General features: G+C 43.2%; 1 protein-coding gene across 1 annotated transcript; it reads right to left on the bottom strand.

Annotated features, from left to right (window-relative positions):
• Window positions 1–15,574: 15,574 nt before the first annotated feature.
• LOC126260246 (trypsin beta-like) lies at window positions 15,575–50,758 on the bottom strand. The gene is made up of 7 exons (XM_049957563.1): window positions 50,699–50,758; window positions 38,291–38,364; window positions 36,415–36,503; window positions 30,185–30,323; window positions 18,238–18,354; window positions 17,928–18,071; window positions 15,575–15,790 (listed from the first exon to the last, which is right to left on the bottom strand). The coding sequence occupies exons 1-7, from the start codon at window positions 50,748–50,750 to the stop codon at window positions 15,644–15,646; spliced, it is 762 nt and encodes a 253-aa protein (XP_049813520.1). The 5' UTR covers window positions 50,751–50,758; the 3' UTR covers window positions 15,575–15,643.
• Between the last annotated feature and the right edge of the window lie 21,331 nt (window positions 50,759–72,089).

Raw genomic sequence — 72,089 nt, 5'->3', positions numbered from 1 at the left:
AATAATAATAATACAGATTGTGCCCTAGGGCGATGTAGTAACAATTACATAGTTACTGTTGAGTTGCGGTGTCTATTAGTTCGTCTACTGTAACCAAGTAAATAGTGAAGAAATATCTAGTCTATTTCGAGAAATACCTACAAGTAAAAGAAGGGATTTACAAAAGTGATCTATATGTAACAATTTTATGATCAAAGATGTATGCTACAAAGTAGAAATTGTGTGTTTAGAGGCTACACTAAAAATTTGGCTCACGGTGATTGGGAAGCCAGGAAATGCCCAATAAGTCTGTGTTATTATGACACCCTGATCATTTTGCCAGCCAAATCACTTCCTTCGCTACACATTGCACGGCAAGGCAAATACAAACTCGATTCGGTCGCAGGGAAAGTCTTTCAGCAAGAATAGAAGAGCAGACGTCAAGTTCCCACCCCGGTGACATTTAAGTCTTTCATAAATGCGTCTGACGAAGCGTCTTCTACAAGCATACCAAAGAGAACTGCTCTCAGAGCTCCTGCTCCTCCCCGCCATGTTCTCCTATTCTATGGGGCTTTAGACAACAGCGCAGACGGAAAATTATGTAAAATATAAACTATTCGACACCATAGTCAAGCGATTCTTGAAACAATGCATAAGTTTCGCACCTGTGTAGCTACACTCCTCACTTTTGTTTCAGTGAAGTCAATGGGTGGTTGATATATCAGGTAAAATAGCAGTGGGGAACGAAGACCCTCTAGCGCACATTGGTAGAACGTATGTTTGTGATTGGTTGTTCCATAAGGCATTTATTGTGCACTTATTCGGGAAGAACAGGGATCAAAACCATTTTCGGTCATTCGTATTAAGAATAATTGTGGGTTTCTTCAGCCTATTATGGCTAATGTTGAGTTTTTTTTTCTCGTAAGGGGAAGTGTTGTGACTATGCAAGACAGCCAAGTCACAATGAGAGGAAGCCGAAAGGCACGCGCTTAAACTCACGCAGGCTGGCGTGAGGTCTGAAACAGGATACGTAATGTGATTTGAGACTTTCTCGGCGTATTCCATTCGTGAAATCTTCTCGGGTGATCAGCCGAGTAAAGGCGTCGTCTTCTCGCAACGTTTCGAAGGGTTTCGTACCCATCATCTTCAAGCCAACAGCCAAGACTGCCCGCATTCTGGAGAAGCACAACATCAAGACAATTTTTCATGCCCCAAGTAAAATTAAGGACATACTTGGCTCAGTCAAAGACCACCTAGGACTGCAGACTCCGGGCGTATACAGTATTGAATGTGAATGTGGTACGAAATACATCGGACAAACGCAGCGCTGCATCACGCAGAGGCGCTCGGAACACATTGGAAATGTACGCCTTGGTCAGACAGAAAAATCGGCGGTAGCGGAACATAGCCTTAACGAAGGACACACCTTCCTCTTTGAGGGTACGAAGAAGCTGTGTGACGCTAAAGGATTTTGGGATTCAGTTTTCAAAGAGGCTGTAGAAATTCGGTTGAACAGCAACCTGATCAATCGAGACACTGGTTTCCAACTTAGTACAGCCTGGAATCCCGCAATAACTAAAATTAGAAGAGAACGCTCCGGCACGAAGACGGCAGCGGCCACAGACGTATTAGGAACCGGCAGGGACTCGACGCCCGGTCCGCGCCGCGAACCCCCCACCACTGGCGCGGCGGCCGATTCCGCAGGTACCTGATTGGTCGGCGCCCGGAATCAGTCACTGGTCCAGGAGCCTTTATAGAACCGCGCAACACAGCATCTCGACAAGCAGAACACACAGATCCTCGTCGCCCTTCAGGCAACAGTCCAGCAGTCGCTCCCCTCTGCGACTTCCTCAGTAGTATCAAAACCCCATCATGAATAGACGACCGAATATTCAAGGCCTGACAATGTGCGTCTTTAACGCAGACGGCATTGTTAATCAAGAGGTCGAATTCCGAGAACTCATGAAGGAGTTCTCCATCGACATATGCATGATGGGGGAAACCCACCTAAAACCGGGAATAAAAGCGACAGTTCCCAACTACGTTACCTACCGTAAAGACAGGCCAACCCAAGGCGGAGGAGTGGCCATATATGTAAAAAGAGGGATCCCCCACCACCAGGTTTTCTTACCAGCTACCAACAAAATCGAAGCAGTGGCGGTGGAAGTAACCACTGCCACTGGACCCCTAACAATTGTTGCAGTCTACCGACCCCCACATGACCAGATAGATGAGGGAGACATAGCTGCTCTAGGGCAAATTGAAGGCAAACTCATAATAGGGGGAGACTTCAATGCCAAACATCCTGATTGGAATTCTAGAGTAACCTCCAGAGCAGGCGCCAAACTGCAACAACTAGCGCGCACCCACCACTTCGAAACATGGGGTCCAGTCGAGCCCACACATTTTCCAAAAAATGGAGGCAGGCCCGACGTGTTAGACATAGCTCTCACTAGGAGGATCGCAGGGTTTGTGGCCGCAAGGACAATCAACAGAATGTCCTCCGACCACAACCCAGTGATTCTGGAGGTCGATGTGGGAGAATGGGTAGCACTCCCACGGTACCAGACGTCGTACAAACGTACAGACTGGGAGCGATACCAAGAAACTGTCGCCTCTGATATCGCTCGCGCTCCGCCACCTACTGCGGAAACAGTAGAACAAGCGCTACAAGACCTAACAGGCACCATCTTGCAGGCAGCGGAAGAAGCCACCCCTCCACAAAGGGATGGCCCTCCGCCGCAAATACAGCTCCCGGAACACTTGCTAGCTCAAATTCGACATAAGAACAGAGTGGCAAAAGAGTGGAAGATCACCAGAAATCAGGCCACCAGGAGGCTGCTCAATCGTCTACAGAGAGAACTAAAGGTAGCGCTCAATGAGCACAGAAACCAGCAATGGCAAAACCGCCTCACAGCTCTCAAAGTAGACGATCATACACTATGGCAAGCGACCAAACAGTTTACAAAACGACGCGCTAGGATGCCGCCACTGCATGGCGAGCGTGGACTGGTCTACAGCCATGCTGGAAAGGCCAACGCCCTCGCCGACTCCTTCGAGAAGCAGTTTCAAACGGCAGAACCCCAGGATGAAGAGCATGAAGAGGTAGTCAGTCGTCAACTGGCCGTCTTCCTCAATGCTGAGGAGGACCCAGAGGACGAACCCATACTTTTTGCCCCCGAGGACGTGGCAAGAGTAATCAGGTCCCTTCCTACAAAAAAGGCGCCAGGGCACGATAGTGTCACAAACCAGTTAGTCAAAAAACTCCCACCCACAGCGATCACACACCTCGCGAACGTCCTCAACGAGATTACTCGTTCCCGTATTTTCCCAGCTTGCTGGAAACATGCGGAAGTGGTCGCGATACACAAACCAGGGAAAGACCCTCTATTCCCGCAGCACTACAGGCCGATTAGCCTCTTGCCAACTCTCAGCAAGATCTATGAGCGCCTCCTGCTAAGACCCATACAAGAACATATTACCAGAGAGCAAATTCTGCCGGATTTCCAATTCGGATTCCGGCAGAACCACTCTGCCCCACAACAGGTCATGAGAGTGGTTGAAGCAGCCACGGAGGGCTTCAACCACAGAGGCTACTGCGGGATAGTGCTACTAGACGTAGCCAAAGCCTTTGATTCAGTATGGCATAGAGGGCTACTCTACAAGTTGTACACACAAGGGTTTCCTGGGAGTATAGTTCAGCTGATCAAGAGCTATCTCACCAATAGGACTTTCTCCGTCAAAGTAGAAACTGCCACCTCCACCAGAAGGCGTATTCGTGCTGGGGTGCCGCAGGGATCGGTCCTGGGGCCCGTATTGTACAGTTTGTACACTGCGGACACTCCAACGGCCCCCCTGGTGCATACTGCGCAGTACGCTGACGATACAGCCTTCTACACGAGAAACGCGAACAAGGACCTGGTCATTCGTAGGCTACAAAGGGTCTTAGATGACACAGAAACCTGGGCCCGTCGCTGGCGCATCACCATCAACTCGGAGAAGACACAGGCAATGCTGATTACCCGCAGGCTCGGAAGGCGCGAACCTCCTCAACGTCCCCCCCCTCCACCTTCACCTAAATGGAACCCAACTCCCCTGGCGCAGAACCGCCAAGTACCTTGGTGTAACCCTGGACTCTCGTCTTACGTGGAAAACCCACATAGACGAGGTCCACAGGAAGGTCTGCGCCAGAATGTCCATCCTATACCCTATCCTGAACACAACCAGCTCCCTTCCTTGCCCAGTAGCAGTAAATGTATACCAGGCCCTGATCCGGCCGGTAATGGAGTATGCGTGCCCTGTCTGGGGATACGCGGCAAAGCAGCACCTGGACAAACTCCAGAGGCTGCAGAACCGCGCCCTCAGAAGGGCACTGCACCTACCTCTCGGATTCCCTACGGACGACTTGCACGCTGCAGCCGAAATCCCACTCCTGAGAGAGCGTTTCCAGGATCTGGCAAGGGCCTTCTATGAGGGTTCTTCCAGATCCGGAAATGCACTCATGCACTCCCTAGGTCGGTATGACATGTCCCGCGATAAGCATAAGCGCCCTATGACGATCTTCGACGACTAAGTCGAAGAGAAAAATCCCAATATCCATTCCCAAATCCTGCTCCTACCCAAACCACTACAATTATCTGGCCAAACCTCAGGCAAGTACCAGACTCACACAGAACAAACATCACATTTCATAGACACAAAAAAATACAGAAATAATCATACACACAAGTACACAGGGGAGCAAAAGCCGAAAGGCTACAAACTCCCCCTCACACTTCTCCAAAGAGGAGAAAGTATTAGATGTAAGCAGCAGCATCTCGACACTTCGCTTGAAGATGATGGGTACGAAACCCTTCGAAACGTTGCGAGAAGACGACGCCTTTACTCGGCTGATCACCCGAGAAGATTTCACGAAAGGATACGTAATGAATGCTATAAAGAAAAGTACGTAGCTGCTGGAATACTTAACTTTAATCCACAATTGGTGAACATTGGTCTTGTTGATACAGTATTATCATCTCAATATAACTTGGTGATGGCGCCTTGCTAGGTCGTAGCAATTGACTTAGCTGAAGGCTATGCTAACTATTTTCTCGGCAAATGAGAGAGTCTTCGTCAGTGTAGCATCGCTAGCAAAGTCGGCTGTACAACTGGGGCGAGTGCTAGTACGTCTCTCTAGACCTGCCGTGTGGTGGCGCTCGGTCTGCTATCACTGACAGTGGTGACACGCGGGTCCGACATATACTAGCGGTCCGCGGCCGATTTAAAAGCTACCACCTAGCAAGTGTGGTGTCTGGCGGTGACACCACAGAAAGACCTATTTCTGTTTCAGCCTTTCCCCCCTCTGACCTCTGTCTTCCTATGGAATGACTTCACACTGGACTTGAACTTGAGTGAGAGACAAAGGCATAAGAATAGTCTCATGAGGATGAAACTCGTATGCCTGCCACAAACTGTATTTCTAGTCTCAAACACAGTGAAACGCTGTTTAGCTCGCTTTAGAGCACTGTTCAAATGGTTCAAATGGCTCTGAGCACTATGGGACTTAACTTCTAAGGTCATCAGTCCCCTAGAACTTAGAACTACTTAAACCTAACCAACCTAAGGACATCACACACACCCATGGCCGAGGCAGGATTCGAACCTGCGACCGTAGCGGTCACGCGGTTCCAGACTGTAGCGCCTTTAACCGCTTGGCCACATCGGCCGGCTAGAGCACTGTGGAACGAAAGACCCTGAGCAGTGAAAGTGCTGTTCTTAAGACTATTTCACGTCGTGTGACTTTAATCTTATCGGAGAAGTTATTTCTTATATATAATTGAGAAATCGGTGCTTTTCGAGATGATTATTATCCACAGTTCAACTACATCCTGAGTGAGATTTGAAAAATTCACTGTCACACGTTGATAAATCGTTCGTGTTCATTATCAGTACCCAGTAGAATTATCTAGACTGAGGGCCATGGAGATAAGATATAAAACCTGTCCCCATTATACGATTGTCAGGCGTCATCCGGTAAACGGTAAACACTTGATGTTAATAAACGGTATCTTACAGTGTTATCTTAATCATCAGAAAGTGAGAGAGTTAAGTGTAAGATTTTTTACGTGATGAATGGTTTTGCTGACAGAGGGTACGACGAATTTGAACTGGAGGTTATCAGTGAGGTAGCCAATTTCAAATCGTTTTCTGATAAAGGCCGTGGACTAGGAGCATTTACCAGTTCTGAAACAACGTACAGAAATGGCCATACGAAAGTTGCTGTACGTCAGTTAGTTCTTATGATGCTGCTGTTACTTTCCTCAAATTCACATGTCTACAAGTAGTAGCGAATTGTTAGTATCTCATTGCTCCTGGTATAACACTACCGTCTGCTACTGCTATACCATAACCTTAAAGTTGAAGGCAGGTAGTGACTGAAAACTATCTTGTTAAAGTAATTATGGTATAAAGCAACAGAGCAGTGTTACCCTCTGAGAGGAACTTCGTTACGTTGACCGTGTTGTACCTAACGGAGGTGGCATATCGGAAATGAAAGTCAGAATTACGCAAATATTTTAACAGTAACAAACACTATTTTTGCCTAGCTATACTGTTTAAAGAATAAGGAAAACGATCGCCAGCCTAATTAGGCAAGAGAAAGATTAACGTTCTCGTTTAAGAAAGTAGGTATGAGTAACTTTAACGGACAAACACGACCTAGACTTGGCCACACGCGAGTGCAAAGAACTCTGACACATACATACGTTTACGGTAAGATTGAAGCTAACAGCTAGAGCAGCACAAACTATTTACATAAAAATTACAAATAACGAAACACACTATTACTTTCAATGCTTATTCAAACTGAATGGTCTTTATAACGTTATTATTACTATTCACTGCAGAATCATTAATTGGACATAGGTTCAGTATTATTGTTCAGATATTTTCCTAGCTGGCATGAAATTATAAATGTAGTTCACTGCAAAATTATGAACTGGTCACAGGTTAAGTATCTCTCAACTAAATACTATTGGTTCAAATGGCTCTGAGCACTATGGGGCTCAACTGCTGAGGTCATTAGTCCCCTAGAACTTAGCACTACTTAAACCTAACTAACCTAAGGACATCACACAGATCCATCCATGCCCGAGGCAGGATTCGAACCTGCGACCGTAGCGGTCTCGCGGTTCCAGACTCCACTTCGGCCGGCTAACTAAATACTATTCTGTTTAGAATGAAAGTTAAATGGAATTCTCTAACAGATTACTTCTCACTGTCTTTTGAATAAAGAAATTATTGTTTTCATAAATAGTGGTAAAGGATAACCTGTGGATTTTATTACACTATTAACATGCACTTTCAATACCCAAAAGAAACAAGTGCTTAGCAAGCATGAATATATAACTTTCCATAAATGCAGTTCACAACTTTTACTACAGCAAGACACAATGTTGACAAATTTACAAGACACTGACTCACCTTTTAAAATTTACTACAGGCAGCAGTATGATCATTTACTAAGCAAAACTTTATAAGCCTCAGTTTTAAGAGCTTTTAATCTTTAAAAGAAACTGCAAATTGTCTTTATTACAACAGTCTTCTACTTGCAAGTAAATGATTAAATAGGAGACTTAGATACTTTACAAAACTACATTTACTGCTTCCCACAATCTCACTAAATCCACGGTAAATCTGAATACTCCCTTCTTACCAAAGATCAAACAGCATTATTTAATGTTCTGAGGCTTTCATTTTTTCCACGAACTAGGACACTCGGTAATCATAGTTTAAATGGAGAGGAACCTGAAAGGTGTTGTGATAGGGAAAAAATCAAGGTAGGTACGTAAATTCAGTTACAAGTTACCTTATATTTGTGCACACTAACACATCCAATAAGCTGATCCTTCACTGTACATCATTATAGTATCCCGTTACAGTGATTGCGCAATGTGGTGGCAACTCTATATTGGTAGATGGATTTGCAGGCAGAATTGCTGGACTCTGTCCCTTCTTGGTGGCGACGATGGATACCAGTTCCAGAATCGTTCCAGCTGTTTATCCATCCATCCGAGGCATTGGAAACTGGCAGAAAAAGTCTCTCTCGGAACCAGCACAATATGCAACTTTTAAACGGCAGTTCACAGTTTGGTAGCTCGTCCCTGACTGACTCTCAATTCCAACTTTTCTACCTAGCCAACCACAATTTGCGCGCGCTACACAGTTCCGATCCCGAGGGGAACCACTACACCTTTTATATACTAAAGAACTAAGAACCCTAAGTGAGGATCAGCAGTTTACATAATAGTAACCAAACACATTAAATAAAACAGTAGATTTGCACATATTAACATTTCTACAAAAAATTATTCACACAGAAATTACAATTATATATAGTAGGTTTTGTTCCTTCCAAATGGGACAAAGAATTTAAATGACAGATATACTACATTGCATAGAATCAAACCACGACATCACAGTTTCAACAAAGAAAGGAGTATACAATTTTATGTTATCGATTCAAACACATTTACAGATACTCAATGTCATAACATTAAAACAAAGCAAAAAAGCAAAATAAATCTGTACAGCATTAGAGCTATGCTGCTACACTGGTTGTTTCTGAATGTAGCCTACCCGGCGTTTCCGAGCAAGACTTTCGCCATTACCATCGCTCCTGTCTTAGTGTAGGCCAGGATCGTACATATGCACTGTCCAAGCGAGAACACAATCTCTAGAACAAATCTCTCCCTAACTTCACACGACTGTTCACAAAATATACTGGCGGGGAAAAAAATAGTACGCCCTCTTAGAGGTTTCCAATTCACTGAAGATTTATTGTTGCAACATCTCTTATGGACTACATGAAGTGATAACATTTACAGGTCAATACCACAAGCGGTTCTGTAGTACCAGGTCCGAATCATGTTGGAACACCCATATCAGTAATTGGTTTTCTCTCGCCGGCGGCAACGTAGTCGCAGACTCTGGCATCCGATCGACTGTACAGGTAGCGAACACTTTACTATTATACGTTTTGCCACACCTGCACGACCTATCCACGTAGTTCTGTAACTGTTGTTGTTTGACGATCACTGCGAGTCACTTCTCATCCCATCATATCTAACATGGGACATGTGCTCGATTGGAGATGAGTCTGGAGATCGTGCTGACTAGAGAAGTTGCTGCCCGTCCTGCGAAAGAACGGCGAAAGAACAGGTCGAACAAAATTCTGCACGTATCGAGTGCTTTTTGGCATCTCCTCCAGATGCACAAAAGATGAACGAAAGTTGTAGCTTATCGCACCCCACACCATAAGCTTCTGGTGGGACCAGAGTGTCTTGGTCGAAGGCTCTCTACGAGACAGCAGTCACCAGGTCTATGTCGTAAGCACAAAAGAACCATCACTTGCGTGCAAGCAGAATCTGCTTTGTGACTCCTCGAGCTTTCCCGGCGGATATGTTGTAAATAGAGTCTGCCTTAATTGCTTAAGACCATGGTGCTCCATTCCATTTACCAAGTGATCGTCTTACGGCACCAGTCGCGCCGTGCACGTCGATGCCGTGGCGTGGGTGGAGGATGGGCTAGAGGCGAGAATGCCTATAGTACCACTGATAATAACCGGTACGCAGTTCATGTTGACACGTCTGGGCTCAAAAGCCCTTTTATCTGTGTTGTGCTAGCTGTACGATCTGCCACTGATGCCCTTACAATACGACAATTCTGACGGGCGTCTGTGCTGCGTGTACGTCTACTGGTGTGAGAGTGTTGACGTCACCACTGACACCATCGTCGATGCACAATTGACGCAACATGTCCAACTTGTGCGGCAGTTCTCTGAAAGGAACATCCCGCCATTTGGAATTTCAGAATTTACCCCTTTCAGACTCGCTCAGTTGGCTGTAGGAAACACATGTGCGGTTCAGTGGCATGGTTGTCTGCTTGCTTCACAATTTTGCAACACACTGAGCCTTCTTGTTGTGAGCATTCCCTATTAAAGGTAGCTGTGCCACTATGGTATATGTTCGTGGACGACGTTGAAACTACTATCAGTACTTCTCCCATCCCCTAGGTGGCACTGGTGCCATCGGATCAAAATACACATCGCCTGTTCATGTGTATGAATCTCTTTTCCGGCAGTGTTTAATGGTTTTGCAAGGAAATTCCGATTTTCAAAAATCAGTTTCACAGTCGAATACTTCCACCTGTTTTTTTGTTTTTTTTGGTCATTAGTCTTCTGACTGGTTTGATGCGGCCCGCCATAAATTCCTCCCCTGTGCCAAACTCTTCATCTCAGAGTAACACTTGCAACCTACGTCCTCAATTATTTGCCGGTTGTACTCCATTCTCTGTCTTCCCGTACAGTTTTTGCGCTCTACAGGTCCCTCCAGTACGATGAAAGTAATTCCCTCATGTCCCTTCTCCTTATCAGTGTTTTCCAAGTACTCTTTTCCTCTCCGATTCTGCGCAGAACCCCCTCAGTTTAAGGCCTATGATTGATACTAGTAGACTTCTCTTCGCAAGGAATTCCCATTTTGCCAATGCTAGACTGCTTTTGACGTCCTCCTTACTCTCTTCTTCATTATTATTTTACTGCCTATGTAGTAGAATTCCTTAACTTCAACTACTTTGTGACCATCAATCCCGATGTTAAGTTTCTCGTTGTTCTCATTTCTGATACTTCTCATTACTTTCGTCTTTCCTCGGTTTACCCTCAAAACATATTCTGTACTCATTAGATTGTTCATTCCATTCAACAGATCATGTAATACTTCTTCACTTTCACTCAGATAGTAATGTCATCAGAGAATTGTATCATTGATATCCTTTCACCTTAAATTTTAATTCCAGTCCTAAACTTTGCTTTTATTTCCATCATTTCTTTTCCGATGTACAGACTGAACAGTAAGGGGCGAAAGGTTCAAAAGGCTCTGAGCACTATGGGACTTAACATCTGAAGTCATCAGTCCCCTAGAACTTAGAACTACTTAAACAGGATTCGAGCCTGCGACCGTAGCGGTCTCGCGGTTCCAGACTGAAGCGCCTAGAACCGCTCGGCCACACCGGCAGGCAGGGGGGGAAAGACTACATCCCTGTCTTACACCTTTTTTAATCCGAGAGTTTCGTTCTTGGTCGTCCACTCTTATTAAAATGGTTCAAATGGCTCTGAGCACTATGGGACTTAACATCTGAGGTCATCAGTCCCCTAGAACTGAGAACTACTTAAACCTAACTAACCTAAGGACATCACACACATCCATGCCCGAGGCAGGATTCGAACCTGCGACCGTAGCGGTCGCGCGGTTCCAGACTAAAGCGCCAAGAACCGCTCGGCCACACCGGCCGGCCACTCTTATTATTCCCTCTTGGTTCAAAAATGGTTCAAATGGCTCTGAGCAATACGGGACTCAACTTCTGACGTCAGTAGTCCCCTAGAACTTAGAACTAGTTAAACCTAACTAACCTAAGGACATCACACACATCCATGCCCGAGGCAGGATTCAAACCTGCGACCGTAGCGGTCCCGTGGTTCCAGACTGCAGCCTAGAACCGCACGGCCACTTCGGCCGGCATTCCCTCTTGGTTCTTGTACATATTGTATATTACCCGCCTCTCCCTATAGCTTACCTCTATTTTTCTCAGAACTTATAATATCTGGCACCATTTTTACATTGTCGAACGCTTTTTCCAGGTCGACAAATCCTATCAGCGTGTCTTGATTATTCTTTAGTCTTGCTTCCATTATCAGCAGCAATTATCCTGCTTCATCCTCCAAAGGTTCTATGAAATTTCGACAGGTTGCAGCGCTATTGGTAGCCTTTAAATGGCGTCTGTAACGGTGTTACATTCCAAGCAGAGCGGTCGTTGAGTTTCTTTCGGAGGAAAAAAAGAGCATTACAGACATTCATAGGCGCTTCCAGTATGTCTGCCGGCCGTGGTGGCCGAGCGGTTCTAGGGGCTTCAGTCTGGAACCGCACGACCGCTACGGTCGCAGGTTCGAATCCTGCCTCGGGCATGGATGCGTGTGATGTCCTTAGCGTTAGTTAGGTTTTAGTAGTTCTTAGTTCTATCGGACTGATGACCTCAGATGTCAAGTCGCAGAGTGCTGAGAGCCATTTGAATCATTTGAACCAGTATGTCTACGGAGACGTGGTTGTGAATAAAAGCAAGGTGAGTCGTTGGGCGAGGTGTCAGCCATCATCACAACAAGGTCGTGGGAACGTGTCCTATCTCCCGAGTGCCAGCGCTCTGCACACTTCTGTGACTCCTGAAATGTTCGAACGTGCGGACACTCTCCTTTTCAGTCAAACACCTCACTGCACAACTGTGAATATCTGTTGGTGGTGCTGATACACTCGTCCACCAGTTGGGGTATTCAAAGCTGTATGCTCTCTGGCCTCCTCATTGCCTAACACAAGACCATAAAGAGCAACAAAGGATCATCTGTGCTGAATTGCTGGGACGTTACGGGGCTGTTCATGGCAAGTTTTTGTCGGACTTCGTCACAGGCGATGAAACATGGATTCACTGCAAACACCTGTCTACTGAATGATAAGGAGTATGTACTCTATGGTATTCTATGTAGTTTTCCGATACTTTAAGATGAGCTACTACAAAATGTTGCTCGGCAGGTCTGTATCGAATGGAAACTAGCAGATTGTGTAGTAGGTCCGCTGTTGTTTTCTATCTACATAAATGATCTTTTGGACAGGGTGGATAGCAATGCGCGGCTGTTTGCTGATGATGCTGTGGTGTACGGGAAGATGTCGTCGTTGAGTGACTGTAGGAGGATACAAGATGACTTGGACAGGGTTTGTGATTGGTGTAAAGAATGGCAGCTAACTCTAAATAAAGATAAATGTAAATTAATGCAGATGAATAAGAAAAAGCATCCTATAACGTTTGAATACTCCATTAGTAGTGTAGCACTTGACACAGTCACGTAGATTAAATATTTGGGCGTAACATTGCAGAGCGATGTGAAGTGGGACAAGCATGTAATGGCAGTTGTGGGGAAGGCGGATAGTCGTCTTCGGTTCATTGGTAGAATTTTGGGAAGATGTGGTTCATCTGTAAAGGAGACCGCTTATAAAACACTAATACGACCTATTCTTGAGTACTGCTCGAACGTTTGGGATCCCTATCAGGTCGGATTGAGGGAGTACATAGAAGCAATTCAGAGGCGGGCAGCTAGATTTGTTACTGGTAGGTTTGATCATCACGCGAGTGTTACGGAAATGCTTCAGGAACTCGGGTGGGAGTCTATTGAGGAAAGGGGGCTTTCTTTTCGTGAATCGCTACTGAGGAAATTTAGAGAACCAGCATTTGAGGCTGACAGCAGTACAATTTTACTGCCGCCAACTTATATTTTGCGTAAAGACCATAAAGATAAGATAAGAGAGATTTAGGGTCGTACAGAGGCATATAGGCAGTCATTTTTCCCTTATTCTGTTTGGGAGTGGAACAGGGAGAGAAGATACTAGTTGTGATCCGAGGTACCCTCAGCCACGCACCGTATGGTGGATTGCGGAGTATGTATGTAGATGTAGGTGTAGATGTATATTACACTGACTCAATAATTTCTTTCTCTCCAAGGCGTGTAATAGGGTAATGGCAGGAATCGGTTTTTTTCATCGAATGAAAACTGTCGTCAAAATTTATACCAAAAGTATATCAATGGTTCTTACTTGTTCAACTGCTCTTTTTGTATTAATTTTGTAAGTAGTGTTCTTAAATAGAGTAGCCTTCCCTATACTTGTTTTACGCATGTGGATGAATACTTTGATCTGTATCTGAGATATTAGGTCCCTCTACAATATTTGCATTTTGAGATACTGTTTTATTTTGACGTAATAGCCACTCCATCTTTTTGTCTACTTTTAATCTATATTCTCAATATTATTCTTTGATTACGTATTTATTTCTTATATATGTCCGTCACTTTTCTCTTTTCTACGCATACATTTCACAAATTCCTTGACATCAACTCTATATATTACCATCTTCGGACGTCGTAGGTCATACTCTCTATATGTGTACACCATTGCCGCATTTGTGATCCAGTTACCAAGCCGACTACACACAATTTAAATTTCAGCGTTTACATAATTCTTTCACGAGCTCTATATGGTATACGGAACAACTGTTATATTTACAACACGTCATCCAAAGCTGTTACACAGCATTGCACCATTTTGTATTATTGAGAGGGTTACAACATCCCACGTAAGTAACTTTAAAATTTTCACTTTCAGAGTTTTTCAAATTCATAATTACGTTTATTATATTTGACTTCCGCCTGTTTTCAGAATGCTTGGAAATGACAACATGTCGAAATTGCAGTCGAATGAATAATGTTGTAACAGCCAAAAGCGGAAATGATCTCATTAAAAAAAAGTAACCTTGCTTTTATCGAAAAGGGAGGTACCATAAGAAAAAATCACGGAAACAGTTATGAAACAGTTATTCTACATTATTATTTGCAGTTGCTTCCAGTGACTCCTAGTCTTCAACTCTACTAGTCAGTGCAGAAGCCTCTGATTTTTATATGCATACAGGATAGAAACAAATACTCCTTCGGTTTCTGGGCCTTTCGCCTACAAATTTGTATTCAGTTTAATTACTGTTACGACATTCTACTAACAGTTTCCTCTAGTGGGCATCTGCTTATATGTAACACAAAGGCACTGTAACAGGGTAAGCGATCTTCACGATGTGTGAACGAACAGAATGGTGATGCAGAGACTTGCATAACTAAAACATCTGAATTCTCGCTAGACCGCCAACGAGAGAGCGGAAAGCTTAGTCAGAAGTTCACACACTAGTTGAAAATCCTAATAGCATGTCAAGAAATTTATGTTCAGAAATAAAGGACTATATCCATAATAACTGCTATAAATACAGAATACTATGTCATTGTAAATGTTACCGAAGATAGTTTTATCGATATTCCATATCTTCTTGTATCGCACGTTCTCGCTTCTGTGCTAGAGGAATGGAAAACTTCTAGCCACCAACAGCTTCAAGAAAAAGCGTATCTCAAGCTGTTCCACCTAATTGTTATTTATAAAAACTGACATCTCATGCAGCCATGTTAATAATAATATTTAGTGACTGCAGTTCAGGGCCGGCCGGAGTGGCCGAGCGCTTCTAGGTGCTACAGTCTGGAACCGCGCGACCGCTAATGTCACAGGTTCGAATCCTGCCTCGGACATGGATGTGTGTGATGTCCGTAGGTTAGTTAGGTTGAAGTAGTTCTGAGTTCTAGGGGCTGATGACCTCAGAAGTTAAGTGCCAAGTTCCATAGTGCTCGGAGCCTTCTTCTTTTTTTTTTTTTTTTTTTTTTTTTTTTTTTTTTTTTTTTTTTTTTTTTTGCAGTTCTGGAAAACGAAGAATACCGAATTTTCCGTTCTTCTAGAGTATATGAAAAGTGTGTTCTCAACGTTCGTTTGTAATTAAGTTCCGAAGATTCTCTTTTCCCATAAGCAAATGCAGTTATTCATTTGGAGGTTATGTCACCGTCCAATCGGTTAGTGATTAAGAACAAATTGAACCTAAATTCTTAAGGCTTTTTTCAGACATTTATTAAAGTAAACACTGAGAGAAAGGAGTATTTATTTTTTGTACATTTAGTATTTTAAGGTAATATTTCACAGCAAGCTAAAATTCGCATCTGCCGACATCATCGTGTATTCTGATTGATCCAGTCGACGTAGTAGGAAACTTCAACAAAGACACCTGGATACTGTGAAGTGGCACAATCGTACCCATTCCACGAGGAGATTCCCACCTGTTGGCCGTTCACCAGTAGGGGGCCACCGTCGTCACCCTGAAAAAGAAGGAAGAAATTGTTAAGGTTCAGATATCATGTAACTCGCGAATGCTCTTAGAACGCTATCAACGAATCTAACGCTGTCCTTTGAAGTCTCCGAGCCAAAAGTTGATCCAAGGAAACCATTTAATCAGGCGTGGTCAGATAAGCATCGAAAACCACTAGCTGCATCTGGTTTACCAAATGGCTCTGAGCACTAAGGGACTTAAATTCTGAGGTCATCAGTCCCCTAGAACTTAGAACTACTTAAACCTAACTAACCTAACGACATCACACACATCCATGCCCGAGTAGGATTCGAACCTGCGACCGTAGCGGTTGCGCGGTTCCAGACTGAAGCGCCTAGAACCGCTCGGACACTCCGGCCGGCCTGGTTTACCAGCTTATCAACTTACACGTACCTCGTTGTTTCGTTTCACACCCCAGATTCTTATTATTTCGTATCAGCCTAACACAACCACAATATTCCTCTACCCCTGCGAAAAATAAAAAGACTCTAACGTCTTCAGCGTCGTTAATATATGTAAGTTTTGGGAATGGAGAGGTCCACGTGGTAGACTGAATTTCCGGCAGCACTTTAGAAAAATCTGAAGCGTGTTTGCCTCAATAATTCTAAATAGGCCAGTTCTGCTCAAAAGAAACTTTCCTCGAGCGAGGTTGCGCGGTGGCTGACATCCTGATTCCTCCCAAAAGGACTATGCTGTTGATCAGAATATTGAAGTGTACAAATGTTTTTCGTTGTTGGGTAAGGGATCATGTAAAATCAATACTTGTTCACGGTGTGTTCACTGTGTGTGGACGTGGTGGTGGAATTTGATTATAATAAATGCACATTTTTATCAACATGAACTTCAGTCAGTCTAATTCCCTCTCATATTCCGCTTTCCTTTGCATTTGATTTGTGATCAGTGGTTCTTGGAGCATTCTGCCGAGAAACCTTTCCATTATGAGAATGTCTAAGGAATGTTGTGTTAATTTAGGAAGTACAAGTGCATAAAGAAATGATCGCAGTCGTACATAGATAAGTGCATTTATCCGCAAAAATACAAATATTATTTCACCAGGGTTTAGTCCGTAATTTTATCATGGTTTGGTTCGACAAAGAACAGACAGTGAGCAACAATTTAGTTGAAAGCTCTGAATGATTAGGCAAAGAAAACATCGATTTCATATAACGAAAGAAGTGTTGCAACGAAGCTAGGTAACATACGTTACGCAATTATAGAAGCACCGCGTCAGTCGGACCCTTTTTATATGTAATCTTGTGGAAGAATTTCGAATTGTCTTTAGTTGATGAGTCGAGCTTCATAGAACGACATATCTCTTTAAAGTCGAATCTACACGCGCTAGTTTTTCGTATCCGAGCACGTACGTGTGGTGAACAACAGAATATGTCCTACGGGATTGTCCCTATATGTGTGTGTGTGTGTGTGTCTGTGTGTGTGTGTGTAAAAATGTTTGGACTTATTTATTGACCGTCTCTCACAATTCCCAAATGCTGGTGTCTCAATTCAGTGGTTTGACGTTGTACTGCTACCCATATATCCACTTACAAAATGCATAAGTTATCTCCATAGTCGTGTCATCAACGTAGGTTATTACTATTACTGCGTCACCAATGCAGGAGCTTAGGGGTGGTATGTGGCACTGTGGGCCAGCATCACTTTTCTCCGGTCGTCCTGGACTGGCACGCTCTTATTTATAAAATTCTAATCACTCTCCGGTGCATGGTGTGTGCGTATCCTCGTAGAGCGCGTAAAATGCTATTAAGCAGTTGTTTACTGACAGAAGAAATGGAATTGTGTGTGTCTAAAACTAGTATAAAAATACGAGTCAAGTTTATCACAATGATTCTGTTGATAATTAATTGACTAGTTCTCATAATTCAAGTGACAGATGTTAGAAATCACCTTGGTGGTGCACCCTCTGATCGTTGGTCTACGTATGGGACGTTACACATATTTCTAGTGAAATATGTTCTGTAAGTTACTACTTAGAGAACGACTATAGCTGAGTGGTAAAATGGGAACAGTAATATCGTCGTGAACGGGTAAAAAGTTTCGTACAGCCAGGCAGCTGGAAGGCACGAGCCGGGGGAGTGCAATATTGTAGGTAAGAAAAGATCGCAACTCACATCGCATGACCCTTTGCCTGAGTCTCCAGCGCAGATGTTCATGGCCGGCATAAAGAGGTAGATGTAGTCCGAGTACGTCGCCTGGCAGTCCGAGTCCGACCACACGGCGACGTTGACCTTGCGCAGGCTGCTGACAGCGGATGACTGAAACAAAGAGTATGTGTCACCGTTGTATGTCTGCACCAGATTTCATTGTCTCGCTTCAATCATCGTCATCATCAGCAACATCAACATCATCATCACCCAGTCGACACGGCTGGGTGTTCTGACCCCCATTCCTACTTTAAACTGGTGACATCAGTGGTCTCACCTTTGAGGTGGATCCCCAGCCAACCACAGTGCCAGTGGCGCCGGCGGATGTCTGCTGACCGGATGACGGAAGGGAGACGGCCGCTATGGTCGACGAGAACGACAGCGACTGCGACAGCTGCAAGAAATTAGACAACACTGTAAGCTGACAGTGGACTCTCCCGTACATTAGTAACTGCCACTAGTCTTGTAGGTCTACTCCAACTAATTTGTGTGACGCAGCAATCGCTTTACATCATGCAGTAGTTATCCAGTATCGAAGACTTGTGTTTTACTGTGCTGCCACTATGTTAATCCTGATATTCTGGCTGCCTCCTAATGTCCTTGGGCTAGCCAAAAACTAAGCAACCAATACCAAACTAATGTGATGGAAAAAAAGCAGCATAAAAAATAATTAATGCAGAGTAATGAAATTTCGGGAATACATTTGTCAAGGCAACGTATTTAAGAGATTTACATTACAAGACCACAGATTAATGTAAGCGCGAGATATGCCACTGCAAATGCAAGGTTCTGATACGTTAATAAACGCTGTAATCGCCAGATCGTTGAATGCAGGCGTGTAAACATGCATGCACTGTGCTGTACACTTCGTGAAAGTCAATTTATGGGATAGAGTTCCATGTCTGTTGCACTTCATCGGTCAATATAGTGACGGGTAATCGTGATTGTGGACGATGCTGGCCAAGTTGTGGAAGGCCGGAGTGGCCGAGCGGTTCTAGGCGCTACAGTCTGGAACCGCGCGACCGCTACGGTAGCAGGTTCGAATCCTGCCTTGGGCATTGATGTGTGTGATGTCCTTAGGTTAGTTAGGTTTAAGTAGTTCTAAGTTCTAGGGGACTTATGACCACAGCAGTTGAGTCCCATAATGCTCAGAGCCAAGTCGTCCTCTGATGTCCCATATGTGTTCGATTTGAGACAGAGTTGATGAACGACCGGGCCAAGGCAATATCTCGACACTCTGTAGAGCATGTTGAACTACAACAACGGTATGTGTGCGAACGTTACCTTTTGGAAACCACTCTCTGCAGCATTGTTCACAAATGGCAGCTCAAAAGACCTAATCACAGCGATTGACATACAAATTTGAAGTCATATTCCATGGGATAACAACTACAAGCAGTCTCACCCCAGTATACAACTCCAGGTGTTGGCCCAGTGTGGCTAGCACGCAGACAGGTTGGTTGCAGGTCCACAACTGGCCTCCTTCTACCCAAAAGATGGTCAGCACTAGTAACAAGGCTGATCTAGCTTTCATAAGAAAACACAACAGACTTTCACTCTGACCTCCAGTGAGCTCTCGCTTGACACCACTGAAGCCGCAAGTAGCGGTGGTTCGCAATGCACGCTACAGGGCGTGTGACTGAGAATTACACTTGAAGTAACAGATTTGCAACAGGTCGTTGTGTCACTGTGGTGCCAACTGCTTCTCGGATTTCTGCTGCAGGTGCATTTAGACACACCAGAGCCACACGCCGAACACATTTGCATCCGTCTCAGTAGTGCCACGTGGTCGTCCGGAGCCCGGTCTCCTTACAGCCGCACATTCTCATGACTGCCGCTCCCAGCGACCATGGGCAGTGGCTCATTCCTGCCAAGCCTTTGTGCAGTATGGCAGAAGGAACATTCAACTTCTCGTAGCCCTATTACAAGATCTCATTCAAACCGAGTGAAGTGTTGTTTATGCCGTCTTTGGTGCCTTAAGAGCGCTCTTGACTGGCATCAACCCACCACGTCCAATGTCAAAGGTAACTAACGCTCACAACCGTTTCATTTTGCATTTAAAGCAAATCTGATTGTCATCTTCTCACATGAACAGCGCGAAGTTTGAATAGACGTCATCCTTCAGATGCAGAAACACGCCTACGAACTTTCGTTTCTGTCGAAAAACTTCTTATTGGTGTTGCAATTTTTTTCGTCATGTACGGTTAATACACTCCTGGAAATGGAAAAAAGAACACATTGACACCGTTGTGTCAGACCCACCATACTTGCTCCGGACACTGCGAGAGGGCTGTACAAGCAATGATCACACGCACGGCACAGCGGACACACCAGGAACCGCGGTGTTGGCCGTCGAATGGCGCTAGCTGCACAGCATTTGTGCACCGCCGCCGTCAGTGTCAGCCAGTTTGCCGTGGCATACGGAGCTCCATCGCAGCCTTTAACACTGGTAGCATGCCGCGACAGCGTGGACGTGAACCGTATGTGCAGTTGACGGACTCTGAGCGAGGGCGTATAGTGGGCATGCGGGAGGCCGGGTGGACGTACCGCCGAATTGCTCAACACGTGGGGCGTGAGGTCTCCACAGTACATCGATGTTGTCGCCAGTGGTCGGCGGAAGGTGCACGTGCCCGTCGACCTGGGACCGGACCGCAGCGACGCACGGATGCACTCCAAGACCGTAGGATCCTACGCAGTGCCGTAGGGGACCGCACCGCCACTTCCCAGCAAATTAGGGACACTGTTGCTCCTGGGGTATCGGCGAGGACCATTCGCAACCGTCTCCATGAAGCTGGGCTACGGTCCCGCACACCGTTAGGCCGTCTTCCGCTCACGCCCCAACATCGTGCAGCCCGCCTCCAGTGGTGTCGCGACAGGCGTGAATGGAGGGACGAATGGAGACGTGTCGTCTTCAGCGATGAGAGTCGCTTCTGCCTTGGTGCCAATGATGGTCGTATGCGTGTTTGGCGCCGTGCAGGTGAGCGCCACAATCAGGACGGCATACGACCGAGGCACACAGGGCCAACACCCGGCATCATGGTGTGGGGAGCGATATCCTACACTGGCCGTACACCACTGGTGATCGTCGAGGGGACACTGAATAGTGCACGGTACATCCAAACCATCATCGAACCCATCGTTCTACCATTCCTAGACCGGCAAGGGAACTTGCTGTTCCAACAGGACAATGCACGTCCGCATGTATCCCGTGCCACCCAACGTGCTCTAGAAGGTGTAAGTCAACTACCCTGGCCAGCAAGATCTCCGGATCTGTCCCCCATTGAGCATGTTTGGGACTGGATGAAGCGTCGTCTCACGCGGTCTGCACGTCCAGCACGAACGCTGGTCCAACTGAGGCGCCAGGTGGAAATGGCATGGCAAGCCGTTCCACAGGACTACATCCAGCATCTCTACGATCGTCTCCATGGGAGATTAGCAGCCTGCATTGCTGCGAAAGGTGGATATACACTGTACTAGTGCCGACATTGTGCATGCTCTGTTGCCTGTGTCTATGTGCCTGTGGTTCTGTCAGTGTGATCATGTGATGTATCTGACCCCAGGAATGTGTCAATAAAGTTTCCCCTTCCTGGGACAATGAATTCACGGTGTTTTTATTTCAATTTCCAGGTGTGTACATTCTTTTCTCGTATTAATTATATACCATTAAACCATACTGCACTTGATGAAGCGTGCACGTGCTCCTACCAGTAGCTGTGACGCGGAACCTATTCGGGTTTCCTTGCTTAGCTGCTGTTTCTCTGGCATCCCATGAGGTGGGCCTTCTCAGCGCTTTTCGACGTAAGCCCATGCGCAGGTCACACTGGGGCGGTTTGTTTGGAGTTCTGTAAATGGCAGGAACCTTCCTGGATTGTGGCCTGGGCTTTCTTGCTCTGGCCGTCCGCTCGGGGGGTTTCAATGGCGGATGAATAGCGTGGACAGCGTGCAAATGCGTACTTGAGAGCCGCCTCGTCCCTCTGTCTGTGCGGTGCCAAGCAATACCATTGAGTGTGATCGGCCCTGCCTCTGAACTGCGTTGCTTGGTGGACGTGCACACGTACACCATCCCAAAATTCTCCTGGGACTGACACAGGAATTCGGCAAGTCTCATGCTGTTAACTTCCTGCTGCTATTCGTGAAAAACCATGTGTTTAGCTACCGAGTTTTGTTTGGTGTTACTGACGTGAGGAGGCGTGATATATTCCGCTGGCTTTTGTTTGGACAATGCCTTTCGCGTGAATCAGCGTCTCCACTATGTGCAACTGCCGAGGTTAAACATTGACTCTGTTACAAGATGTGTTGGTGAAGCACCGTATTATTATCATTATTGGTGCTTGTATTTTTATACGTTTCACATATTCTTAAAAGTGTTTTTATTGTCAGTTGACTTAAATCTATAAAAATGTACCTGCACTACTACTCCTTGCATTCTTTATTAAGTTTCAGATATCTATAACTATTATTTTCCGTTAAGGTTGAAAGGCTCGTGTGTGTTATAGTCTACTCTTATTTAGTTACATAAATTTCTATTTCCCTTAAGTACTTGTAGATCGAAAAGTCTCAGTTGTGTGCTATTAATTCCCGTGTCGTTTTTGGTTTTGGGCCCATGAGCTGTGTACCACTCATGTAAATATTACATATTTTGTCTATGTATGCCTTAGGACAAACGTAGCCATATATGGAAGCGAAACATGGACGATAAATAGTTTAGACAAGAAGAGAATAGAAGCTTTCGAAATGCTGAAGATTACATGGGTATATCACGTACTAATGAGGAGGTACTGAAAAGAATTGGGGAGAAGAGGAATTTGTGGTACAACCTGAGTAAAAGAAGAGGTCGGTTGGTAGGATACGTTCTGAGGCATCAAGGGATCACCAAGTTAGTATTGGAGGGAAGCGTTGAGGGTAAAAATCGTAGAGGAAGACCAAGAGATGAATACACTAAGAGATTCAAAAGGATGTAGGTTGCAATAGTTACTCGGTGTTGAAGAAGCTTGAACAGGATAGGGTAGCATGGAGAGCTGCATCAAACCAGTCTCTGGACTGAAGACGACAACAAAAACAACGTGTCTTAAAACCTGTACTGAAGTGAGCAATCGTCTGGGATGTCGGCCCTACTCAAGCTGCATTGGTTAGTACATGCGTTCCAGCCTCGTTATTTTGGATTTGTCCATGCTTCGATATGCCTGCAGATTTACTAATGCTCACAGTTACACTCCTGGAAATGGAAAAAAGAACACATTGACACCGGTGTGTCAGACCCACCATACTTGCTCCGGACACTGAGAGAGGGCTGTACAAGCAATGATCACACGCACGGCACAGCGGACACACCAGGAACCGCGGTGTTGGCCGTCGAATGGCGCTAGCTGCGCAGCATTTGTGCACCGCCGCCGTCAGTGTCAGCCAGTTTGCCGTGGCATACGGAGCTCCATCGCAGTCTTTAACACTGGTAGCATGCCGCGACAGCGTGGACGTGAACCGTATGTGCAGTTGACGGACTTTGAGCGAGGGCGTATAGTGGGCATGCGGGAGGCCGGGTGGACGTACCGCCGAATTGCTCAACACGTGGGGCGTGAGGTCTCCACAGTACATCGATGTTGTCGCCAGTGGTCGGCGGAAGGTGCACGTGCCCGTCGACCTGGGACCGGACCGCAGCGACGCACGGATGCACACCAAGACCGTAGGATCCTACGCAGTGCCGTAGGGGACCGCACCGCCACTTCCCAGCAAATTAGGGACACTGTTGCTCCTGGGGTATCGGCGAGGACCATTCGCAAGCGTCTCCATGAAGCTGGGCTACGGTCCCGCACACCGTTAGGCCGTCTTCCGCTCACGCCCCAACATCGTGCAGCCCGCCTCCAGTGGTGTCGCGACAGGCGTCAATGGAGGGACGAATAGAGACGTGTCGTCTTCAGCGATGAGAGTCGCTTCTGCCTCGGTGCCAATGATGGTCGTATGCGTGTTTGGCGCCGTGCAGGTGAGCGCCACAATCAGGACTGCATACGACCGAGGCACACAGGGCCAACACCCAGCACCATGGTGTGGGGAGCGATCTCCTACACTGGCCGTACACCACTGGTGATCGTCGAGGGGACACTGAATAGTGCACGGTACAGCCAAACCGTCATCGAACCCATCGTTCTACCATTCCTAGACCGACAAGGGAACTTGCTGTTCCAACAGGACAATGCACGTCCGCATGTATCCCGTGCCACCCTACGTGCTCTAGAAGGTGTAAGTCAACTACCCTGGCCAGCAAGATCTCCGGATCTGTCCCCCATTGAGCATGTTTGGGACTGGATGAAGCGTCGTCTCACGCGGTCTGCACGTCCAGCACGAACGCTGGTCCAACTGAGGCGCCAGGTGGAAATGGCATGGCAAGCCGTTCCACAGGACTATATCCAGCATCTCTACGATCGTCTCCATGGGAGAATAGCAGCCTGCATTGCTGCGAAAGGTGGATATACACTGTACTAGTGCCGACATTGTGCATGGTCTGTTGCCTGTGTCTATGTGCCTGTGGTTCTGTCAGTGTGATCATGTGATGTATCTGACCCCAGGAATGTGTCAATAAAGTTTCCCCTTCCTGGGACAATGAATTCACGGTGTTCTTATTTCAATTTCCAGGAGTGTATTTTAAATCCAACGCAGGAGCAACTGTTGTTTTCTATGTTCTATTATTTTTGAAGTTTCTTTAACGATAGGTGCGTATGGGTATTGGGACATTTGTTACATAGATTTATAAATAGAAGTGAAACCTCAACAGGTTTCAGTTAGTGCCTGTGAGACGATTTTATAATGATACGGGATTCAAGTTATTGTTTGTTCACAAAATTTGATTTGGCCTCCTTAATAAGTAAAAAGGTTATAAAGTCGTGAAGCAACATTCAGGTTGTATTCTCTGTCTCTCTCTGTCTCTGCTGAATAACTCAAAATGATCAAAGGGTGAAAGTATCTTTTAGCCGAAAAATAAAGTGTACAATGAAGTTTTTTTGGAGTATCCTCAATACGGAATTACCGTTATTAACTTAATTCTTTTAAAATCTATAACGTACAACTTTTAGTTTTGAGGTACGCCATGACGACATTGGTATATTTGGCACACATTGCGTACAGGACAATAATCTGTGAGAATTTCTTTACATGAGTCAGAGTTGACTTTCTATGTCAGTGGGCAGCATCAGATCTCAGACTGAGGAGTGTGATTGACAATTAAGATACACTTTCTCAATGTCATTAGTTTTAAGTGAAATTCAGACCTTCAGCTTCGACAGTGTATCATTCGATGTTCCGTCCACTGTGTAATGATGAGTTCATCGATTTTAGGGCCGTAACTCCTTCAAATGAAAGTTCATGGCTCCCAGAAACGACGGACTTGTCTTTGGAACGGATGGTATTGGACGACCGTAAAGCAATGAATGACATTTTGATGAATACGACTATCATTTTGAGTAAGCAGTAGATCCCAGCTTGGAGCCGAGCGACCGCTACGGTCGCAAGTTCGAATCCTACCTCGGGCATGGATGTGTGTGATGTCCTTAGGTTAGTTAGGTTTAATTAGTTCTAAGTTCTAGGCGACTGATGACCTCAGAAGTTAAGTCGCATAGTGCTCAGAGCCAACCAGATCCCAGCTAAAAGTCAAGTTGCGAAGAAAATCTGTACACCACACGTATAGCCCAAAGGAAAATAAATACGTCTGTTGGTGGGTGTGAAGTTTATAACAGCTTAGCTAGTGTGCCTATGTTTTCGTTATTATTTTACTATATGTGATTGTTTTCTCTCAAGTGTAACTTTCTCTGTTGAGAAATCCGTTTGGGTGGTGAAATGTGGTGCTCTATAGTCAAACGCCCGACGAAGAAATATTAGAAAAGGCCATTGGGAGAAACGGCGAACCTTGTCGTGAAATCTCTGTAGCATTTAATTGGCGCAACTTGCCGATGTCTCCAGGCTCTAAAACGCGCTGCTTGGTTATGAATGCAGCCTCCTGTTTATGTCAGTCTGTGTTTGCAATGCGCAAGCCTCAAGGCGCCAGATTCGTTGATCAGTATCCAGCAATTCTTGACCGGTAGTGGAATGTACCGCTATGCCACCTGTCGAAAAATGGATCGAGGAACTGTGGGCATGCGCAGGGAACCTTGAAATTTCTCATGGATGCAGCCGGGGACATCTGGCTGTAGAGTTGTTGCCCTCTAACGCGGCCAGTAACGCTAGGGAACAATATTTCTGCTGCAGAGAGATTAGCGCTTCATCTTTACGAGAATACTCTGAAGTTATGATGTTACCGGCGAGTGTAGGCGACGCAAATGTCACCTTTTCAGAAGAATGTTATTAAGCAAGAGGTACCAATTGTTGAACGACTCTACATATCGCGTACTAAGGTCTGAAAAGCCAAAATACACCGAAAGTGTATAGAGCTCTATCTCTGACATTATGGCCACGAAACTACGTGCGCAGGCAACTGTAATTGGCTCTGAGCACTATGGGATTTAACATCTTAGGTCATCAGTCCCCAGGCAACTGTACCTCCCAGTCATAAGGACTGATTAAAATCCATAAGGTAGCGTGCAACTACGCCCAACTGTGAGCAATATTGTGGTGCCAACATACAACTTGACAAGCAAGATATCTGCCGTCATAGCCGAGGCCGGTAATAGAAAAATGTGAGCAGTACACAAATAACTCAGAAGACTTCTTTGATAGTTTCAAGAACTTACGACTCACACCATCTGAGATATTCACGAGTTTCTATGTGGTCTTACTTTTAATCGAGTTCAATTACAGGAATCGTCCTTACTCATTGGCTAAAAACTGGAAATATTTGTTTAAGCATGTGCTCAAATCGACCTACTTTTTATTCAATGACCAATACCGGCTGAAGATGTACATCGTGTGTATGTGAGGTAATGTGAGGAGCTAGAAGAAAGAGAAGAACAGAGAGGACTGATTGTCTTGCCATATGTCAGCATTTTGTCTTCGAAAAATGGAGGATTACTGCCGAAACATAAAGTTAAATGCGCCTTCCATCCACTTTCAAAAGTGCGTGGTAATTATAGGCTCAGTTAAGGACCATTTTTGCTTGAAAAGGCCTTGTAGCTGGGAGACGACACACATCAGACAAACTTACCACACATAGGAAGACAGATAAGTGAATGTTAACAGCGCACACGTCTTGACCTAACTAGAGAAATCTGTGGTGGCCGACTACTGTTTGAGTATAGTCATGAAACGAATCATCAAAGCACTAAAATTCTCTTAGCGACGTATTCGTAGTGAGACTGTGTAAAGAATTGGTCGAGATACGTGTGAAATCTTGTAAACAGAGATACGGGTTTCTGAGTTAGTGCTGTGTGGGATCCAGCGCTAGCAGTATTAAAGTCACAGCGTCTACATGGGGGAAACTGTTGATCAACCAAGGGATGAGGATTCGCTGGCAAGTAAACTACTCAGATAACAGCGTCGACGATGGTCACACGCCAGCGTGAATGCGTAATTCTACATACATCGTCCGATAGAGGTCACTTTTGCAATTCACAGAATGAACTAGAGCTTTTTTGGATACATCGCGTTCTTGGTTCATCGTCTGACGGGTGTTATAGTGATCCTTCCTGCTAAAAATTAGAATACTTCAGTATTGGCCAAAGAATTTGGCGCCTTAATGCATGTGCATTTCCTACATTGAGTGGCAAAAACAGAAGGCTCCAGTCAAACGTCAGCGTGGTGTTGTCACACAAGACGTTTGATCAGCTGCATTAAAGAAAGATCGTGGGACTTAATAATGACGTACAAAGATTCTCCCGAGAACCATATCTACAAACCTAAGACGATATACAAATATTTCATTTACATGTATTTCTTTTTCTTTTGCGCAGATGAAGTATTTTAAATCCTCCTCTAGTGCTGCTGAGAATAATATTATGTTATGGAACATTTTTCATTTACTGTATTAATCATTATTCTGATGATGTCGAATGCATTGAAAAACACAGATTGATAACAAGCTTTGTTTGTCAACTGCTGTCAGTATAGAAGTAGTATATCAAGATATTATACAGGAAACTTTAACCTTCAAATGCCTTCTGAAATTGATTAGGGTGATCCACGTGTACATCACATCCCCCCCCCCTCGTAAACCTCAACTCAAGAAGTCGAAACCCCTGCCCTTATCAGTAACATCATCACCCTTATTGTTAATGGCTTCAGCTTTATAAATGATGTGATCGTCATGCCGTCACAACCATCCCTACTTTTCCCCTACCCTGTCCCTCCCTTCCCCTGCCCACCTCCACACACCCATTCGTTCTCCTAATCTCCCCACTGCTCCAGTCATATCCCATAGCGTTAGACTCAATTAAAATGTAACAGCCAATCACAACACAACCACGGTCCACAAATCCTGCCTGTGCTGAAAAGTATTCAGACGTATTCAGACGCTGAATTTTTGCACAGTGTTCAAAAGTATCCAAATGATCTGAATTATTTATGAGAAATTTAAGTAAACGCTTTATTTCCATATCTAAAATATTAAGCTGTTTTCATTCACCACTCCAAGATATCTAGAATGTGATTTTTACTTCAATTACTGTTCCACTAAACTTAAAAATATGAAATAAAATCAACTACTGCTTTATGCTCCTGTTGCTTTTCAACGCCAACAGATGGCCGCATTCACATTTTAATCTGTGCATCACGCTTGGTGTACGCTACAATCGAGCATCAACTTAATTATTATTTTACAAGCCCAAATTTTACCACGATGCTTCTCAAGTGTATCAAGGTTCATTCCGTGTCAAAATTGTTGCAAAAATGCGTCAGAAACGCAGAAAATTCCAAATTTCTATGGCGGAACATTTTTATGGAGGAACAGGACTGGTAAATCTTGTTGAGAAGTGTACTTTAAGCCGTAAGTTAGATCAGCGGTAGTGTTAATATATGTTTTATATTGTCACAGAACAAACTTTCATGTATATCAATGAATTCAATCAGATCGAATCAAGCTCATATATCAACATACAAATTATTTGAGTAGTGTCAATAAGCTGTCTGCGTGATTTTTTTAACAAATTATATCGACAATAATATCATTTTACTTTGATGCAGAGTTTGAATTTTCTTTTGTCATCATAGACTTGAAATTTTCCTTGCCTACAACCTGCACATATTTTGGTAAACAATTACGTTTCGATTTCAAAGATTTTATTTGCGAGATATTGACTTTGTTCTTTTGCCTCTTTGTTATTGCAGACGTTTTATCTCTGTCTTCTTCAATGAACGTCTTTGGTCGTCATGTGTAGTAACATAGCGGAAGTTCTCGTTGTGTAACATAAGTTTAAGTTGTACATCTCTATAAATTTTTCAGTAATCCTTCTTCCTTCCTTCCTAAACTAATGCTTTGCCAGTTCTCTGTGTGTATCAGTGTGGCGTTCTGACATAACTTTGATTGGATGTTGGTGTTATTTAGTAGTTGGTTATGAGAAATACAACTTTGGAGAGCCTTGGCACCATAGTGTCACTAGCTAAATATGGCAGGCTCCGTTGATAGTTTGTTTTGAGTTAAACCTGCACTTCACCTAGTTCAGATGCAAGTAAAATAAAATATTAGGCTTTTAATAAGATTGACTATTTTTCTAGTGTGCTCCACATGATGGATTTCGTCACGCTCACCCATTCCTCAGATGAGAAATTATTGAAAAATAAATTGTAAAAACGAGAGTTGTTGATAATACATAAAAGTTGCTCACACTCATACAATACCCGTTGCATATTTACTTGTAACACTTGAGAAGCATCACTTAGATGTGATATTTAATTTGAGAGTGCTTGAGACTTACACGAAGATTGGGTTTATAAAATAGAACTCCTTATACTGGACGACTTGGCCTTCCAATTATGGCGAAATTTATTCGTTGGTCAGAAACGGACATAAAACCTTTCGATTAACAGTCAAACTCTTTGATGCATACGTCACGGTGGCTGGACAATGAATATTCTATTTAAACTAGTCTACATTACAATAAAATTAATGTTGAATGGGAAGCAGCAGTTCTGTGTGCAGTGGATGCACCCTACGAAGTGGAGGTCTGAACATCCACAACAGAATAATAATATTAATAACAATAAAAATACTATTACCAATACTAATAATAATAAGTCTCCGAGGAAAAGAACGTCGAAGAGGATGATGTACCACAGATAAAGGAGAGGGGCAATGCAACAGGAGAACTTACCCCGAGCAGAGCGATATCGTCCGTGTATTCCAGATTGTCAAAGCTGTCGTTGATGATGGTGGTGCTTACTCCCACCGAAGTGCCAGAGCTGGTGCTTGACGTGGAGCCCGCATGGACGGTGATGGATCCCGCACCGTATCTGAAACAAAAGGAAACCGTCTGGATATCTATGCTGCTAGAGAAACACGTAAAATGTGTACTATATTGCAGCAAATCGGTCGCTGATTGTCGTTAAGTGTTGACAGACACTAACTCCGAGTACGTAGCAGCGTAGCTTGTTGACACTTTTCAACATTTATCATGGAAATTTAAGTCGCTCTTGAAATCAGGTCGATGGTTATATTTTCTTTCTTTGGACACGTCTGAAAAGCCTATTAAACGAAACGGTGCGGATGGACTCACTCACGTAATTGTTTCCGCATTCACATGCGATGCTGTAAATTCCAGAAATCAGGGGGCCGAGACCGTCCTTAACAGGACGTAGCATCTGCATAATCTTCTTAGGAGGTCGGAAGAGAGATCTGATACCTCGTCTTCCCAGCATTTTCCTCCTAAAACGATAAAGTTCTTCCTACATGTTATAAACACCAGCTACTTCTTGTACGGCGGTAAATTTTATGAAATGACAGACGGAGTGGCTATGAGTTTTCGTTGTCTCCAGAAATGGCTAACTATTTTTTGGAACATTCTGATAAACATGCATTAAGTTCAGCTCCCTTCATCCATCTTTATTTTATAGTTATTCTGACAACACGTTTGTAGTCTCTTGAGCATAGCCTCGTAAACAGACATGAAATACTGCTTCACCAAAGGAAATTTTTGTCCCAGGGATTCATATACTGGGACTCTGTAATGAAAGAGGCTGTAAAAATAAGAACGTGTGAGAAACTTTCAACCGTGACGGCGCACATAATCCAAATAACGGTGTGTGGAAGCGAGCTCTCGACGCAGGGAAGAGCCAGAGATATTTGTCACAATATTTACGCTACAGTGGGAGCGGTGAAGCCACGTGCGCAGACGTTGACACCATCTGCGACAGCATGACAAACTACCGACCAATCAGAAGCCATCTTTGGGCTACATAAGGTCACCACAGTAGCGATTTTGACAGTCAGTTGCTCCTGACGATGAGGATGGTGGAAGTGGTCGAATGTTCGAGGTTTTGCCCTGAATGGACGCGGCAAGAAGTCCTAGCGTGTTTTATAATATATGCTTTCTGTTTTATTATAATATAATTACAATGTTTTAAGGACCCGTCGGCTACTTTTAAATATGTATACAACTATTAACCCAGAATTTTCAGGAATAGTACGACTGAAGTGGTTTGTCAAATCAGAAACACACGTATTATAAACCTGTGTTCTGCTTTTTATTGTTATACAATTCTAACGATAGTTCTTCAATAAGCTAAGTAATTAAATCATGTAGTGTTTATTTCATCATGTTGCTATAATATTACGAATCCACAGAGTCACACTCCGTTGGAACAAAAACAAATTAGTACTAGAGATCTTGTACGACATCGGCCCATGATGTTTCTTGCGACAGGCTTATCTTCCACATCAATCATAATAGACATGAAAGACCATCTCTTGTCTCTCTCAAAGGTAAATACGTACATAAACAATTCAGAAAAGGGTACAACAAAACTTAATAATTTAAAAAATCCATGGATTACACATTATTAAGAGTTACAGTGCAAATAGGAAGACGCTGCGAATGGTGTGCGTATTCGTGAAGGAAAAAAAATTGTTGCTATTGATATAATAACTATGTATGAGTTTCAAAACACGCTCAAAGAAATTACAATAGGGAAGCAGCAGGAACAGATGTATAAATGCATAGTTAATCAGATACGCAGAAAATTACTTTTTACCTTTGATTCTTATAGCCTATGGAGTAGTGCTGGCAAAAATGAGACAGGGCAGAAATTTGCGCGGTTTACAAAACGGATAATACTAGCGAATGTGGAAACTACAGAGGCATTAGTAGGCTGAACGTAGCATACAAACACTACTGAATAAACCTTCAACTACAGAATAACCGCTCTCGCTGAGACACATCTCGCACACAATGAAGATGGATTCAGAAAAAAACATGTCTGGTGTTTATAATGTTTTTGAATAAAACGACTCACAGAAGAACGAAGGTAGTTATGCTTTCGACCAAGTTGATCGAAATAGATTACTGGCAATAATGAATGACACTGGCTACCCACCGCAACTGAAAGGACAATCAAAAGCGTGTATATTGAAACAAGAATATACACACATCAAAAATGTTTTGCATCACTTTGGTTCCGAGAGTTCCGGAACTTGAACAGAAAATTGGAATAGAGATCAACGTAAATATCATTTCCGCCTTTTTATTGCTCATGAAAACCTCATATTTCATGTTGCACCACCATACAGCGAGACCTTCAGAGAAGGTGGTCCAGATTGCTGTACACACCGGTACCTCTAATACCCTGTAGCACGTCCTCTTGCATTGATGCATGCCTGTGTTCGTCTTGGCATACTATCCACAAGTTCATCAACGCACTGCTGGTCCAAATTGACCCACATTTCAACGGCGATTGGGCGCAGATCCCTCAGAGTGGTTGCTGGATCACGTCGTCCATAAACAGTCCTTTTCAATCTATCCCAGGCGTGTTAGATAGGGTTCATGTGTGAGGAACATGCTGGCCACTCTAGTCGGGCGATGTCGTTATCCCGAAGGAAGTCATTCATAAGATGTGCACGATGGGAGAGCGAACTGTCGTCCATAAAGACAAACGCCTCGCCAATATGCTGCCGATATTGTTGCACTATCGGTTGGAGGATGGCATTCACGTATTGTAAAGCCGTTACCGTGACTTCCATGACCACCAGCGGCATACGTCGGCCCCCCAAAATGCCATCCCAAAACAGCAGGGAACCTCCACCTTGCTCCACTCGCTGGACAGTGTTTCTAAGGCGTTCAGCCTGACCGCATTGCCTTCAAACACGTCTCCGACGATTATCTGGTTGAAGGCATTAGCGAGTCTCATCAGTGAAGAGAACGTGATGCCAATTCTGAGCGGTCCATTCATCATGTTGTTGCGCCCATCTGTACCGTGCTGCATGGTGTTGTGGTTGCAAAGATGGACCTCGCCATGGACGTCGGCAGTGAATATGCGGATCATACAGCCTTTTGCGCACAGTTTGAGTCGTAACACGACGTCCTGTGGCTGCACGAAAAGCGTTGTTCAACATGCCGGTGTTGCTGTCAGGGTTCCTCCGAGCCATAATCCGTAAGTAGCGGTCATCCCTTGGGCTGCCTGAGCGAGGCATGTCATTGACATTTCCTGTCTCTCTGTATCTCTTCCATGTCTGAACAACATCACTTTGGTTCACTGTGAGACGCCTGGACACTTCCCTTGTTGAGAGCCCTTCCTGGCAGAAAGTAACAAGGGGGGCGGCATCGAACCGTGGTATTGACTGTCTAGACACGGTTGAACTACAGACAACACGAGCCGTGTACCTCCTTCCTGGTGGAATGACGGGAACTGATCGGCTGTCGGAGCCCCTCCGTCTAATAGGCGCTGCACGTGCATGGTTGTTTGCATCTTTGGGCGAGTTTAGTGACATCTCCGAACAGTGAAAGAGACTGTGTGTGTGATACAATATCCACAGTGAACGTCTATCTTCAGGAGCTGTGAGAACCGGGATGACCCAAAACTTTTTTTGATGTGTGTAATAATGGAGAAGGTGAAGTACCAATGAGTTAAAACTCAACCAGGGAATGATACAGGGAGGTTCCTTTTCACCAATTACTTTTAAACATTTGTGCTGCAAATATCCTTAAATCTGGCAATTAATAAATCATCCAGGAATTAAGTTCGATAAATTACATTAATTGATTTACTCTTTGGAGGCGAGAAAGTAATAATACCAGAAAGTGAAGATAAACACCAGTTATCAGTACACTAGCTGAACCAAAAATGTGCAGAAAACTATCTAAAAATTTCATTCTATAAGTTGAAAGTTATGACCTTTCAAAGTAAATTCCCACTACGGTTGAAAATAATTATTAACAACGAAGTAACTGAACAATGTCACAGTTTAAATGGTGGGACTTCGACACAAGCTACCATTGTAGTAATTTTTTAGATGAAAAGCTATGTAAATTTTGTATCAATGTATCGAACATGAAGAGAACACTTATTAACATAACGCGGAAGGATACAAAAATAGAATTTTGTAAAACTATGTTGATAGCATTACAGTACCAACCACTACTATATGGACGCGAAATTTGGGTAAATAAAAAGACAGATGACAGAAAAGTCATGCGACACAGATGAGATTCTTTGTGAGAGCAACGATGTGAACAAGAAGGGATATAATAAGGAATGGAGAATTTCGAATGGAGTTCAATGTAAATGCTATTAGTGAAGAAACAGTTGAATATAGTGAGAGGCGGAAGCAAGACATGAAAAACTGAAGACCATCCAAGAAAACGCTGACTTACAACCCGAAAAGATGGGAAAACATAGGTGGACCAGGAAAACGACGGACATAAACCTAATGAAGATGGAAGAGGCAGATGCCTAATTTCCTGCATATGGAAGATGTTGTGGACTGGCAAGACAGCCAATCCACTATGACAGGAAGCCGAAAGGCACGCGTTTAAGCTCACGCAGGCTGGCGTGAGGTCTGGAACAGGTCAGGGATATGAGCCTAGCAAAATTAGTACGTATCTGTTGGAATATTTAACTTTAATCCATAATTGGTGAACATCGCTCTTGACGGTACAGGTTTTACAGCAGGGTAATGGAGCCTTGCTAGGTCGTAGCAAATGACGTAGCTGAAGGCTATGCTAACTATCGTCTCGGCAAATGAGAGTGTAATTTGTCAGTGAACCATCGCTAGCAAAGTCGGCTGTCTAACTGGGGCGAGTGCTAGGAAGGCTCTCTAGACCTGCCGTGTGGCGGCGCTCGGTCTGCAATCACTGATAGTGGCGACACGCGGGTCCGACTTATACTAACGGACCGCGGCCGATTTAAAGGCTACCACCTAGCAAGTGTGGTGTCTTGCGGTGACACCCCAGAAGATGACTACGGTAACGACGACGAAGACTGTGTTCAACGACACCACCTTCCGTTTAGCCACGTACATTAGTCGGGTGCATAAAAGTTCGCATTTTGAAATTTAGTTATTGCGTTACTTGTACTTTCTATGAAATAGTTCATGAGATATTCTTGTGTATGAGCCGACCGGAGTGGCCGTGCGGTTCTAGGCGCTGCAGTCTGGAACCATGAGACCGCTACGGTCGCAGGTTCGAATCCTGCCTCGGGCATGGATGTGTGTGATGTCCTTAGGTTAGTTAGGTTTAATTAGTTCTAAGTTCTAGGGGACTGATGACCTCAGAAGTTGAGTCCGATAGTGCTCAGAGCCATTTGAACCATTTTTGAACCTGTATATGAAATTCAGTCACTATCGTGTGTTCAAGAAATTATTTGTCTTTTACTATCATGGATGATGCGTGACCACGAATATATCACCTCACGGTCTGTAACTGACGACTCCACCAATACCTCCGCAATAACACATGAAGTATTTAAGTACATCCTAATACTGCTTCACAAAAACATTTCGTCTGTCTCTTCCGCAAATCTGAACTATTCTCCTCACACAGGGTCGCATCCTCCGCATAAAATGGCCGCAGTCCAACGTTCACGATCACACTATCGTCATTGATCTGTCTCTCTCTCTCTTTCTAGCGTTTCAGTCATCCAGATTTTCCGGGATTTTCCCTTAAACGCTCCATTCAAATGTCGGCGTGGTTCCTCTGCGAAGGGCACGGCCGATTTGCTTCCCTATGCTTTCGTAATCCGGACTTTTGGCCCTTTTCTAACGACCTCGCTTTTGACGGGAATTGAATTCTAATCTTTCATTCGTACTCCTTTCCTCTCTCTCTCTCTCTCTCTCTCTCCTTGTTCACTTCTTAAAACAGTGCACAATCAGTCTGGGTACTGACGTCGACATCCAACAATCGTAGCTGTTGGCACGAAGTGTAAACACTCTGAACGTTCACCAGGACCAGTGATGTCAAATCCGCCTGAAGTGACGTGCCGTTTCGATCGTTGGTGAGAGCATCGATAATGACATCCGTCCAACTGTCACGTTATGTCCAACACTGTGAAATACTGCTACAGAATAAATCTGTGATTGAAGTAGGAAATTTTTTCTGATATGTTGAGAACTTACCCGTCTATGCAGTGAGCAGCTGTCAACACCCAGTTTTGGTTGATGATGGTCCCACCGCACTTAAAATTGCCATTAACTAAAATGCTTACCTGAAAAAAAAAGAAAGAAAACAAATGCATGTTTTCGTACAAAGGTGATGCATTCCATATTACACAGTTTAGACATAGTAATTAATTCTGTTATTTTCCATTTGATCAGCTCTAGCTGTTCAGAGGTGTATGAGCGACAATCGTTTCCTTACATCTAAGTAGTGGAGCTACTAAGGATTTAACTTTCAAAACAAAATATTTCAGTTGTTGTACGTGAAACTTAACAGGGACTGGAACACTTCGTTTGGATCTACATCTGTTGAAACACTGTAAACGTACTTTAGAAGAAGAACTGGAACCTCAGTTACTTTCTTACAATAACGAAACGATCAAATGTCCTTCGTTTGAGAATACAGTCTACACTTTAATGTTGCTAAATTCATCCAAGTTCTCATGTACACACATCAAAACCACATATTGCACGTTGTACCACTATACACACCACGTAAATATCGTTTTATGTCACAATCAAAGTCCGTCTGCATTACCTGATGTCATTTCCTGTTGATGACGTTAATCTATTTCCACAACTCTATCATTTCCATACGCGTGACATGCGAAGTCGTTTCCTGTTTTTGTATAGAATTATATTCTCATCGGCAGACCTTCTAGATATTTCATTTCCTCTTTTGAATTTCAACTGCTTCTCCAAATTCATTTTCCACTTTATTTACGTTCTTGAACTATGTATGGTTTGAAAAACTATCTTCAATCGGGTCTCACGCCCTTCTCAACTCCTGCATCTCCTACATGTCCTTAAACTATTAGAACTATTTTCTGGTTTTTATAAAAATTCTAGATAAGATCATAATCTCAGAAAGTGTTTTCCAGTTATCATCGTCAAACACTCTTTCCAAATCTACAAATCCTACAGGTGTCTTTTTGCCTTTCATCAGCCTGTCTTCTAAGATTAGTGGTGGGATCAGTTTTGTCTCGTGTATTCCTACATTTTTGTGGTACTGAACATTAATCATACCTGAGATCTGCGTGTACCGGTCACCATATTCTTCGGTTAATTATACGTATTAGTGTTTTCCAACCATGATTTATTTAATCCTTATCCTTAAACTTTGGGAACCAGTAAATATCAGCCAGGATAACGCGCGTCTCCCTTGGCCCATTCGTTAGTCACCTTATCGACAGCCAAAAGTGTGTCACACCTCACCGCCTGTTAAATTACACTGGTATCGTTCCACTATATGTAAACTGAAAACGCTCTACAGAGGCAGACACAGAAACATTTATGACAGGTCATATGCACCAAAATGCTTCATGAATGAAAACAATGAGATAAGTTTTTGAGCAAAGCCAACAAATCTACGCTGGAGTCAAGTTTGTAGAGACTGTGAAATGGAATACTGTGAGTATTTCTATTCCATTCGACCAAATTAATAGTCTATAGGGCACTGGAGACCAAGAATGTGGTTTCAGGAAGGAGGTGACTCATCGCTGAGTGAGGGGAGCCCTAATCGAAGAACGTTATGTACTTCCCAGCGTATATAGAAGGGGATAAAACTAGCAAGATATAATGTTTTACTAATCAACAAGCCACACTAAATGAATAAGTAATTGCTCTTGGTTGTCGTATGAAAAGGGTTCTGAAAGAAGGCAAGGTTTTTCAACAAGATCTATACAATCCTGGAATAATTTCTTAATCGGTAGTTTTCACATTTTTCGATACCAGGAAAATGGTTTTTAAGCTACAAGTGCAGAAATATTGCTCAGAAACGAAGCTAAAATAGATAAAACTAAAATTACGTTTTACAGAATTTTTGGTAATACTTTACCACAAAAGGGAACTCGCCATCTGAAGCTGACGAACCTCCCACTATTCTTGAGCCGTGGTTCCTGCCTGGTGCTCCTGAAACAATAAATACTTGCATGACTTTCTTGTTATCCAGATTCCCATCCGCTCCGAATTTTCTGGGGCTCTCCTCGTGTAAATATTTTCCCGATCTGTCCCTGTCTTCTCAAACACTCGCTTGGGAGAGGGGAACGCCCCGGCTTTTATTATATACTTTTCATGTGCTATGCATGTTGAAGTGTCAGGATGGCTCTAATATTGCCAGGTGAAACATATATATAAATAAAAACAAATATACGTTAATATCTAATTGTGACCTTCGTACCACACACTGTGCTTTTTGTCATCAGTCTTTCACTAACTATCTTAATTTATTGTGTTCTCTAACTGTGTCAGTTCTAGAGAGCAATAAATAATTTAGATTTTTTTTTCGTGAACAATTGGATGTAGTATCAGCAATGGACTTTGATGTTTAGTCACCACATTTCGTTTGTTGTGTGCGCCATGTAGTATGTTACAGTCTAATACACAATAGGTTCTAGTACATGCAGCTATATAGGATACAATGATTGAGAAAAAAAGTGAAGCATATGTCAGTTTAACTCTGTTCAATTGCACACCATCGGTGGTTTGCTAGTGGATAAAGTTGGAATTCTGTGTGACATGGTATGGCCACCAGAATGCACTGGTGTTGTTCGTGTTTACTATTGTTACCAGATCTGCTAAAATAAACAAGCGGCGTCTAATGCCGTCAAATATTGAAGGATCACTGTGTCCAAACCAGAGATGTTGCGTACTCACTTGAGACTGCATTATCAGCAGCAGACAGAGTTTGAAAGCGTTGTTGGTCTTCCTTTGGCCAGCTGGTCGAACCGGGAAATACCTAGATCTGTGTGCCATTTGGATGTGACAGTGATGCGGTGTTGGACTGCATGATTACGTAAGGAGAGGCGAACTAGACGTTGAGGTTCCAGTGGACCGCATCTGACCGCCACAAGGAAGGAACTCCATATCGTGCACCAAGCATAACGTGAGCCCTTCTTATCCGCGCCTGTCGTCCGAGAGAAAATAATGGGCTCCCAGCAACGCCCTGTGTCATCCGGCACCATTGGCAGAGATTAGCATCAGCCGGATTAAGGAACTACCATCCCATGCTAAGCCTGCGTTTGAAGTGGTGACGAGAATGGGAAGGATACGCTGCTGATGAATAGGGCCACACTGTGTTCAGCGATGAACCGCGATTCTGCGCTACTCCGCATGACCATCGCCAGCGATGTCTTGAAAGGTTCAATTGTTTCACTGTTCTGGAGAGGCGCAGCTGTGGGGCGCAGACGGGTCTGACTTCACGCCACGGGATGTATGACTGAGAGGACCTGATGGCACTACCGTACCTCAGAGGCATACGGCATCTTCATGTGTTTCCACTCATGCGACAGTATGGTAGAGCCATTTGTAAGCAAGACGATGGTCGTTGCTATATGGAGCGTGTGTCTATGAACCCTATGCGTAGTGTTGAGGGATTCCTATGGCGATAAAGTTCCTCAACATAGTCCCCGATAGAATATTTGTGAGACCCACTTGGATATCAGTTCCGTTCCAGGGCCTGGATCCGGGATGTCGAGGAGCACTTAGATAACTGCAGACCACCTTACTTCAGGAGGTGACGTACTCATAAGAGAGCGTACATAGCCAAGTTCTTTTGTAATGTGACTCCGTTTTGTTATCAGTGAAATAATAACCACATACTCTCTCTTACTCTTAAATTATCATTTCGTTTCATCCTCCCCTTGTAAGAGCATCTGATTTTTCTTCAGAGTATTTGCTGCATTTATCACGTTCAGTCGCAAAAAAAAAAAAATTAAATTATTGCGAGTTTCCCATTCATAAAGTTTGAACACTTAGTGAACAGTGCGTGGTACGAAGGTCACAATTAGATACGGGGGTATCCACAAAGTACATTACGTTTTAGAATTAAAAACAAATGAAGTATTGAAAATTTTTTTAATTATATACAGATGAAAGCCACACTTAAATACTACTTTTCTACATAGTTGCCATTTAAATTAAGGCACTTATCGTAGCGGTGGACGAGTTTGGAAATTCCTTCGTCGTAAAATTCGGCCGCCTGCGCCTTCAACCACGAGGTTAATCAGTAACCCGGTAGAAATACGATTTTTGAGGATTTCCTGGAAAGAGGCACTACAATAAACTCTCAAAGGTATTGCCAAACTCTGCACAACCTCAGAAGAGCAATACAAAATAAGCGCAGGGGAAAGTTGGGCTCAAAGATCTTGCTGATTCACGACAACGCCCGGGCCCACACGGCAAATGCCACTCCTGAAGTTCTCGAATCTTTTAAGTGGGAGTTGTTTCCTCATCCGCCGTACAGTCCCGACCTGGCACCGAGTGACTTCCACTTATTCACAGCAATGAAGAAGTGGTTGGCTATGCAGCGTTTTGATGACGACGCACAGCTTCAAGAAGAGGTAACCACGTGGTTGAAGGCGCAGGCGGCCGAATTTTACGACGAATGAATTTCCAAGCTTGTCCATCGCTACGGTAAGTGCCTTAATTTAAATGGCAACTATGTAGAAAAGTAGTATTTAAGTGTGGCTTTCATCTGTATATAATAAAAAAAATTTCCAATACTTTATTTATTTTTAATTCCAAAACGTAATGTACTTTATGGATAGCCCTCGTATTTACATATATTTGTTTTTATTTGTATATATGTTTCACCTGGCAATATTAAAGCCACCCTGAAACTTCAACATCCATAGCACATTAAAAGTATATAATAATAATAATAATAATAATAATAATAATAATAATAATAGCATAACAGATATAATAATGATAATAGAATTTTCTTAAGATGGTGTTGAACAGCTTACTCATTTTTTCTGTCGATGTGATAATTGACGTCTAACAGTAATACTCGTACATGGCGACAGTACAGATGCAATCAAGAGTGGAGAAGAAATTTAGTGGTCAGAGAGAGAAAGAGAAGTTAGAAGTTAAATTGAAATAGATGATGAAGATGAACTGTGGGGGGGGGGGGGGGGGCAGCTCTTGTCCAAAAATCATCACAGAACAGTACTGCGTTCGTTTGTGAATTATTTATACGAGCTTGAAACGGAAATGACTTAATCCTTTTTACCTTTGTGCTACGAAGTTTAATTCGCAAATTTATTGCGTGTTTGTGCGCCTAGTTTAGAGTTCCGTCACCTTGAGTATGTGTAGGGATTTTGATTTCTGTGTTGGTGACCCTACATTCATAGGTTAGGGCCATGCTGGCTTTGGTCACGCAGCTTGGGTCTGCTGCCAGTGGGGTGCCAAGCTTATCAAACGTAAGTCAGACACTCCCCACGTGTCCCATAATCTGCCTACTACCGTGGCCGCACCTGTTGTTGCCCGCACTGAGGTGGGCCCCTGACCTGTGGTCAGGTGGGAGCTCTTTCCAATTCACAACACACAGCGAAGGACTTTCCAGAGAGCTGAAAGTATGGCCTCCCCAGTTCGTCTGGCCAACAGGTTCAGGTGCTGTATTTGTCTCTGAAAGATCCTGAGCGAAATGCAGTGGCTTCTCCTGTTTCAGCCTCTTAGCTTGCAAGGTACAGACAGTCACAGAAAGTAGAAGTACTGGCAGCTGGGAGCTCCAACGTTAGGCCTGTGAAGGGGTCCCTTGGGGTATGGCTGCCAAGGAGGGGACGAGGGCCATGTGCACCCAGTGTGTGTGTGGTTACTGGGGTTGGTGGGCCATAGCATGTACTGAACAAGTCCTTTGAAGTGCAATGAAGATCGCAGGATCCAGTCAGCTGCAGATAGTGGCTCAGGACCGTTCTAATAATGTGTGTCGCTTTAGATCGAAACAGATTCTTTCTGGTTGCAGGCAGCAGTCTGAACTGTCTGAAGGAAAGACTGGCTGCCTTGCGTGCAAGATTACAACAGAGCTGTTGCATCGTCGTCAGGACAGATTGCGGACCTTTGGTGCTGAGCCGAGTGCAGAGTCTGATTCAGAGGCTCAGACGATTCTGTGACCACTTAGGCTGCAGATGATTTGATTTGCGCCTGGTGGAGTATCGGGTTCCGCTTAATAGGTCCTTGGTCCACTACATAAAGGAGGCCGCTACATGGTTGGTGGGGGCTGTGAGCTCTGGTTACTTTTTTGGTTTAGAGGGCCTTACAGAAGAATACAAAAGGCTAGAGTCTCAAAGGCAGCAGGTCAAACATAGCACGAAGTTAGTTCTAGAAACACTAAGCATTACAGCACTAAAGTGCTGTAGCTGTTTGGGAAAGAATCAGGGCTTCAAGTTCTAACAGAAAGTAGTGAAGCTAAAATTTTTATAAGTACAGAAAACTGGCTAAACTTGAAGATAAGTTCAGCTGAAATTTTTGCAAAGGATCTAACGGTGTACAGAAAGGGTTGATTAAATACAGCGTGTTTGTAGCTGTTAAAAAAGGTTATGTTGGAGTGATACTGAAATAGATAGTTGCTGTGAGTTAGCGTGGGTGAACGTCATAGGCGACGAACGAAATAAATGAATATTTGGTTCCTTTCATAGCACCTTGACTCAGATGATACAAGTGCTGAAAGGTTCAAAGAAAAATTTAGTACCTCCTCAAATACGTACCCCACTCATTCGGTTATAGATGGTTATGACTTCAATGTATTCTGGAAATGGTGGAAATACATGTTCAAAGCCGGGGATAGTTATAAAACATCGCCTACCATTTTCGTAAATGCTTTGTCAGAAAATTTTCTTGAACACTTCGTTGAGGAGCACACTGGCAGTGTTAATGCTTAGAAAACATACTTGATCTCTTAGTAACAAACAATGCCTAGCACATAATGAACATCATGGCAGATACAGGAAGTAGTGACCAAAAGGTCGTTCTATATAGACTGAATAACGTATCATCCAAATCCACCGAAAATAAACTACAATATATCTATTTGTAAGAATATATGAAAACTCGCTTCATGCTTTCTAAAATTACTATCCAAGCGTAGGCCCGATGTGGCTTAAATTCGGAGAAACAGCATCATCAGGAATTGGAAGCTTTATTACAAATAAATCAATGAAAGACAGAACGGATCCCTATTGGTACACATGGCAGGTCAGAACACTGTTGCAGAAGAAAGGGAAGAACCATGCCAGATTTCAAAGAACGCAAAATCCCGAATGAGGAAATTTTACAGGAACTTGAAAATTAGCGGCCATTTCAATGCGACTTCGTTTTAATAGTTCTCAGAACAAAACTCTGTCTCTATTTGTAAGAATATATGAAAACTCGCTTCATGCTTTCTAAAATTACTATCCAAGCGTAGGCCCGATGTGGCTTAGCTGACAGAATATCCAAAGGGATTGTGGTCATACATAAAGTTCACCAGTGGCAAGACGCCATCAATACTTTCACAGTTATGTACTTATGATAATGTTACTGATGACAATGACACTAAAACTGTGTTACCAAATACTGTTTACTGAAATCCCTTCATCAGAAATATGAAGTACATGTTTTCCAGAATCCCAATTCAGAAGTGCTGCCAACGACATTAACTTAGACGTAGATATCCTCTTTGTAGCGAAGCAACTTATATCGAGTAATCGAGGGAAGTTTTCCTGTACAGATTTTACGACAGTTAATTTCATTTCAGAGTAATCTGATCTAATAGCACCACCCACTGAAGTCATATACAACTGCCTACTCAATGCGAGGTCCGTACCTAAAGACTAGAAGGTTGCACGAGTCATACTCAAGAAAGGAAGCAGGAATAATGCACTGGATTACCGACCCCTATTACTAACTTTGATTTTGGATCGTATACGGTTTTCGAATTACTTCGAAAAATTACACGTATTGATTCGTAGTCAGTAGAGATTCGGAAAATATAGTTCTTATTCAACACAACTCCTTAGTCCCTTGTAGTAATGAGTGCAATCGCTAGGGAATCTCCAATTGATCCCATATTTCTCGATTTTGTGAAGGCTTCTCATAGCGTTCCTCAAAAGAGGTATCTTATAAAACTATGTGCCTATGCAGTATTATTGTCTCAGTTGTACAACTGAATTCTTGATTTCTTCTCACACAAATTCACATTTCGTAGTAACTGACGGAAAGACATAAATGTTTTAGGTGACAATCGGAACATCAATCCTAGATTGTTCGAGATGATGTTGTCTTTCACCGTCTAATAAAGTAATCACAAAATCGCAGCCAACTGTTGCCAAGTAATGACAACATTTCTGTATGGTGTGAAAAATGGCACTAGAATGTAAGTAATGAAAATGGCGAGGTCATCCACATGACTGCGAAAAGGAATTTTTTAAATTTCCAGTATGCGATAAATCACACAAATATAGGCTGCAAGTTTAACCAAATACACTCCTGGAAATGGAAAAAAGAACACATTGACACCGGTGTGTCAGACCCACCATACTTGCTCCGGACACTGCGAGAGGGCTGTACAAGCAATGATCACACGCACGGCACAGCGGACACACCAGGAACCGCGGTGTTGGCCGTCGAATGGCGCTAGCTGCGCAGCATTTGTGCACCGCCGCCGTCAGTGTCAGCCAGTTTGCCGTGGCATACGGAGCTCCATCGCAGTCTTTAACACTGGTAGCATGCCGCGACAGCGTGGACGTGAACCGTATGTGCAGTTGACGGACTTTGAGCGAGGGCGTATAGTGGGCATGCGGGAGGCCGGGTGGACGTACCGCCGAATTGCTCAACACGTGGGGCGTGAGGTCTCCACAGTACATCGATGTTGTCGCCAGTGGTCGGCGGAAGGTGCACGTGCCCGTCGACCTGGGACCGGACCGCAGCGACGCACGGATGCACGCCAAGACCGTAGGATCCTACGCAGTGCCGTAGGGGACCGCACCGCCACTTCCCAGCAAATTAGGGACACTGTTGCTCCTGGGGTATCGGCGAGGACCATTCGCAAGCGTCTCCATGAAGCTGGGCTACGGTCCCGCACACCGTTAGGCCGTCTTCCGCTCACGCCCCAACATCGTGCAGCCCGCCTCCAGTGGTGTCGCGACAGGCGTGAATGGAGGGACGAATGGAGACGTGTCGTCTTCAGCGATGAGAGTCGCTTCTGCCTTGGTGCCAATGATAGTCGTATGCGTGTTTGGCGCCGTGCAGGTGAGCGCCACAATCAGGACTGCATACGACCGAGGCACACAGGGCCAACACCCGGCATCATGGCGTGGGGAGCGATCTCCTACACTGGCCGTACACCACTGGTGATCGTCGAGGGGACACTGAATAGTGCACGGTACATCCAAACCGTCATCGAACCCATCGTTCTACCATTCCTAGACCGGCAAGGGAACTTGCTGTTCCAACAGGACAATGCACGTCCGCATGTATCCCGTGCCACCCAACGTGCTCTAGAAGGTGTAAATCAACTACCCTGGCCAGCAAGATCTCCGGATCTGCCCCCCATTGAGCATGTTTGGGACTGGATGAAGCGTCGTCTCACGCGGTCTGCACGTCCAGCACGAACGCTGGTCCAACTGAGGCGCCAGGTGGAAATGGCATGGCAAGCCGTTCCGCAGGACTACATCCAGCATCTCTACCATCATCTCCATGGGAGAATAGCAGCCTGCATTGCTGCGAATGGTGGATATACACTGTACTAGTGCCGACATTGTGCATGCTCTGTTGCCTGTGTCTATGTGCCTGTGGTTCTGTCAGTGTGATCATGTGATGTATCTGACCCCAGGAATGTGTCAATAAAGTTTCCCCTTCCTGGGACAATGAATTCACGGTGTTCTTATTTCAATTTCCAGGAGTGTATATAGGCTCAACAAATGCAAAAAACTTCAGTTATGAAGATCAAGTAGACTATGTTGTGGGGAAGGTGGACCATAGACTGAGTTTTATTTAGAGAACACTTAGAAGATACAACGTGTCATCTAAGGAGACTGCCTACAGTACTCTAGTCTGTCCTCTGTTAGAATATTACTGTTCGGTACGCATTCTTACCAGACATGACTGACGGAGGCCATCGGAAGAAAAAGGCAGCTCGTTTTGTACTGTCGCAAAATAGACGAAACAGTGTTATGGAAGGGATACCCGAGTTGGGGTGGCAGTCATTATACCATTATACCAAAGGTTTTTTTTTTGTGACAGCGAGAACATCTTTTCATGAAACACCCAACTCCTAGTTTCTCGTGTGAATGAGAAAATGTTTTGATCACAACCACCTACGTAGGGAGAAATGATCATCGATATAAAATAAAAGAGATCAGAGCCCTCATGGAAGTACTTATATGTTCCGTTTTTCCCGTCCACTGTTCGGGAGTGGGAGGGAAGGGCAACAGTGTGAAACTGGTTCCATGAACTACCCTCTTCCAGAGACTTAGCTGGGACTTGCAGAGTTGTCATATAGATGTGGATCTAGATATAGATGTGGATGTCATATCTTTTGTGATGTCAAACAAACTTTAAGTTGCTGTCCAGTACATATTGCCGAGATTGAAACTGGTAACAGCTTATCGACAATAACAGAACTCGCCAGCCAAATAGTTAAATGCATCTACGACAACGATTCAAAACCAGTGTGGTTTGTTGGTGGACTGCACCAGTGACACAAGTAAAACGCGTTTCTACTAGCAGCTGTTATGTTCTCAGCATATAATGAAATCAATTATCACGACTCTAATTGTGTCATATGAGAGGAACGAGTTGTGTTGTATTAGCATTAAACCACGGTTTGAGGCATGTTTATATGCCTCACTTGTAGTAGCCTAGTGCTGAGCACATCATGATTCACTATGGGGGCTCAGAAAGAAATTTAAAACTCAGCGTAAGGAGACGAAACGGTATCTACGAAAACAAGCGTTAGACAACAGTCTAATACCCAAACAGCAAAAATCATCTCAGATGTAAAATTCTGCTATGCAAATCACCATTTCATTGTCAGCTAATAAATAACGTTCAAGACCAAAATTTATTCATGTAATCGTTGATTCTTCCATTTTGTGGATTTCAAGCTGTTTCCTTTATCCCTTATTAAGTTAAAAAAAAGTATTGTTGTTCTTCTCACCAGTCTACTCCATCAACTTCAGCTCCAAACTTTTATCGTTCGCACTGGTAATTAATCTGTATATTCAGTAGTGCTTTCAATCTATTAATTTTTCCACATCCGTTAGCAAGAACTCTCTCTTCCTGATAATTCAATCGTGTTGATACTTATACATTTTTCCCGTTCTTTTGTGCAGCATTTTTAGAAGTCCTGATCTTGCTTCAAAATAATGTGGTATCCTTAAGTATTTAGTACATCGTGTTAAACATTACTACGTCTACATGGCTACTCTGCACCTTTAAGTGTCTGTCAGAGGGTACGTCGAACCACCTTCACACTATTCTCTATTATTCCACTCTCGAACAGCGGGCGGAAAAAAGCAACAACTGTGTGCTCTGTGTGAACTCTGATATCCCATATTTTGTTATAATGATTGTTTCTCCCCATGTATGTCGGCGTCAACAAAATATTTTCGCATCCGGAGGAGAAGGTAGGTGATTGAAATATCGTGAGAAGATCCCGCTGCAAAGAGAAACGCCTTTATTTTAATTATTTCTACGCTAAATCCTGTATCATATCCGTGACTCACTCATGACTTGTGGAAAAATTAAATTTAATGATTATTCACCTTGGTATAAAACGAATCAAGAGGCTCTGTTAACAGATGACACGCGAATTTATCAACATAATAACAGGAAATTGAACTGAAAACCGTTTTAGAGAAATTTGTTGATATGTTATGTAGTTCATTCAGTATTCACTTTTCCTCCTACGGAACTCTTTCTTTTTCGCCTTAGTTGTCCGGATATTCTGTACAGTCGTTCAAATTATTGTTACCTTAATGCCTGTACATATGAAGTTGTAAAAAATTTTCCCCGCGGAACAAATTGAGATCTCACAGATTAGGTTCGATTGTCGTGAAAACGAAGCCGGCCTTCTAAGCAAAGTGGTAAAGGTGTGAGCTGTACTTTCAACCGTATGTATTTGATATTATTAGGCTAGATACACATTGGAAACAGGTGGTTATGTATTACTGTAATACACGGTCTGATAGTGGACTACGGATAGTTTGTTACCACATACGACAACATCATGGATGTACGTATATGACTAACAATGATAAAAGGTACGCTACGTGTTGGCGATTTACACGTATCGTGTGCGTCGGCATTAGCCGTAACGCAAATACCATCTGGTAATAATAATAATCATAATAATTGTGGCTATCGGTGAAAGAATAAGCTTTGGAGGACTGCAGTTAATTCATTTCTGCAAAAACCAGATGATATGCACTCTAATATCAGCAGTTTCTCAAATGGAACAGTTTCTACAAGATAGCTGTATTCAATAAATTGTAGTAGTTTCTAGTTAGATGTTGGCGGCGTACTCTCCTGTTGTAAGGGCTAACAACTAGCAGCTAATGCAAAAAATAATAATATATGACACTGCTAAGACTGAAAATACAGTAGCCTTTGATTACGGACTTAATAAACCGCAACCAAAGTCAGCCACATCATACACATAAAAGTAGTAACTGTGTAGAGACATGTAATGGAACGGTCATATAGAATAAGTTGGAGAAACCGTGAATGACGGGTTTAGATAAAATTCGACTTACCGCACGTCGAGAGAACTAAGACAAATCATTCTTCTCATTTGTCAGAGAGAAAAAGAAGACAACTTTACATATGGCACAAGAAAATGTACCTTTTGCCACCTGAACACAAAAGTTTTTATTCATCATAAACTGCTAAGTGAATAGTTGTACGAACCATACTGGGTACGCTGTATATACAGAACGGTGGGGGAATGGTTACAGCTGACGTACTTGCGTCAAACATTCTTAGGCTGACAAGAGATTGTAATATAAATAACTAAATCTCTTTCTCGGAGAAAGTGGCTCTATGTCTCATTTGTAGCAAACTGCAAGAAAGGCCTTCCAGTGCGAAGTTACGAGTAATCTTGAACCTCCCACAGACACTCAGAAAATAAAATTACACTAACAGCCCACTAAGAGTAATCATTTTCCTCATCTGTCAGAGAAAACGCAGGTGAACTTAACATATGGCACAGTAGAACGTACATTTGCACGTAGAATACAGGTATAAACAGATATAGATTTATGGTATATAGCTTGCTACAAAATGTCCAATTGTTTAATTGTTACATATCTGCATTTATAAGTTAAAGAAATGAAAATCTGCTAGCTACGAAACTGTATTTAACAAAATTATTGTAATCGAAGGGAGACAGATCTTCTGCAGTAATCACATCCATAACAAATTGTCGGATTATGTAAACGAGTAAGATATGTTACACTGCATTAGCGGAAGAATTTCAGAGTGCACTAAGACAAGGCCGAAAAAGAGGAAATTAAGCACTGTAAAAGACTCACACTGCTTTGCGTACTGTGTGGATCGACACATATAGGGCAAATGCAGGAACATTTTATCAATATGGTACTACTAAATGGAGTTCAAAGTAAGCGTGGCTCTTAACTGTAAACCAAGCAAAACATTATGAAGCAGATGCCAAAGCTAAGAGGATCGACAAGTATGGTAAAGTAGTGGCGAATTGATTTACTGTTAGCAACTTGATTCTTGTAATGTTTATTACACTTAAAAAAAATTACAACAGATGAAAGGGGCAGATTTGAAGACAAGCACCATCCACAGATGATACATATTGTTTAAAAATGTGCCGGTGGCCTTGATACAAATTGAGTTGGGGGAATGTCATGAATTGAAGAACGTTGATTGCTGGATATACTGCATTTTCTTCCAAAGATAAAAAAAAAATGCTTTGATAGAAGGTCACCACATAAAAATATCACCGACTTCTGTGATTCATATGAGATAATACGTGTTGTTCTGACATGAGCTGGATTATGAGAAAGTTGTCAATTCGATGTGTTTGTTGACAGCTGTTGTGTTAAGATATTTAAATTTCGAATATGAAAAAATATAATTAACATGGGCCCCTGACGTGATCTGATCTTAACTATTACATGAGATGAACAACATATCTTGTAAACAGAACTGCAGCCAAACAGTAACAAGTTTTTGTACAGATTCCTTTCATAATTAGACTAAAAGTGATATCGAACTCATCACTCTCCATGATCTCTGTGGTTCTAAAAGCAATATACCGTATAATAGGAGAAAATCTCATATTACATAGTGACTTATACAAGAACATGAAATCAAACAAGTTATCGCTCAAAAATGTTATTGTCTTGGATATTTTAAATTTTACTGTATGAACAAAGGGTTCAGATTCAACGATCTTGTGACATTCACGATTTGCGGCATCTTCATAAACAAAATTTAATGTTACGTAGACTCTTACCATAGCACTGGCTAGCTGAAAGCAAGAACAAGCAAACAATGAAAGAAATCATCGTGAACGGACGAAGTTCGACTTCAGGCTGGTATCTTTTATACAAAGTTGGTCAATGACGTAGCGGTGCGTGCCATTTCGTCCGCAGTGACGCCTTTATCTTATCTGTTGTGTTCTTAGTTGTTATTCAGTGTTTCAAGTGCTGGAAAGTACTTGCTGTTTTTGTTAACCGTGAAATCAAGAGAAAGGTAATGGTGCAAGTACTTGATAATATTTGAACTAATTTCTTCTCAAGTCAGTTGCCCTTTTATGAGAGTGTCTAAAATCATGATTTCATTATGGTACATTCTTTGCCTTGCACTTTTGTAACCTGCTTCAGCTGATGTTCTTTTTCTTCTCCTTTTTCTTTTTCTTCCCTGCATTTGCCTTTTCCCATTTCTTCCTAATCATAAAGGTTGGCGTAATGTTAGTGGCAAATGGTGACTGGAACTAGAGGTTCGTTTGCCAGTCTGACGAGAAACGCAAACTTCTGCACTTCTAGGGGTAGGAGAAGAATATAATAATTCCAATCCCAAAGAAAGCAGGTGTTGACAGATGTGAAAATTACCGAAGTATCAGTTCAATAAATCACAGCTGCAAAATACTAACGCGAATTCTTTACAGACGAATGGAAAAACTGGTAGAAGCCAACCTCGGGTAAGATCAGTTTGGATTCCGTAGAAATATTGGAACACCTGAGACAATACCGACCCTACGACTTATCTTAGAAAATAGATGACAGAAAGGCAAACCTACGTTTCTAGCATTTGTAGACTTAGAGAAAGCTTTTGACAATGTTGACTGGAAAACTCTCTTTCAAATCCTAAAGGTGGCAGGGGTAAAATACAGGGAGCGAAAGACTATTTACAATTTGTACAGAAACCAGATGGCAGTTATAAGAGTCGAGGGGCATGAAAGGGAAGCAGTGGTTTGGAAGGGAGTGAGACAGGGTTGTAGCCTCTCCCCGAGGCTATTCAATCTGTATATTGAGCAAGCAGTGAAGGAAACAAAAGAAAAATTGGGAGTAGTTATTAAGATCCATGGAAAAGAAATAAAAACTTTGAGGTTCGCCGATGACATTGTAATTCTGTCGGAGACAGCAAAGGACATGGAAGAGCAGTTGAACGGAATGGACAGTGTTTTGAGAGGAGGATATAAGATGAACATCAACAAAAGCAAAACGAGGATAATGGGATGTAATCGAATTAATTCGGGTGATGCTGGGAGAATTAGATTAGGAAATGAGACACTTAAATTAGTAAATGAGTTTTGCTATTTGGGGAGAAAAATAACTGATGATGGTCGAAGTAGAGAGGATATAAAACGTATACTGGCAATGTCAAGGAAAGCGTTTCTGAAGAAGAGAAATTTGTCAACATCGAGTATAGATTTAAGTGTCAGGAAATCGTTTCTTAAAGTATTTGTATGGAGTGTAGCCATGTATGGAAGTGAAACATGGACGATAAATAGTTTGGACAAGAAGAGAATAGAAGCTTTCGAAATGTGGTGCTACAGAAGAATGCTGAAGATTAAATGGGTAGATCACATAACTAATGAGGAGGTATTGAATAGAATTGGGGAGGAGTTTGTGGCACAACTTGACAAGAAGAAGGGGCCGGTTTGTAGGACATGTTCTGAGGCATCAAGGGATGTCCAATTGGCGCTTTAGATCGTCTAATTCCGAGCTGCTTACCGTGTTCTGCCCATAATGCTGCAAACGTTAGGGAGATATCCAGCGACATTTATGGCTAAAATAGTGTTTGATAAGCACGAAGACAAGCAGTAGAAACTCTGGCCGTCTGCGGGCGGGCGTTATATTGCTTAAATGTAAAATGAGTACTGCCTGTCACGAAATGCAACAAAACGGGGCGTAGAATATCGTTGACATACCACTGCGCTGAATGTGTTCAGCAGCTGACAACTAAAGGGATCCTTGTAAGAAGGGAAATGACATCCCAAACCATCCTTCCTGGATGTTGTGCCATATGGCGGGCGACGGTGAGATTGGTGCTCCATCGCTATCCGGGGCATCTTGAGACACGTCTTCGCTCGTCATCAGAGCTCAGTTCGAAACGCGTCTCAGCACTGAAGGCATTTCTACTCCAGTCAATGAGATTCCAGGCCGAAAACGTGTCTGGAGACGCCCCAGACAGCGGTGGGATACCAGCCTGATTGTTGTACACCATACGGCTCGACATCCAGGTGAGATTAGATTAGATTATATTAATACTTGTTCCATAGATCATGAATACGACACTTCGTAATGATGTGGAACGTGTCAGGTTAATAAAAGATCTCTGTACAAGATATTACATTACACAAAATATTGCATGACACTAATGTTTAAGTTGTTGTTGTTGTTAATTTATATCTAAAAATTCAGCCAATGAGTAGAAGGAGTTGTCATCTAGAAATTCTTTTAATTTATTTTTAAATGTTAGTTGGCTATCTGTCAGGCTTTTGATGCTGTTTGGTAGGTGACCAAAGACTTTTGTGGCAACATAATTTACCCCTTTCTGTGCCAAAGTCAGATTTAACCCTGAATAGTGAAGATCATCTTTTCTCCTGGTGTTATAGCTATGCACACTGCTATTACTTTTGAACTGGGTTGGATTATTAACAACAAATTTCGTAAGTGAATATATATACTGTGAAGTTACTATGAGGATCCCTAGATCCTTAAATAGATGTCTGGAGGATGATCGTGGGTGGGCTCCAGCAATTATTCTGATTACACGTTTTTGAGCAATGAATACTTTTCTACTCAACGATGAATTACCCCAGAATATGACGCCATACGAAAGCAGTGAATGAAAGTAGGCATAGTAAGCTAATTTGCTGAGATTCTTATCACCAAAATTTGCAATAAACCTGATAGCATACGTAGTTGAACTCAGACGTTTCAGCAGACCATCAATGTATTGCTTCCAGTTTAACCTCTCATCAATGGACACACCGAAAAATTTTGAAAATTCTACCTTAGCTACAGACGTCTGTTCAAAGTCTATATTTATTACTGGAGTTGTACCATTTACTGTACGGAACTGTATATACTGTGTTTTATCAAAATTTAAAGAGAGTCCGTTTGCTGAGAACCACTTAAAAATTTTCTGAAAAACATCATTTACAATTACATCACTCAGTTCTTGGTTTTTGGATGTTATTACTATACTTGTATCTTCAGCAAAAAGAACTAACTTTGCATCTTCATCAATGTGGAATGGTATGTCATTAATGTATATCAAGAACAGTAAAGGACCTAAGACCGAACCCTGTGGGACCCCGTACTTGACAGCCCCCCGAGTTTGAGGAATCAGCTGTTGTTTTAATATTACATGAACCACTTATTTCAACTTTCTGCATTCTTCCAGTTAAGTATGAATTAAACCATTTGTGCACTGCAGCACTCAAACCATAATGATTTAGCTTATCTAAAAGAATTCCATGATTTACACAATCAAAGGCCTTTGAGAGATCACAAAAAACACCAATGGGTGATGTCCGGTTATTCAGAGCATTTAATATTTGATCAGTGAAAGCGTATATAGCATTTTCTGTTGAAAAGTCTTTCTGAAAACCAAACTGACATTTTGTTAGTACTTTATTTTTACAAATATGGGAGGCTACTCTTGAATACATTACTTTTTCAAAAATTTTTGATAGAGCTGTCAGAAGAGAGATTGGGTGGTAGTTGTTGACATCCGACATATCCCCCTGTTTATGCTATGGTTTTACAATGGCATATTTCAGTCTATCGGGGAAAACACCCTGCTCCAAAGAGCTATTACATATGTGGCTGAGAATCCTACTTATCTGTGGGGAACAAGCTTTAAGTACCTTGCTGGAAATGCCATCAATTCCATAAGAGCTTTTACTTTTCAGTGAGTTTATTAATTTACTGATTTCAGAGGGAGAAGTTGGTGGAATTACAGTTATTTCAAACTGCACAGGTATGGCCTCTTCTATTAGTAGCCTTGCCTCTTCTAGTGAAGATCTAGATTCGACACTCCTGGAAATGGAAAAAAGAACACATTGACAACGGTGTGTCAGACCCACCATACTTGCTCCGGACACTGCGAGAGGGCTGTACAAGCAATGATCACACGCACGGCACAGCGGACACACCAGGAACCGCGGTGTTGGCCGTCGAATGGCGCTAGCTGCGCAGCATTTGTGCACCGCCGCCGTCAGTGTCAGCCAGTTTGCCGTGGCATACGGAGCTCCATCGCAGTCTTTAACACTGGTAGCATGCCGCGACAGCGTGGACGTGAACCGTATGTGCAGTTGACGGACTTTGAGCGAGGGCGTATAGTGGGCATGCGGGAGGCCGAGTGGACGTACCGCCGAATTGCTCAACACGTGGGGCGTGAGGTCTCCACAGTACATCGATGTTGTCGCCAGTGGTCGGCGGAAGGTGCACGTGCCCGTCGACCTGGGGCCGGACCGCAGCGACGCACGGATGCACGCCAAGACCGTAGGATCCTACGCAGTGCCGTAGGGGACCGCACCGCCACTTCCCAGCAAATTAGGGACATTGTTGCACCTGGGGTATCGGCGAGGACCATTCGCAACCGTCTCCATGAAGTTGGGCTACGGTCCCGCACACCGTTAGGCCGTCTTCCGCTCACACCCCAACATCGTGCAGCCCGCCTCCAGTGGTGTCGCGACAGGCGTGAATGGAGGGACGAATGGAGACGTGTCGTCTTCAGCGATGAGAGTCGCTTCTGCCTTGGTGCCAATGATGGTCGTATGCGTGTTTGGCGCTGTGCATGTGAGCGCCACAATCAGGACTGCATACGACCGAGGCACACAAGGCCAACACCCGGCATCATGGTGTGGGGAGCGATCTCCTACACTGGCCGTACACCACTGGTGATCGTCGAGGGGACACTGAATAGTGCACGGTACATCCAAACCGTCATCGAACCCATCGTTCTACCATTCCTAGACCGGCAAGGGAACTTGCTGTTCCAACAGGACAATGCACGTCCGCATGTATCCCGTGCCACCCTACGTGCTCTAGAAGGTGTAAGTCAACTACCCTGGCCAGCAAGATCTCCGGATCTGTCCCCCATTGAGCATGTTTGGGACTGGATGAAGCGTCGTCTCACGCTGTCTGCACGTCCAGCACGAACGCTGGTCCAACTGAGGCGCCAGGTGGAAATGGCATGGCAAGCCGTTCCACAGGACTACATCCAGCATCTCTACGATCGTCTCCATGGGTGAATAGCAGCCTGCATTGCTGCGAAAGGTGGATATGCACTGTACTAGTGCCGACATTGTGCATGCTCTGTTGCCTGTGTCTATGTGCCCGTGGTTCTGTCAGTGTGATCATGTGATGTATCTGACCCCAGGAATGTGTCAATAAAGTTTCCCCTTCCTGGGACAATGAATTCACGGTGTTCTTATTTCAATTTCCAGGAGTGTATTTTCTCCACAACATTTAAAAAATGATTATTGAAAATATTTTCAATTTCTGATTGTTTGTTAGTGCACTTGCCATTCACTTTTATGGCACTAAAGTCTTCCTGTGCTCTTGGTTGCCCTGTTTCCCTTTCAATAATATTCCAAATTGCTTTAATTTTATTATCAGAGTTACTGATCTCAGACATGATACACATGGTTCTGGGCTTTTTAATAACTTTTCTTAGTACCGCACAATAGTTTTTATAGTACTGAACAATTTCGGGGTCAGTACTCCCTCTTGCTGTTAGAGACAGTTCTGTTTTACAGTTGCAAGATATTCTTATTCCTTTAGTTAGCCAAGGTTTTTTATATGTTTTCTTGGAATTGTGTTTAACTATTTTCAACTATTTTCAAATACCCTTAAAAGTGTATCATGAAATAACTTATATTTCAAGTTTGCATCGGGTTCCTTATACACTTCATCCCAGTCTAGCTGCTGCAAGCTTTCCCTAAAGTTTGCAATATTTATATTGTTAATTGAACGCACTGCTTTGAAAGTCTGATTTGATATACTGCATGGAGCTATGTCATGTACTGTAACTAGCTGTGCACCATGATCTGAAAGGCCATTCTCAACTGGAAAAAAAAGTTATCTATCAATGTACTGCTGTTCTTTATTATCCGAGTTGTAAAATCAATGACGGAGCTCAAATTGAAAGAACTGAGTAATACTACCAGGTCATTCTTCCTATTACACTCTTTCAGGGAATCAACACTGAAATCCCCACAAATGATAATTTGCTTCCCCCTTTCTGACAGATAGCACAACAAAGCATCCAAGTTTTCTAGAAATAGCTAGAAATTCCCTGAGGGGGACCTATACACTGTTACAATTATGAATGTGTCATCATGTAGTTTAAGTTCAGTGGCAATATCCACACAAAATTTTTCAGTTTCTAAATTTCTTACACTGTAGAACCTTTTGACATATATGGCAACTCCTCCTCTCATCATATTATCTCTACTTACATGTGCAGCTAATTTGTACCCATTGATGATAACCTTTTGCATATCAGTGACAATGTGATGCTCAGACAGGCATAGTACATCTATTGCATTCTCAGTTTTTATATCTTCTAAACAAAGCAGAAGCTCATCAATTTTATTCCTCAATCCTCCAATATTTTGATGAAATATACTTACATAATTTTCACTTTACTTTTGTGAAAATCTTGACCTTTTTTAACATCTTTAGTACTTGCCTGGCTCAGTTGCCCACTGGACACTGATCTTACACTAAAAAAGAGTTTCCACCATGAGATGTAGTTCCTCCCCCTTTAAATTTCCTGCTATCAGCCCAGCCAGTTTACCCTTCCCTTTCTTGTTGAGGTGTTGGCCATGTCTAGTATAGTCCTACCTACAGAGTGAATCAACAGGAACCACACCAATGTGTGAACCTGCAGCAGATCCAAGTAGCCGTTCCAACTCCAAATTAACTCTCCTGACAGAAGAGCTCAAATGAGGTCGGTCGTGGCACTCCAGAACCGACACAAACCCAGATGATCTGATACGCCAACTTTTTGCATAGCAAGGCCTTTTCGGTTGTCATCATCTGAAAGTGGATTATATTCTAAGCTCTGTTTTATTGCCCTTCGTGGCAAGACGTTGCCGACTTACGTTTTAGCAAGATAATGTCCATCCACACACGACAACTGTTTCTACTGCTTGTCTTCGTGCTTGTCAAACCCTGCCTTGGCCAGCAATGCCGCCTGATATCTGCCCAGCTGAGAACCTTTGGAGCACTATGGGCAGGACTCCCAAGCTACCGAGCGAGGTGGCGCAGTGGTTAGACACTGGACTCGCATTCGGGAGGACGACGTTTCAATCACGCGTCCGGCCATCCCGATTTAGGTTTTCCGTGATTTCCCTAAATCTCTCCAGCCAAATGCCGGGATGGTTCCTTTCAAAGGGCACGGCCGACTTCCTTCCCCGTCCTTCCCTAATCCGATGAGATCGATGACCTCGCTGTCTGGTCTCCTTCCCCAAAACCAACCAACCAACCAACCAACTCCGAAGCTAGCTAGGGATTTGGACGATCTAATGCGAGAATTTGACAGAATTTTGTACGATATCCCCGAGGAGAATGTCGGACAAATCTACCAGTCAGTGTCAAGTCAAATAACTGCTGGTCTAAACGTTAGTGACTTGCTCAAATTGTGAATCACTTTATTTTGAACTTGTGAATAAATTATAAATTTTTTTTTGAAACTGTAATCATCTGCTTGTCTATACATGTACATCATATTTAACGATTTGAGTCTATTCGGATAACTGCTTTATGGTGTGGTGTTTTTTCCTTGCTGCGGTGTATACCTACCTGATAGCCACACTCAGCTTTCATAGACCAGTAAATCAGCCGTAGCCGAGCACTGTATCTGTACAGGGCGTTCTATGGATTATTCTGCCACAGAATCATTGACTCTGAGGAGATACTTCGGGAACTGAGTCATTAAGGGACTTTTGGCGGAGGATCATTTTAATCATGACGGTGCTTTAGATCGACCCGGTGATAATAAATTATTCAGAAAGAAAACCTTCACCTCGTAATTACACGCCTAGAGACAGTTAATTTGGCATCCCATGGGACAGCCTTCCGACCGAGGACGTGCATCTAGTTTCACAATTACACAGGCTACTACGCATCATAGACGGACCTACACTACTGGCCATAACAATTGCTACACCATGAAGATGACGTGCCACAGACGCGAAATTTAACCGACAGGAAGAAGATGCAGTGATATGCAAATGATTAGCTTTTCAGAGCATTCTCACCAGGTTGGCGCCGGTGGCGACACCTACAACGTGCTGACATTAGGAAAGATTCCAACCAATTTCTCTTACATAAACAGCAGTTGACCGGCGTTGCCTGGTGAAACGTTGTTGTGATGCCTCTTGTAAGGAGGAGAAATGCGTACCATCACGTTTCCGACTTTGATAAAGGTCGGATGGTAGCCTATCGCAATTGCGGTTTATCGTACCGCGACATTGCTGCTCGCATTGGTCGAGATCCAATGACTGTTAGCACAATATGGAATCGGTGGGTTCAGGAGGGTAATACGGAACGCCGTGCTGGATCCCAACGGTCTAGTATCACTAGCAGTCGATTTGACAGGCATCTTATCCGCATGGCTGTAACGGATTGTGCAGCCACGTCTCGATCCCTGAGTCAACAGATGGGGACATTTGCAAGACAACAACCATCTGCACAAACAGTTCGACGACGTTTGCAGCAGCATGGATTATCAGCTCGGAGACCATGGCTGCGATTACCCTTGACGCTGTATCACAGACAGGAGCGCCTGTGATGGTGTACTCAACGACGAACCTCGGTGCACGAATGGAAAAACGTCATTTTTTCGGATGAATCAAGGTTCTGTTTACAGCATCATGATGGTCGCATCCGTGTTTGGCGACATCGCGGTGAACGTACATTGGAAGCGTGTATTCGTCATCGTCATACTGTCGTATCACCCTGCGTGATGGTATGGGGTGCCATTGGTTACACTTGTCGGTCATCTCTTGTTCGTATTGACGGCACTTTGAACAGTGGACGCTACATTTCAGATGTGTTACGACCCGTAGCTCTACCCTTCATTCGATCCCTGCGAAACCCTACATTTCAGCAGGATAGCGCACGACCGCATGTTGCAGGTCCTGTACGGGCCTTTCTGGATACAGAAAACATTCTACTGCTGCGCTGGCCAACACATTCTCCAGATCTCTCACCAATTGAAACGTCTGGTCAATGGTGGCCGAGCAACTGGCTCGTTACAATACGCCAGTCACTACTCTTGATGAACTGTGGTATCGTGTTGAAGTTGCATGGGCAGCTGTACCTGTACACGCCATCCAATCTCTGTCTGACTAAATGCCCAGGCGTATCAAGGTCGTTATTACGGCCAGAGGTGGTTGTTCCGGGTACTGATTTCTCAGGATCTATGCACCCAAATTACGTGAAAATGTAATCACATGTCAGTTCTAGTATAATATATTTGTCCAATGAATACCCGTATATCATCTGCATTTCTTCCTGGTGTAGCATTTTTAATGGGCAGTAGTGTTTATTTAAAGAGGGCCTCAACTCGACGAAGCCCAATAATGCAGTGGTAACTTACGCACATGCATCTCCACGTCAGTTTTCGGTTTAAACTTAGTGATGTGAACCAGCAATCTCCAGCGTAGAACACTCACCGGAAAATGGAGAAATGGTAGTCAGCCGCAATTCGGTGGCAAGTTGTCGACGTCAACCGGTTGCAATTCCGAAATTTTATGGAACATGCACTGTACTGACAAAACTTCAATAGCCACAGTATTTGTCTAGTGCGACAATAGCTGCAATTTCTGGGTCGTGCCACCCTTGGAGCTGAATAATGGTGTCACCATACTCTTTCCAAATTGAAGAACTGCTCCCGTTATGGAGGCGATTGTTTGGCGAATGGACTTACCTTTAATCTCCCTATGTTTAAGCGAGTTGATTAAGGTAAATTCTTTTTTAAAAGCATAACTTCTCTTTTGAGCTTGTCAGTAGTTTTCCGCAACAGTAAATGAACGTTGCTAGGCACACGCTCAAAATAATATTTTCTAAATAAAATATAAGTGAGAGATGAACGATGATATCCAAAAGCTAGAGCTAATTATGTGCATTAGAACTAAAACTAGCTAAAAACAGTCAATTTAAACAACACACAAAAAGGTCTGAGACACCAACGCCAGTAGAGTAAATGTAAGAAAACTTAACAACTTAAACATAACTTATTATAAGAGCATCCCTTCAGAGTCCAGTTTTACATAGAACCTTGAAAACTGCAGCGTATTTCAGGAAATCATAAAATGACCGTACAGTCGCAGCACTGTTAAGATAATAGTACAAGAAAACGCTTAATTTCAGAACTGCTAGCACAGCTTAAAGGGGAATCACAGCTAGACCACAGGCAACTGCACAACCAATGTTTTCATCAACTACCGACAGCATGACACTCTTACGGTACACTGCCAAGACTCCAGCCATCCCCTCAGACCAGAAACTGATCTCTGCATGCTGATAACAAGTAGACACCAGCTGCTAGCTCAGGACAGGCTGTGTCACTGCTGGCCACATCAACTTGCAGCCCAGTCTGTAGTATCCACAGTGCCGCCTCTGTTGCTCCCTTATTGAGTCCTTCCTCGTTGGCTATCCACAGACTAACTTTGTGCTCCTAGTCCCCAAGGTAGCAGAAGACACCCCATCATCCATAATACAGGGCCGCTATCGTAGATTCCCACCTACCACCCACCTCTCGCCTCCCCAAGCACATGCTACAAGACTCCACAACGCCACTGCTGCCCTACCACTGCCAGAGTCGCAGACAAGAAGGGCTGGCTAATGCTCCTTCGGTACGGGGCCACTCACTTGTCGTATCAGCTTGCTGATCATATCTCTCCTTTCCGAGAGCTGAGGGTGCCAATGTTAGCTGACCATTTCCAGGAACCAGCTACTTCGAGACAAAGACCATATCAAACGGCGTGCTATTCATGTTGAAGTGTAGTCCTTCTGATATTGGCCGTGGCCATTGTCACTGTTTGTGTTTCCATTTCACTGTAACAAACCATTCTGCCTTCGGGTGACACTCATGGTTACTCGTTGTCTCGTGGTGGCGCTCCTTTCAACTGCTTTTTTGAGCTCTCTGCCACAGCAGGAAAACATCGCTAGCCGTGGTACCAGCTATAGACTGCGATGGGACTTTAACTGTGCCATGTGCTGCTGCATTGAGGCACACTGCATAATTCACAGGAAACAGAACCCAACATGATGGTTAGAAATCGTCACCTGTGGAATAAGCTTCAGCAGTTTTCCAAGGAATGTTATATGGTCGTTACTGATCACGTCGAATATACAGGGAATATCTGAGGTGATGGCACAAACACTGAGGAATGAGATAGAAGGGCTACTTTGCAAAACTGACAAATTCACAAGAGATAAGCACGTATGAGATAATTTTAAATTCACCATTCGTCTGCAGCTGATAATAAAAACACAAGTCAACTGATTTTGATGTTTCAGATTTTGAGGTCTTTTTGTACTGAATAACATGTCCTAACACCAATAACATGTCCTAACACCATTACAATAATGCTATCTATTGCAATAAATCTATTTAAAAGAACTAGATAATAGTTTGAAGGCAAAGGCAGTACACCCTAAGCTGATTACATCATTTTTTATTCCGGATACATCCACACAGGCCGTAATAATTGTTCTGAAGTACAAGTAATTAACATATAAACACTAAAATTTTATTATCCCTGTCATACGTTAACTCAGTATAGAAAAATGGAAAGGGGGTGTTGTGTCAATAACGTAGATTCATTTTTCATATATTTTTGGTGATTTCATTATGAAGCAGCAGAAGAAAATATAACCTCATTTGCGACAAAAGCTTACAATACTTACTTCGGAATCGGAGGCCAGCAGAGGACTTGGGCTTCTGATACGGTGTGCAGTGCTTGTGCTGAAGAGTTACGGAATTGGACAAAGAGGATGAAACAGTCACTAGTTTTGGAACATCAATGGTGTGGCATGAATATAAAAATCACAGCGCTGACAATTACTTTTGTACAAGCAATGCACCACTAGCATTATCACACGGTAACCTATATTATGTAGCGAGAGATTTAAATCTTCCCAAGCATGCAGCTGAGGTGTGAGGTTCCAGACGACAAGAAAGCATTCAACTCTCAGCTGGTACGTCAGTGTCTTCCTATAGGAAGAGAGGAAACGATCGCTTGCAGCAGTTCGGTAGTGAAGAAGATCATATTTATTGCAATAAACTTTCAGACTTAATAAACAAACTGTGTTCAGTTTAACGTGATCGAAGTGAATGGAGACTATTTAGAGATTCTAGTAAAATAAGTAAAAAAGAGTGTGCTCTTACACAATGGTAATGCTCCATCTTTGGTTCCAGTAGCACACTCAGTGCAGCTGAAGCAGAATTAATCAAGTCTGAAGTATGTTTTAGAGAAAATGGAATGTGTTGTTGTGTGGAGACTTGAAAGTAATCAGTAAGACATTAGGCCATCAAAAAGGGATCTACAGGACATTCATGTTATTTGTGAGAGTGGGATGGTAGTGCAAGAGACAAATAATGGAAATAAAGATGATAGCCGAAAAGAAAGTTTAATAGCAAGTTGTAAGAATATAATAAAGATTAATATATTGTACCCTAAACAAAAATATTTTTTCACTACTTCAGATAAAACTTGGTGTAATGAAACAGATTGTGAAAGATCCTGAGAAAATGGGAACTGTTTTAAATTTGCCAGTGACAAATTTCTTTCCTTATCTGTCGCCAAAATTAAAGGATTCGTTGCAGTTCCACGAACCAGAGCTCTACCTAAAGACAGGATATCTGAGCAATTACGACTTCTAAAGCGAAAAATGCTGAAAAAGCATTTAAATAAGTTGTAGAAATATTAAGAGTCGCCAGTCAAATGTAAAACAGCTCTTAATAATTTCTGATTTATAGATCTGCTTGCGGTAATTCAAGTAATGTAATGATTTCATTTACTTGCATATTTTTCCAAAGGTGCTACAAGCAAACAGTTGTTCAAAGTATCATCACTCTAATTCGGTACATGCATGACAATAGCGCACAAATAAGTACAGGGGAAAGCTGGCAAAAGCGTACGAAATATATGTGGATAAACGGAACATTCTGTAACTATAAAACTATCATACTGTTATTGAAATTCTTCTTTTGTAGTAGAAAAGTGAGCTTAACTCAAAGTATACGTAAAGTCATTTTTCATGGAAGGTAGGCAAAGTGGCCATAAACAGAGAAATACACAATCAATAAAAGTTTTGAATCACCTCGGCTCCGAAAGTTCCGGAACCTATACAGAAAATTGGAATAGAGATCAATCACTTCCGCCCTTTTTATTGCTCATGAAAACCACACATTGCATGTTGTACCACCGTACAGAGAGACTTTTACAGGTGTTGGTCTACATTGCTGTACACACCAATACCTCCAATACCCAGTAGCACGTCCTCTTGCGTTGATGGATGCGTGTATTCGTCGTGGCATACTATCCACAAGTTCATCAAAGCACTGTTGGCCCAGATTGACCCACTCCTCAACGGCGATTCGGCATAGATACATCAGAATGGTTGGTGGGTCACGTCGTCCATAAACAGCCCTTTTCAATCCGTCGCAGGTTCATGTCTGGAGAACATGCTGACCACTCTAGTCGAGCGATGTCCTTATCCTGTAGGAGGTCATTCACAAAATGTGCTTGATGGGGGCGCGAATTGTCGTCCGTGAAGACGAATGCCTAGCCAATATGCTGCCGATATGGCTGCACTATCGATCGGAGGATGGTATTCACGTATCACGCTGCCTTCCATGACCTCCAGCGGCCTACGTCGGCCTCCCCATAATGCCACCCCAAAACAGCTGGGAACCTTCACCTTGCTGCACTCGCTGGACAGTGAGTCTAAGGCGTTCAGCCTGACTACATTGCCTCCAAACACGTCTCCGACGATTGTCTGGTTGATATCATATGCGACCCTCATCGTTAAAGAGAACGTGATGCAAGTCCTGAGCGGTCTATTCGGCATGTTGTTGGGTCCGTCTGTAACGCGCTGCATGGTGTCGTGGTTGCAAAGATGGACCTCGCCATGGACGTCGGGATTGAAGTTGCGCATCATGCAGCCTATTGCGCACAGTTTTATTCATAACACGACATCCTGTGGCTGCACGAAAACCGTTATTCAACATGGTGGCGTTACTGTCAGGGTTCCTCGGAGCCATAAACCTAAGGTAGCGGTCATCTACAGCACTAGTAGCCCTTGGACAGTCAGAGCGAGGCATGTCATCGACAGTTCCTGTCTCTCTGTATCTCCTCCATGTCCGATCAACATCGCTTTGGTTCACTCCGATACGCCTTGTCGAGAGCCCTTCTTGACTCTTGACACAAAGTAACGATGAGGACGCGATCAAACCGCGGTATTGACCGTCTAGGCACAGTTGAACTACAGGTAAGACAAGCCGTGTACCACCTTCCTGGTGGAATGAGTGGAAGTGATTGGCTGTCGGACCACCTCCGTCTAATAGGTGCTTCTCATGCATGGTTGTTTACGTCTTTGGGCGGATTTAGTGACATCTCCGAACAGTCAAAGGGACTGTGTCTGTCATACAATATCCACGGTCAACGTCTATCTTCATGAGTTCTGACAATCGGGGTGACGCAAAACTTTTTTAGATGTGTGTGGAAAAAAATGAGATTAAAGTGAACTGAAATTTGGTCTTCTAAGGCTTATGCTTGGATGCCTCTTCATAAAGTGCAATACCAAGACCTTGCCTGCAATATTTCTGTCTCTTTGATGAATGAGCGTGGTAGATTGTCCCACCTAAAAATCGGAAATTCCAGGTGACTTAACTCTGTTACTGATGTGATCATATCTTCGTTCCACATCAAATATATTACCAAACAGTTCTTCCCCTTCTTCTTGGTTGAAAACACGTCCCAATTTCCCGAGAATATTCTCGTCTCAAGTGCATCACACATTTTTAAGAGCTTTTCTTTTATTAGTATTTATTGAGGCGCTGAATACCTTGGCTCCTGTAACAAACGACATATTTACCTCTCTTACACAAGCAGTTCGTGTTGCAGAGCGTGGGAATCCCTTGATTTTTACAGGATTTTCTGAAATAATTTGATGGCATCTTAAAAATCACCACTCTGTGGGAACATAGCTTTTCACCATGTTCCATGTTGTTAATGCAATGACGCCTTAGATACTTATTTTATGAAATACTCTTGTCTGACTATCGATTCCGCTGTCTCGAAATGAGGTACATACATTACAAAGTGGGTACTTCGTCCTGTCAGGTGACTGGCTACTATGCCCAACTAGACGCCATTACGGTAAATGTTGTCGAATACGAAATCTAATAATCGAGACAATTGATAAATATATATATGTTTTAATAGATGTAAATTAACTTGTCACTTGCCTTACATCAGACAGAGGAAACAAAATTTTCCACTGAAGTAAATGGGAACTTTAACCTTGAATCTCTCTGACAAAATCAAAGAACATTCTTTCAACAGTTTTATGTTCGCCACAAAGCTGTAGCAGACTCTAAGAGAATAAAACAAAGTGCCCATTTTACCTGCCCTGGGCATCCTGGAGTACTGCATTGCGCAGAGGGATACGCATCAGAGAGGACTAATGAAGGATATCGAAAAAGCTCAAAGAATGGCAGCTGGTTTTGTATTATCGCAAAAAAGGAGAGAGAGTGCCACGGATATGACAGGCGAATTGGGTTGCCAAACATTAAAGCAAGTGATTGTTCTTTGCGGCTGGACCTTCTCATTAAGTTTCAACTGGCAACTTCGTCATGAGAGAGTGAAAATATTTTGTTGGCTCCCCTCTTACAAAGGGAGAAAGATCATCATAATAAAAGAAGAGAGATCAGATCTTTCACGGAAATATATAAATGTTCGGATTTCCCACGCGCTGTTCGAGAGTGCAACGGTAGAGAAACAGTTTGACGGTGGTTCGATGAACCCCCTGCCAGGCACTTAACTGTGAATAGTAGAGTAATCATTTAGCTGTAGATGTGGTACTTGTTTAATTAAAGCGTAATTATTTTGAGAGGCACATACGTAGCTATTGTGATTATGCAGCATTAGTTCTCCGGTGGAAACCCACAGTCATCATTAATGAGCTAAGATATAATATAGTTTCCTCGCAGCATTTATAGTGTTGCCGTGTAAAATTTCTTTCGGTTGAAATACGATAAGTTTTTCTTTGTTTTTTTTTATTTTTTTTTATAACCGAAGCTAGACGAAAGTCTTCTTTCATGTGAAATTCGTGATTATTTAGAGCCTTGATATATCAGGGACAAGTACGTGATAACTTCATAGTTCAACACCAACACAGTGGGCTCAAATTCGTGATCATTAACACAATCGTCACACAGCATACATTCCTGACTTTAGTTCACGGTTTTACCGGTCAAAAATGACAGTTTAATGTAAAATTCTGGGGAACGAAGTATCACAAATTTAGTGTGTTTCCTTTCGAAATCATCACGGAAACAAAATGAACCCTGGCTTGTTGAAATGCGTTTAACTTCATTAAATTAGTGCTTTATAAATCCAGTACTTCTACCCAACCGTTCGATGTATGTGATTTCCCATCTCTTTGTCGGATATCCTTCAGTATTTGTTATCAGACGCTACTGAAGGTGCAGTCACTCGCACCAAGAGTCAAGCGTTTCTATAAATACTTCGTTATCATCAGTGAGTGGCTGTTTCCATTGTTTTGTCACCTTTCCATGTGATCCGCTATTAAACTCGCAAATAAAGTGCGCTATTCATGCAAAATTTCCTGAGATTCAGTGTAACTGACGTAGTTTATTGGAAAGTCCTTACGCTGCATGATATCACCATCAGATCTGACAGACTAACGAAGTAAACTGGTGGAAACCCTCAGTTTAAGACTTCATGTTTACTGAGGTGCAACAGACTCCCTGAATATTTACCTACATGAGAGTTGCAAGATGAACAGATCTTCAGAGTCGTCAATGTCATTTCACTATTTTATTCTTAGAAAAATAATTAAAACTATTATATAGGTAAACGGGTGGTCAAATTCACCTTAAACTCAGCCCCAATTGTATGTAGAAGTGAAAGCACCAGTAAAGAAAGGAGATTGGTGAAATAACTTGGAATCATTGTCAAATCGCGTGCAGTCATGGACCGCAATCAGTGATAAAAAGCGTGCCACACAGGGGCACTAAAATCGCTGAAGGGTACGGCAAGGTAGTGTCACAAGATAGATAGAGAGACGTATGATGTCGAGATTGGTGAATGTGAGAGTGAACGACGGCGATAGAAATGGTATTTTGTAGAAATATTGGCCGGCAGGGGTGGCCGAGCGGTTCTAGGCGCTTCAGTCTGGAACCGCGCGACTGCTACGGTCGCTGGTTCAAATCCTGCCTCGGGCATGGATGTGTGTGAGGTCCTTAGGTTAGTTAGGTTTAAGTATTTCTAAGTTCTAGGGGACTGATGACGTCAGAAGTTAAGTACCATAGTGCTCAGAGCCATTTGAACCATTTTTGTAGAAGTATTAAGACAATTAACTATTTCTAGACAGGATACCGAGGCTATAAAATCAGCGTCAATACTGAATAAGAAAATTATTGAACTGTGCCAAAGCAGAATTACTAAACACAGCCTTCCAAAATGCCTTCACAAAAGAAGACGAAGTAAATATTCCAGAATTCGAATCAAGAACGGGTGCCAACATGAGTAACGTAGAAGTACGTATCCTCGGAGTAGTGAAGAAACTTAAATCACTTAATAAAAGCAAGTCTTCTGGTCCAGACTGTATACCAATTAGCTTCCTTTCAGAGTATGCTGATGCATTAGCTCAATGCTTGACATCATATACAACCGTTCGCTTGACGAAAGATCCGTACCCAAAGACTGGAAAGTTACACAGGTCACACTAATATTCAAGAAAGGTAATAGGAGTAATCCACTTAATTACAGGCCCATATCGTTAACGTCGATATGCAGCAGGATTCTGGAACATGTATTGTGTTCGATCTTTATGAACTTTCTCGAAGAAAACGGGCTGTTCACACACAGTCAACATGGGTTTAGAAATCATCGTCCTTGTGAAACACAACTAATTTTTTATTCGCATGAAGTGTTGAGTGCTATAGACAAAGGATTTCAGATCGCTTGCTGAAATGATACAGGATTTGGGGTGAACATCACTAAAAGAAAGGCGTTTTTCGTTGCGACGGAATCTTCTCACGAAATTCCAATCACGATTTTTCTCCTCCGAATGCGAAAACATTTTGTTGACACCGACCTACGTAGGGAGAAACGATCACCACGATAAAAGAAGGGAAATCAGAGCTCGTACGGAAAGATATAGGTGTTCGTTCTTTCAGCGCGGTATACGAGATTGGAATAATAGAGAATTGAGGGTGGTTCGATGAACCCTCTGCCAAGCACTTAAATGTAATTTGCAGAGTATCCATGTAGATGTAGAAGTAGATAGGTGAAGTAGTTAGTATGCTGGAAGGATATGGTACAGTAAATATTAATGTTGTATGATAGCAGTTGGTGCTGTAAAACAAATGGGAAATAATAACTGGTAACTCTGAAGGAATAACTGTGGGTTCATTGTTTCATGTAATTGTTTAACTGCAAATCAGATTCAAGAATGGTTCAGCGCACTTAAATGGATACACTATTTTGCTGCAGATGTCACAGAGGAGAATATCTGCATGTGTAGCCGAAAACATCTTCAAACTAGAAGGTAACGTCTGAAGATTGTTTCAAGGTAAATACTATATAATTTCTATGAACTGGACTTCGCAGAGTGTCCCGCCAATTTTCCGAGGCCGTCTGATTACATCAAAACAGTCGTTGCGGAAATAAACACTTAAAAATTAACACCTGACAACTCAAAGTCTGAACTCAGATTTGATAAGTACACGTGCAGTTGTCAAATGTTAAGAGGATAAGTTTTCCTTAAAGTTGCGGTATTGTGATATTCCATTCTTGCAGTCATGAACTTAAAGTTGCAAAAACTGATGTAATTATTTCTTATTTACAGCCCAGGACATGATTGCCGACCGATTGTTCTTTAAACGTAAAGTGTGCACTCTAGGTCTTAACCAGACGTTCTTCTTCCAGCTCGTTCGTAATCCATACCATGCAAGGGCACCAACACTGGAAAGTTGACACGTGGTGCAAAAGTGGAAACATGCCCTATTGTTTGGCAGAAACTTTAACACGATGAATTCTGAACAACATTTATATATCGCAACATTTATGGATTTATAGGACCACAGACATGTAATCTATTGTTGAATAATATATCATAATATATCATATCACCTAACTGAGCGTAGGTCTGGGATAAATTTATAAGAAAGTGGCTAGAAAACCATTACTTACAGCCTTGCACCCAAAAAACTTCACCAAAGGAAGGACGTGCTCATGTAGCCAAGCTTTTTCTCTTGATTCTTCTTCGAAATCACAGCCGCTTATCAAGATGCTCAAATTCCTATACTAATTCGTAAGTGTCACTCTCTTATAATTCGAGTTCCCATCGTCATATGCATCTATGGGTGCTTCAGAGTTGAGGTGCATACATTTGACTGTGCAATAAGATGGTGGGTCGACGCAAATCACCATATGGCCTGCCTGAATGAATAGTCGGCAGCGCAACTGCCAAATTGAAACTTCACAATCATCAGTCGTAGCACTATCACAATATGCAGGCGACCCGTGCTTCAAGTCGACCGTCACTTGTCCCTAGGAAATTTTCTGTAGTGTAGATCATGATGTCTTTATAATGGACGGTTGACTGAAACAGTTCAAGTCCAAAGTGCGTTAGCTAGCTGTGCAGAGGGTGTTGGAAAACTTCAGTTACCCCAGCAGAAATACGGTATTTCTGAGACTAAACTACGACTCATGGCTGAAATGGCATGCTCACACCAGAACGCCACCCAAGGCTAGCATTAGAAATGCCGTTCTCCATGCTCTGGCCCATACTGGATGGGATGCACGTCTCGCCACAGCGCTCACTCCGGATCCACCACTGGTGTAAGGTCAGTGAGGTTACACTACAATCTCATTATCACGGTGGCACAGTTGGCATTCACCATATTAGACCAAATGTTAAAACACAGCGTTAGGTCGGTGCCAGATCTAAACTGAGATACACTATGTGATCAAAAGTATCCGAACACATCCAAAAACATACGTTTTTCATGTTGGCGGCATTGTGCTGCCACCTACTGCCAGGTACTCCATGTCAGCGACCTCAGCAGTCATTAGACATAGTGAGAGAGTTGAATGGGGCGCCCGCGGAACTCACGGACTTCAAAGTGATGAGGTGATTGGGTGTCACTTGAGTCATACGTCTATATGCGAGATTTCCACACTCCTAAACATCCCTAGGTCCGCAGTCTACGATGTGATAGTGAAGTGGAAACGTGAAGGGACACGTACAGCACAAAAGCGTACAGGCCGACCTCGTCTGTTGACTGACAAAGACAGCCGACAGTTGAAGAGGGTCGCAATGTGTAATAGGCAGACATCTGTCCAGACCATCACACAGAAACTTCAAAGTGCATCCGGGTCCACTGCAAGCGCTATGATAGTTGGGCGTGAGGTGAGAAAACTTGGATTTCATGGTCGAACGGCTGCTATTATGCCACACATCACGCCAGTAAATGCGCCAATAAGTTGTAAGTCACATTCACCCAGGTGTCCGGATACTTTTGATGCCATAGTGCATCTTGCTGTGTGTCCTAATTCTGGTTCACTTAATATTCGCCCGCAAGGTACATACAAGAGCGTGTCGTACAAATTATCTTTCCTGTATCGTTACAAAAATCGCGTTGCTGAACAGTAATAGCTAGTCAGAGGGAACGCTTCCTTACTACCTAACATAGCGGGAGAACCAGCACACTAAAATTTACTTATTTACTTCCTATATTAAGCACTGGCGGAAAAACAATCACACTCCAAAACTAACTGATATAGAGTAGTAAAATATCGGGGATTCCATTTGTCTAGGTAAAATTAGTATTACAAGATCACAGGTGAATGGAAGCGCGAGATAAGCCATGGCGAATGTGGAATTCTGGTACATTAATAACCGGTGTAACCACCAGAATTTTAAATGCAAGCGGGAAGAAATACAAGCATTGCATCACGTCAGTTTGTAGGGTGAGGTTAAATGTTCCTTGCACTTGGTTGGTCACAGGGACTGTTAGTGCTGGTTGTGGATGACGCTCGGGTTCTAGTCCTATGATACATGTGCTCGATTGGAGACAGATCTGGTGACTGGTGATTTTGGTCAGGCCAAGGC

Source organism: Schistocerca nitens, chromosome 5 (assembly GCF_023898315.1).
Source record: "Schistocerca nitens isolate TAMUIC-IGC-003100 chromosome 5, iqSchNite1.1, whole genome shotgun sequence".
Lineage (NCBI taxonomy): Eukaryota > Metazoa > Arthropoda > Insecta > Orthoptera > Acrididae > Schistocerca > Schistocerca nitens.
Note: the sequence above shows the minus strand (reverse complement) of the source record. Positions and strands in the feature narration are given on the sequence as shown.

Bases quoted from the DNA above. Each gene is read 5' to 3' on its own strand.
- LOC126260246 (XM_049957563.1), bottom strand. From the start codon at position 50,750: ATGATTTCTTTCATTGTTTGCTTGTTCTTGCTTTCAGCTAGCCAGTGC. The intron at 38,365-50,698 runs GTAAGAGTCTAC...TTATTGTTTCAG, and splicing joins TTCAGCTAGCCAGTGCTATG to GAGCACCAGGCAGGAACCAC. The intron at 30,324-36,414 runs GTAAGTTCTCAA...CTTTTGTTTCAG, and splicing joins GCTGCTCACTGCATAGACGG to ATACGGTGCGGGATCCATCA.